The 61,000-nt window shown below is 39.2% G+C and overlaps 1 pseudogene; it reads right to left on the bottom strand.

Annotated features, from left to right (window-relative positions):
* Window positions 1-6,043: 6,043 nt before the first annotated feature.
* On the bottom strand, window positions 6,044-38,310 carry LOC149816997 (pre-mRNA-splicing factor SLU7-like; annotated as a pseudogene).
* Window positions 38,311-61,000: the final 22,690 nt, after the last annotated feature.

Raw genomic sequence — 61,000 nt, 5'->3', positions numbered from 1 at the left:
ACGACCCTTTTTGGATTCACCTGTAGCAGTCACCCATGCTGTAGGATCAAAAGACGGATGCTGAGTGGAGTCATCGCCATATCGTTGTATCATTTGTTGATCGTATGACTCCTACAAAGTAATAATGAGAATATGAATTAATAATTAAGAATTACAATGTTTATGATAACATAATTCAAAATAACTTGTATATTACAATGTTTATTAATACAATAAATACATACCGTTGTCGCTCTCGCCTTCTCTGATACAAAATCTCTCGTGCTCTTACGTTTATATGTTTCAACAAGCACATCCTTGTAAGGCACAATGCTTCCTTTTTCTGCTTCTTGCAATGTGACATGATATAAAAATTGATTAATAAGTATGCAAAAATACTCACAAATTTGACTATATATATATATTGATGACTACCATTTTCTTCTGATGGCTCCCAAAAGTCCTAGATCCACCTGTGTGTAGATGTGCATCGGGTATCACTGCTCGATTTTGTGCAGCCTTTGCTGAGCAGTTTCGAAAATCATTGCTTGCCCACTTGTCGCACATGCCCTCCCAATAATCTCTCCTGACAGTAGCCGACCCATGGGCCTTCCACTGCAGTGGATCATCTATCCCACCAGCTGTTTTTTTTGCTGCAGTCTTCATATTGTGTAGCATATCAGCAAATCGATTGACAACCACCTTCTGCCACACTACCCTCGCATTCTTCTCCTCGTTTGCACTCGCGAAGCGATTAGAGGCCTACAAATACTTTCAAAACGTTAACACACATTTCAATAAAACACTGTTTGTTATGATAAATGATTGCATACCATGAATAAGGAAATTAAGCTGTCCAACACCTCTCTCGGGTACTCTTTTCATTGCGCTACCGGTCCTGAAAGATAATGCAATAATGACTTTATAATTTCTCATATTACTTCTTGCTGCTCAAACCTTGCACTGCACATGAAAAGATACACATTAACAATCGACCGTCAATATACATTTTTTATAAGTTAAATATTGAAGTGACAATGAAATACTTACGGTCGACCATCGATATACACTATTTGAATTACTTGTCATGGGTCACACGGAGAAGACCTTGCATCTGGCGTATATGGGTCATGTGTAGGCGAAACAACACCTACAAAACAATGAATTAGAAATTCATATAATATAAATTTCAACTAATCAAATATATAATTATTTAAATGATATACCTATCGAAGGAGCCCGTGAAGATGAAGGCTCAGACTGGCTACCACTGGGTGCTCGACAACTATGTCTTCCACGAACCATATTCTAACAAATTAAAATGTACTAGAAATACATTCAAACATTGCATTACATTTCAATATATTCAAATCATTCTAATCATTCAGATCAAATTGAAAAAACCTTCATGCAAGGCATTCAAACATTGCAACACATTTCAATATATTCAAATCAATACAATACATTTCAATACATTCAGATCAAATTGAAAAAAACTTCATGCAAGACATTCAAACATTGCAACACATTTCAATATATTTAAATCAATACAATACATTTCAATACATTCAAATCATTCAGATCATTCATATCAAATTAAAAAAAACTCCATGCAAGACATTCAAACATTGCAACACATTTCAATATATTCAAATTAATACAATATATTTCAATACATTCAAATTATTCTAATCATTCAGATCAAATTGAAAAAACCTTCATGCAAGACATTCAAATATTGCAATACATTTCAATATATTCAAATCATTCTAATCATTCAGATCATTCATATCAAATTGAAAAAAACTTCATGCAAGACATTCAAACATTGCAACACATTTCAATATATTCAAATCAATACAATACATTTCAATACATTCTAATCATTTAGATCATTCAGATCAAATTATATTACAAGTTGTGTTTCACTAGCTCGTGAATGACTCATCATCACTTGTCTGACTTTCATAGTCTTCTTCCTCCTCCTCCTCTTCATCATCATCTTCTTCTTCTTCTTTATTTAGCATCCATCCACTTTGTATATCATTTGAATCACATTCTTTCATGAATGTGCCATCAGCCAATGGAGATATGACATGCATACCATGTGCGACATCATCTGATTGATAGTATTCACCTCCTTCATCAATTTTGTCTTTCTGTAACTGATCATACTCGGAGTATAGTTTAGACTTCACCTTACAAACTGCCCACCATTCATTTCTATCTGACTTCCTTGTAGTCGGATATGATGTATAGTACACTTGTTGAGCTTGCGAGGCTAATATGAATGATTCATATGTTTCAAACCTTGACTTACCATTCACCTCCACAATGCCTGAGACTTTGTCGACTCTAGTTGCTGTGTGATCAATCCATTGACACTTGAATAAAGTTAAGCTATTATTTGTGCCTAAGTAAGTCAACTTCATTATTTCTTCTATAACACCATAGTAGTCATGTTCATTTTCACCATAACTATTACCCTTGACGCACACGCCACTGTTCATCGTTGACTTGTTGACAGCGTAGTCTTTTGTATAGAAACGATAATCATTTACGATGTACCCATTGTAACACTGTACAACTTTAGACGGACTATTTTGTAAATCACATATTTCTTGATCTTTAACATCACCATGGTGGACCTACAAGCACAAACAAGGACTATGATCACGACAAATTAAGTATCTTATTGTTGTATAAAGGAAAAAAATGTATACAATCGTCCTTACCAACTCTTTCAACCATGCCACAAATTTATTTTCACGTTCTTTCTGTACTTCTGCATCAGTGAGTTGTGGAAGTTTTTTTTTCTACTCTAGATCAAATCGTCTACACTTAACATAAACTTATTTTACCGAACCATGTACACACGTATAGAACTTGATCTTACGTATTTACTATACTTAATGTATGGGTTGATTGCTGAGTAATTGAAAATGATATATATTTGTGTTGCGTCTTGCTCTCGATCTTCCAAGAGTCTTGACCGGCAACTGCCAAATGCATATCCAAGTAGTTAAAATATAGACAATTTGTCAGTTACAATTAATTGTTCTTCATCATCATTACGAGGTGAGCATATGTAACGTGTTAGAATGTGAGGTTCAAAGTACATAGATGAGAAATTTGAAATCTCTTCCAAGGTGTATGCCTCATAAATAGATCTCTCTACTCTTGCTTTATTCTGAACCTTTTTTTTTAGGTCAAACATGCATCTGTCATTAATATACATGTCGGATTATAATAAATTTCTCAATAGTATTAAAAAAAAAATAAATAAACATATATCTTTCAAATGGGTACATCCACCGATATTGCACAGGTCTACCAACCCTAAGTTCATATGGCAAATGTATGACCACATGTTCCATAACATCAAAAAATGTTGGCAAAAATATCTTCTCTAGCTGACAAATAGTAGTTACGACAGATTCCTCGAGATTCTTTACCTTAGATACTACAACTTCAGTTGCGCACAATGTTCTAAAAAATCTACTCAACTTGGACCATACCCTCAATATAGGTTTGTCTAACATATCATGGAATGCTAGGGGTATCAACTGTTGCATAATGACATGACAATCATGGCTCTTCAACCCATATAATTGTCTCTCTTCTATCTTCACAGCTCGAACAATGTTAGAAACGTAGCCATCTGGAAATCTCAACTGTCTCAACCATTGACATACCAACTTTACTTGATTTGCACCAAGCACATACCTTGCCTTTGGTTTCAGTACTTTGCCATTATACTCTTTGAGTTCCAATTCTAATCTTTTACATACCACTTTTAAATCTATACGTGCCTTCAGATTATCCTTCATTTTCCCTTTCACGTTCATTATTGTATTAAATACATTATCGAATACATTTTTCTCTACATGCATGACATCCAAATTATGTCATATCAATAAGGTTGGCCAATATGGTAGTTCCCAAAATATAGATTTTTTTGTCCAATTATGATCCTTCCCAAATCCAATAAAGGGCGTTGCCCTACGAGCATCTGTCAATCCACATGGAAAGTATCACAATCTTCTTAAAATCTCTATGCTAGACAACCTTGTTGGTGGACCTTACATTTCAGTTGTACCTGCTCGAAACACATTCTTTTGTCGTCGGAACGGATGATGGCTGGGTAGAAATCGATGGTGACAATCAAACCAGCATGGCTTCCTTCCATGCGCCAATCTAAACGATTTTGTATCATCCATGCAGTACGGACATGCTAACCTCCCATGTATGCTCCAACCAAATAACATATCATATGCAGAAAAGTCACTGATTGTCCATAGAACAACAACCTTCATATTGAAGTTTTGTTTTTTGTGGGCATCGTACGTCAGAAAACCGTCATCTCACAGTATTTTCAGTTCATCAATCAATGGCCTCAAATATACATCAAGATTTTGGTCGGGAGACGTCAGACCAGGGATCAATAGAAACAAGAAAAGATTTTGACGCTTCATACACAAGCTTGGAGGAAGGTTGTATGGGGTGACAAATACCAGCCAACACCAGTATGGGGTTGATCTAACCCCAAATGGATTAAATTCATTTGTACATAAACCTAACCTAACATTTCTCACTTCCAAAGCGAAGTTCTGATGAGTACGATCAAAGTGCCTCCAAGCTTCTGCGTCAACAGGATGTGTGATCTTGTCTTCATCATGTCAAACTTTATTTGCATGCCATATCATTTGTTTAGCTATCCTCGAAGACATATAAAGACGTTGCAATCTAGGGGTGAGAGGAAAGTAGCGGAGTGACTTATACAACACTTCTTTTGACCTTGTGCTACCATTTCCCTTTGTCTTTGGCTTGAGCCAAGGATGTTCACATGATCTGCTTTTTTCTTGATCTTTAAAATATAACATGCAGTGATTGGGACAAGCATCTATCTTTTGATACCCCATACTTAGAGCATTGACCATAACCTTCGCACGGTAGAGATTTTATGGCAATTTCTCATCTTTGGGCAACATACTCTTCACAATAGAGCACAAACGGTCAAAACATGATTGATTCAAATTAAACTCGCACTTCAAATTCAGTAGTTGAAGAACTGCAGACAGGATAGTGTGACTCTCGCAACCTTTTCACAGTGGTTCATCAGCATCTCTAAGTAAGTCATAGAATGTACTAGCTGCATTGTTTGTTGCTTCTTCCTTTATCCCAGTTGGTGCATCACTATGTCCTAAAACAGAACCCATTTTCTGTCCTGCGACATCAAATATCAGGTCCACATATGGATTATCGTGCACCACATTCACCCTTGCGTCATAATTGTTTTAAAATTCTTCACCATAAAGCATCCAATTTTGATAACTACTAACAAAACCCTTCCTATATAGGTGATGTCTAACACCATGAGGTTCTACAAATCGATTGTTCTTACACATCGTGTAGAGGCATCTGATCCGACCAGTAGGATCCACTGTACTGATACTTGCCGTTGCGAATTCAATAAAACTGTCAACACCATTCATATATTCATGTGACACCTCATTATCAACTATCCTACGATACATCCATTCACAGTTTGCAGTCATTTTGTCCTAAAATATTGCAGATATTTTCATCACCAGTTAAAAAAAAATCTTAATAATGTTATGATGACACAAATATATTCATTTGAACAAAAAAATCATGATACAATTCCACATGGAAGGCATAATCAATTGGAAAATAACTTTGTGCAAGCATGGATACATAAACATCAAACATTGCAATACATTCAAATCATTCATATCAAAACATATATCAGACATATACCTGCAGCAAACACACTCTAATATCCCACTAACTACTACAATGCTGAGCATGGAATCCGTACTCCAAAAATAAGAACACTTCTAGTCATACATTAAAATCATGCTCAACATGATCTTCAAACTCCATCAAAATAGTCCTAGATATCCACAACTATGTGAGTGTGTGAACAGAAAAGTGTTGCATTCAATAAATTAAATAACATGTGATGTGCTTGCATCACTTACTCACCACGGCTATTTACCCGATTTTGCATTGTATTTTGAGCCACATGCAATGCTTAGCACTAAGCATCGCGTGCCTTTGGCTCAGCAAAGTACCTGTGAAGCACAAATATACAGTACAATACAGGGAGGCGGGCTAGAGGGTTACCTGCGAGGTCGCCGGAGATGGGATAAAAAGATGTCTGGAACAAGAACGAAAAAGAGGGAGAAAGGGGATGTCCGAACGGGGGTGTCGGCCTAAGTTAGTGCACGGCGAAAGGGGCTCGGCAAGGCTGCCGAAGAGGGGGGGGCGACAGGAGGCGGGCCGGAGGGGGCGGGGGGCATGAGGAGGCAGGAAGGGGGGCGAGAGGAGGCTGGAAGGGGGTCGAGAGGAGGCAGGAAGGGGGTTGGCAAGCTGAGGCTCGACAGGTCGAGCGGTATGGGGGGGCAAAAGAAGGCGGGCTGGGGGGGCAGAGGAAGCAGGAAGGGGGGCGAGAGGAGGCGAGAAGGCGGGCGACGGGCGACGGGCTGGGGGGCAAGAGGAGGGGGAATAAGGAGGAGAGAGGAGGCGGGCTGAGGGGTAAGAGGAGTCGGGAAGGGGGCCAAGGAAAGGCTTAAAGAGGGTTGATTTTGATTCCCCCTAAAAGGAATCGATTCACCCCCTAATAAACAAATTTTTGAAATCTAAAACGAAAAAAAACAAATATCGCATGATATAGACTTTGTCAGAAATAAAAAGTGTAATTTTTGAAAAATACATGTAATGTTTATTTGTTTCTAGCAAAATTTTAGTTAGAAATTGTAGTTAATATTCTTGTTCATGTATTGTGGTTCTTAACATGCTTTTTATTATTTTTGTCATGAAAAAATATGTGTTTTTATGATCGATAGTGTAAAAATACCAAAACTATTTTTGAGAAACTAGGGTTTAGAGAGACAGGTCAATTTTCTAGCCTAACAGTTGCAAAAATAAGATTTGTCTATGGTAGATTAATTAAAATTAATGTAGTATTATTTTTGTGGGTTAAATTAACATGTTCATGTGAAAATGTTTTGAAAATATGAATTCGGGTGGCCTGTTTTGACCCACCTGAATGTATATTCTTGTTATTACGTATTTTCAACCTAACACCCGACTGATAAATTATTTGTATCTCTCTTATCCGGAAGAGTTTTTATGAACAATTTATTGCGTTGGAAAGCTAACAAAATTTTACAACTTTTATAAAATTTTGAGCTTTGTTCATGGACTGGGCGCTAATCTGTGACATTATATCTATCAAAAATTAATGTGAAAGCATTATCATATCTTGTGTCTTTTAGATCTATCAACGCAATGCATGCGGTACTTATTATTGCTCTTCAATTTAAAATTCCATGGGCTTATCTTTTGCCTCGCCAAGCTTGAGCTTAAAATCCTTCTTATTCTCCTTCTTTCCTTTCTTTGGTTTCGTTGCCCTGCTCTCTCCTCTCTCTCGATTCCCCCTCTCGTCTTTCCCCCTCTATTTTTCTCTCTCTTGTTTTCCCTCTCCTTTTTCCAAACCAGAGAAAGGGGGAAGAGGGGAACCGAGAGAGAGGGAAACTGAGAGAGGAGAAGACAAGATTGGGAGAGAGGGAAGATGAGAGAGAGTACAAGAGAGAGAGGGGGGAAGACAAAGCTTTGGGGAGCGAGACCAGAGAGAGTCAAGGGTTTTGGTGGGAGGGAATTTTATATTTTGATCAGTTTTGGGTCTGAATTAGACCCAACTTGGTGCAGTTCGGGATTCAACCCACGACACCGTGCAAATGGCATGTTGCATTTACATAGACCCAAACATAAGTGGAACCTGACTATGTTTTATGGTCAGGTTTGGGTGCACTATAATGGGTCAGATATCAGAGCCATTGACTACCATGGTGTTAAAATCTACTTTAAAAGTAAAGAGCGAATTGAAAAAACAACCTTTGTATATTCACTTCTAACAGAATTACTTGAGATAGAGATGAGAAAGAAATGATTTTATTTACTAATGGTGGCCAACTGTTGAGCAACCTTCCTGATTGGAAAGACGGGCTGAGGCTAAAACATGAAGCCTCTATAACTTTCTTTTCCTTGAGAAAAAACATGCTAGGGATGAAAAAGATAGTACCTCATCGTTCCCTTTAACATTGTACTTCTGGTTTCTTTCATCTTTCTCCTCCCTCTTTCTTACATCCTCCTACAAAGAAAGAGAAACAACAGGGAGCAACAATATATTAAAAAAAAACGGCTTTCAAACACATTATTTTGAATAGAAGGAAAAAATTTCAAGCACTAATTTTGATATTGCATATTCCATGACTTTACCTTTTTAAGTGCCTCAGCAAGGCATTTCTGGTCCAAAACAAGGTCATCAAGAACATCAGTTCCGCAAGTAGCCAGCCTTTTCTCATCAACCTCAGCGGGCTTTTCTGTATGGTGCAAATTAACTAGTTAGTAACTCAGAGATACCAAGATAGTTACAACCACAACTAGAAATTGTGTGCAAGCATGAATAACTCATACACACTCGCACATAGTGCATGTAGAAGCTATAATTTTTATTGCTACTTTTCTTCACAAAGAAAAGAATTAATTTGTATAGTCATTCCAAAACCTTCCAAGTATTATTGACAACTGACCTTCCCTAGCTTCTTTACGGACAATATTGGCTTTCATTAGATCGGTTGCTGCTTTAGCAGCCTCGATTCCTGCTGAACCAGTACAGATGGTCTGCCTGCAACACTTGTATCCCCACTAGTGATCTTTCCACCATGAACCCCAAACACTTGTGTGATTATTGATATACACATCCTCCTCTTACTTGCTCCTTGGAAGGGACTTATCCTGCAAAAGGAAAGATGAAAAAAGTTAACCAACCAAGGGAAATGTAAATAAATTAGCATGTTCATGATAAACATTCTTAACAATAATAGCACGATATGAAAAAGCATCCAAACACGTGAATTGACCAAAATGATATGAAGGACTGAAAGTTCCATGTCTCCAACACATGATCGAGAGTCTCTAGGAGATAATGTGAACCCAAGTATACAGCTAATTTGACAACCACTACAAAGTCATTAACCAGATACAATAAGATGCACAATGAGAGGTTATGACAAAAAGACGCATATATAGTACTTCAAGAATCATGCAGCCATTCACCAATATACTATAACATACACAGAAATTTATGATATACACTTGGCCTACCTCTATGCATGTTGTCCAGTATTAGCACAAAAAACCAATTACAGACACCACCTGATGCAAGCATGACCTATAGTAGTCGGCTAATACAATTCTGTTTCGACAGAAAAAGTTCAATTTTTAAATTATTTCAAAATATAAAATTAAGTAACCAAGAGAAAATACACAGCCAACTTTGTGCACCACCTCAAGGTCATCCAATCTTCTGGATTAACACAAAGCTGAAAATATTAGGGAACATTTAGTAGATAATATGTGCTCCCATATGTCCTTCATTACAACCAAGAACCATATAAACAGCCCGATAATAGAATTTTGAATAGGAAGTGGACCACAAAAAGGAACCAACAAGGATCAAAGTTTGATCATTGGCTTTTATGAAAACAAAAGATATTTGAGTTCTTTACATTTAAACTGACAAGCAATTTATATGCACTTTGTTATGGACATCTAATTTAACATAATTAAATTTACAAAATGTTACTACTTTCACTTTTCTAACTAATGCATGTTTCACTACAAGAAGAATGCTAATTAGCGATGGAAATTTGCGACGGATTTTTTTTCATCACAAATTTACAATGGATTAGCGAGAGAAAATTATCTATCACTAAAATTTGAAATATTTATAAAATTAGCGACGAAAAAATTATGTCTCAAACTCCGTCGCAACTTAGCGACGGATGATCGACCAAATTTTTTTCAGTCCCTAATTAGGGATGAATTCACAAAAAAAAATTTAGTCGCTAATTCTGTCGCTATTTTTCTATAAAAATAGCCCATCTAGGGTGCAGAATTCTCCCTCCCTTTCTCTCTCTGATTACCCCCAAATCGGCTTCCCAATTGCCGCCGTGACGCCTCCTCCCCTTTCCCATCCGCAGCCGGCCGACGCCCCCTCCTCTTCCCATCTTCCTCACCTTTGTTTTCTCCTTCCCCTTCTTTCTTCTTCTCTCTTCTCTGGTCGGAGGACTTTGTCGGTCGCCTAAAAACCGCTTTCACATAGCCCGAGACCTCACCGGAGAACCAAATTTGCTTCATTATGGCAATCATGTATCCGAAATCTCTGACAGAAGGGAAGGTGTGGAACATCTGCCAGATGTCGTTCTGGCAATCAGGATCGATGTCTTCCTCCTCTTCGTCTTCTTCGGAGAACACCCTACATCACCAGAGTGGCGGCCAGGGCCAGGGCGAGGGTTCGAACCCGCCGACAAACTCCGTCTCGTCCGTGTCTCACTCGATCCTCCTGACTCGTCGCCGAACTGGTGAAGGAAGGAATGGAGTATGTGCCCGAACTGGTTAGGTTTTGGCATTTCTTTCGTGAATGATTTTTTTTCCCGCTTTCATTCTATCTTGATCTTTTCTAGTTTGCGATCATAAGGGATTCATTTTTTCTTTCTATGCATAATTTGCATGTAAACGATTACTCATTCAATTTTCTTTTTTAATATTATTTTGTCTATTCTTGATTTTTTGGTGTTGTAAGCATTTCTTCACTTAAACATATGGATAGGCAAATCCAGTTTATTGGTTCTCTTGGTTGTTTGCTTGTTGCAACGAAGTTTGTTTTATTTTAAATCATAGTCTTACGGGTAGACTATTCTAGTTTGTTGGTCACTTGGTTGTTATTAGCTTGTTTTGCAACAAAGTTTTTGTTCTCAAAGCAAGGATCAATCCTGCATCACATGTTCCGGTGTCCTTAGTATTTCAAATCGTGTTCACTTTTTTAAGGATGCTTAGTTATTTGTGATCACAATTTTGATGTGCATATTCTTGTTCTGGAAGGGTATATAACTCAGACAATGAAGTTGTGTGCTCTTGCTGTAACGCTCCCCCCATCGTGGGGGGGTTACAGAAGGAGATGGGGACGACGCCCCTTCCTCTCCCACGAAGCAGATCATGGGAGAGGAAGCGGGCTGCCCCCAGTTAATGCATAAAGAGGGAGGGGGTAACCGACCAACCCCCATGGCTATAAAATCCATGGGGGGGCCTCCTCTTATTTCCCCATTCGATCACCAGAGGAGCAAAGAGGGAGCGTGTAGGGAGAATCGGGAGGAGGTGTTGCAGCCATCGCCGGTCGTCGTCAGGTAAGCCTCTCTCTCTCGTTGGTTGTTTGAATGCAGGGGGTTGTCGGCAACCTCACGGTTGTCGGCGAGTTGCAGCAAAACAGGGATAGGGAGAACCCTGTCCCTGCATTTCAATAGAAGAATGAGAGTGATAGAGCAATTTTCCCTCTGCTGTTGTCACCCACTAATGACGAAAACGGAGAAGGGAGGACCGCCTGCCGCTAGGAGGCAGGAGGTCTTGTAAAACCCATGAATTTTAAGGAATTTTCAATGAAATAAAAATGTGTGTTTATGTGAAATAATATGGTTTATGAAATTTTCAATGTAATTTTGAGGCTTGCGGGCCAGTAGAACGAACTCGGTAACGAATACTAGAAAGGGTACTTGGATCCGGACTTTAGCGAGATCCGATGATCCAACCTGGTTCACGAGGCCAAGTAGAGAAATCCGATGGTTCTGAGATAATAGCGTGAGATCTGAAGCACATTCATGGTGAGAGAGTGCAAGTTTAGAACCAACGGGTGAAAAATCCACTTGAAAATGGAAGAAATCCATCAACAAGGAAAAACGTCCAAATATGACATAAAAGGAATTTTCTTCCAAAAGTAAACACCAAGTGATGGTGTGGTGTAGTGGTACGGTACACGGTTGTTTGGAGCTACATCTCAAGTTCAAAACTCATGGTGCGCCCACGTAGAAGTAAAAAGCATTATTTTTTTTTATGAAATCCGGAACGAAACTAAAAGTGTTATATACAATTTAATTCACACTTTTGCAACGAAAAGCAACATAGCACAAGTGGTGGGGCTCGTTACCCCTTAGGTTGAAGACCTTGGTTCAAAACCCCTTGTTCATGGATTTCTCCTTTTTGCACAAGAAGAGGATGATGGGGATTTTAAAAAATAATAATAATAAATAAATAATATATATAGGAATGGTAAAAACGTGGGAGTGGGTTAAGCCAACATTTTTGGCTACTTTTTCCCCTTTTCCAAAAAGCAAGGGGAATCCCATGTGACAGGGAAAAGGGTACCACTAAAGAAAAAAAAATTGAAAGTTGAAGATACATTTGCTAATGTGAGGGAGGGGCAATGTTGGGACTTCCAAGCACCCACTAAAAAAGTGGGCTGGAAGTTGAGTTTTTGAAAAAAACCAAAACTCCCCTACGTGGGGAGAGAAAGAATTAAAGGTTGAGGAGGAGAAAACGTTTCAGATCTCTCTCTCTCTCTCTCTCTCTCTCTCTCTCTCTCTCTCTCTCTCTCTCTCTCTCTCTCTCGGTGGTGGTCGACCATAGTGCTGGACGGGTGGACCTCCGTTGCCGACGTGGGTGCCGTTTCAACGAAGGAAACGAGGTGCGGTTGTGCCGTCTCGGAACTTCAAAAAGGTAAGAAGTATTTTCATTTTTATGTGAGTGATCGACACCCTGTGGCATAAATAAGCGGCAGCACCATCGATTTGATATGAGGAGAAAACAAAAAAAAAATAACAAATATAAAAGTTTATAAGTTTTATGGTTTTGCTAAGAATAATAGAGATTATGAAGGTATCGATCAGAGTATGGCAGATATGCATATTTATACCATTCACCCATGAACCGACGTGCTCATGCATTTCCCAAATCTGGTGGTAATGTGTAAAAAAAAAATGATGAATATGCCAATACTTTCTTTCTTTTCTCTGTATTGTGCGAAAGCCAATGAATAAGGGGGTACAAGTGATTGACCTACCCAACGAAAAAAAAAAACTAACTATGAATCTGAGGGTAATGTTGTACGTATGAGTGTTGGATGTGGTTTTTACTCATGCTGGTCTTTATAAGAGTTATTTACTAGTTGTAGTCACATAAGCAACTTGACTACATCTTATAAATGTGCAGATTTGTACATACGACCTGCACACGCACCATTTCTAAATGCCCAACAGAATACCCAAACTATGTGCATCTCATTGAAAAAAAAAAACAGTGATTATTGACTGTATGACACTTCTATTGAATCATGAGGAGTGGTTTGTAAATGCTGTTTACTTTTTGAACTTGCATACACCAAGAACGTTGGTTATTGATTATTACTAAACCTTATTAACTAGGTGGAAGCATATGTATTGACTCAGCATCTTAATGAACCAAGAAGATATTTTGGTAGTATGCAGTTAAACATGTGAAGGGCTATATCTGAGTCGTTAGGTTGTACATACCACTTCAAATGATAAAAAAAAATCAATACAGCCTATGAAAAATATATATATATACTTTATTGCTGATATTACGTTTCTAGGCACAAGTCTGACTATAGGGTTGAGTACATCTCATATAGATGATGAAAAACGTAAGGTCCAGCATATAGATGCATAAATATATTTATGCATCCAGCCTCTTATGTGGGGAGTCTGCTGGGAGAATATCTTGGTCTTTACACAGGTGAAGGTCATGTCGCAACATATGCATACTTATTAATAATGTGGATCTGTCATGTGAATTCATGACAATGACGCAGCAATATATGCATATTTGCTATTAACGTAAATCTGTCATTGAATTTCATGTCGATACCATTGCAGCATATGCAAGTTTGCTATTGTTACGAACCAACCGTTGAGGTCATGTAAGGTATAGAACAACATATGTAGGTTTGCGATATATATGATCATGTCATTGTATTGGAGAATTAATACAAAATTGGGTTATGTGTGAGAATCAGCCATAGTAAGTCGAGCTGTGAATAATATATATATATATATATATATATATATATATATCAATTAAACCATGCCATGTGGATGGCATAGTTCATGGGTACGAATGTGTACGCCATAGCTCAAAAAAAAAAATTGAATATTCAAATGTGGGCTCTAGGTCGAGCCGAGTTCTGAGGAATATACACAATTGGGCAATGCTTATGAGACGCCTCGAATGGTAAGATGCATAGTATCTGTTTGAACACAGTTGCGGGTTCGGGATTTTGGAAATCCCCATGGTGCGATGGCTCGCACAAGAAAGCAAACAAAAAAGGAAATGAATAAAAAATCCAAAAAAAAAATTGTGTTGTTTTGGGTATACCCAAAAGACGGTATATGTTACCGGACCCCTTGTGGTGCGATAGCTCACACCTGATTATAAAGAAAAGGTTAAATAAAAACATAAATATAAAACCTTCAAGATTTTGGGTACACCTAAAAGACGGTGTATGTTACCAGATTCTCCGAGCTCTGGGTACACCTGAAAAATGGTGTATGTTACTGAACCCATGATCTACCTTAGAGAGGGTAGGTGGTACACGCTTCGTGGACATTCTTGTTTTCGTGAGAGCTAGGCGTCTCATTAGGTCCTCAGTCCACGAAGTTAGGGGACCAGGACTACCAGTGTGTCCTAGGTGGTAGATCCAAGTCTTCTGCAGAAGTATCAAGGGTGCATCCTAATTCTTGTTCTAGCCCTTGGAGAGTTCTATCTTGGTCACGAATCGTCTCCTTTGGATATCCGTACGGCTAGTTATACGGGTTATTAATTAATAGACTCCCGTAGGGTCTCGGTCCGCTACGAGGTCTATGCCTGTGCGTACCCACAGAGTAAAGAGTAAGATAAGCATTAAATAATTTAAGTTGACTGGAAACTTAGCTCTGAAGAATTTTATACTATTGATTTGACTTTAGTAAAAGTTGTGAAATCTACAGCTTGTACTAATGTAGATAAATATACCTTTAGTTCAGTCATCTTTTGCACTGTATCAGGAATTAGAAATCATAATCATGTTCTTACAATAATATAAACTTCCATGCTCGTTATATCTGCAATTGTTGCACATATTTGTATACAGGACACTGAGCACCACATATAAATATAATGCTTCTTACGCAGACAAGGGAGTCTGACCCTTTTGCTTTAAATGTTTTTCAGGTAGCAACTAAATTGGAGCATCGTGAGCGTCGCGTATGGAAGTAGTCAAGAGATCTCAGTTTTTCAGTGTTTTCTGTTTGAACTCTGATTAGTAGATTTACATTCTTGTTATGAGATGTAATTAATGACATTAATGCTTCAATTAATGAATAGTATGTTTTTAGTACTTCTCTGTTTATCCTGTAATGCACCCAACTCTTGTTTCCACACTTTTGCTATTTAAAAAAAAAATAAAATTTACTCCAAAATTTTTACTATAAAAAGTTGGGGCGTTACAGCTTTGGTATCAGAGCAGGATTGAAAAATTTGAGATCTTGGCTCTTCCAGCGACCGCGATGACTCTGTAAGTATGTAGAAATGTTATTTTCTTAATGTAGACATAAAAACATATAATTGCATATTATATTTTCATGAATTTATAACTAAGGTTGTAACGACCTTTTTATTGCCCAAACAAATGGCTTAGGTAAACCGTTGCAATGATATTATGGAGATGCGACATAACCTAGCCAAAGTGGTAGGCCGGCAGGCTGCTGCAATGCAACTGGTGGACGACAATTTACATCATGTGACTCATTAGAGGATACATAGAAGATGAGTGCCACTTAAAGTATGGTATAGATATTTTTTTTTCTGGATGGGAATTATGGATGCGCTTGAGGGCGTAGCTTCCCAAGCTAGTTTCGTGTCAACTTCTGCGAGAGTTGAAGTTCTGGACCGAAACTCAGAGACTGCTTGTGTATTTTGCCTTCTCGAAAATGATTGGTGAATCGTAACGAGTCTCAAAATTATTATCCCAATCGTATTGGAAACGATGATTGTTTTGATAAGAGTCATCGGATGAGGCTCTAAGTTAATGTTTTTCCTTTTCCAACTTCATTGGAGATGTTAGTGACCCTATCATTGATGAAGGAAACCTTCCTGAATAATCTTTCGGACAGAAGGCGAAAGCCTTGTCTATGCCCGTTGAACCTTTGAGTTCCTTGTTGGAGGATGTTGTAGATCCCCAGTTGTTCTTGGTGATGAGAATATAAATGATGTTATATGCTTAGCAAATGGCTTCTGGGTTGCCGTTGATGGCAATCAACTCCTGAGAGGGTCATAGTTGAGGACTACATAACACCAGACTTCTGGGTGTTATGGTTTTTGAGAGAGCGTTGTGGGAATTCTTGTTTTCCAACCACAGTCGAAAGGGATTGTGGTGAGTCGAGTTGGCACAGGTGGTGATTCCTGGTAATGCTAACATTGTCATTAAGGTGATGATGCTCTAATGGTGTCATTAGAGTGGTGATTCTCTAATGAAGGTTGTTGGAGTGGTGATTCTCTAATGATGCCGCTAGGGTGGTGATTCCCTAACGATGCCATTAGAGTGGTAATTCTCTAATGAAGGTTGTTGGAGTGGTGATTCTCCAGCAATGTCGTTAGAGTGGTGATTCTCTAACGATGCCGTTAGGATGGTGATTCTCTAACGATGTTGTTAGAGTGATGATTCTCTAATGAAGGCTATTATAGTGGTGATTCTCTAACAATGTCATTAGAGTGGTGATTCTCTAATGAAATAGTTGAATTGGTGACTCTTCAACGATACCGTTAGGGTGGTGATTCTCTAACGATGCCATTAGGGTGGTGATGCTCTAATGATGCTGCTGGAGTAATGATTCTTTAGCAATGCCGTTAGGGTGGTGATTCTCTAATGATGCCATTAGGGTGGTGATTCCCTAATGATGTTGTTGAAGTGGTGATTCTTCAACAATGTCGTTAGAGTGGTGATTCTCTAACGATGTCATTAGAATGATGATTATCTAATGAAGTGATTCTTCAACAATGCCGTTAGAATGATGATCTTTTAACGATGTCATTCGAGTAATGGCTCTTTATTTTGATGTCGGAGTGGTGATTCTCTGTATAGTGTGTTAGAGTGGTGATTCTCTAACGATGGTCATCTAGAATAGTGATTGTCTGACGATAGCGGCCTTATGTGGTGTCGCTTGGGTTTATTAAAAAAAAACATGTATATAGATTATGTTACTGCACCATTAGGTTATGATGTGACATTTGCCTGAATTGAGCGTAGTGCGCTTAATGACTTTTGAAAGATTGCTACGATTATTACTTAGCGAGTATGGTTGTGAAACTTACTAATTAATGATTATTATGTTTTTCCTGTCCTGATAGATGTCATAGGAGGCCACGTGCAACGATATCATGGACACTGTGAACAACCTTGCCGAGGTTGTGCAACAGCAGGTGGTTGCAATGCAACAAGTGGGTGCGAACCTCCAACAGGTGGCCCAAGATAGGCAGAACATAGGGACAGTCACTTACAAGCGCTTTATGGAAATGGATCCTTCTGCTTTTAAGGGCGAGATGGACCCTGAAGCTGCAGAGACATGGATATGCGAGATAGAACGTATTTTTCGTGTTCTGAATGTTCCAGAGGAACATAAGGTGAACTTCGGTACTTATCGTTTGAAGGACCACGCTGAGAAGTGGTGGGACACAATCTCTGTGGTCAAGTTTCAGAATAAAAATATTACTTGGGACAAGTTTGTTGAGGTTTTTAACTCTGCATACTTCCCTAAGCATGAACGAAGTAAGAAGATGCAAGAATTTTTAGACCTACAACAAGGAGAAACAACACTGGCGGATTATATCACTAAGTTTCGTTGTCTGGAACGATATTGCCCAAATGTATATACCATGGAAGAGGATCGAGCAATGAAGTTCGCTCGTGGATTGAAGCCAGCTCTGAGAACCAAGGTGTTTACTCGAGGTCCAAAATCACTCAATGAAGCCATCGAGGTAGCAACACTATTGGAAGAAGACTGGGTCAAAGAGCAAAAGAAGCAATGGAATAAACCCGAGCAACAGATCAAGGTGAGTACTAATGAGAAAAATCCTAGTGAAAGGGAGTTCACACCACCTACAAAAAATAAAATGTGTCAGGAAGGCTACCCGAACCGCCAACAACAAAGAAAATCGCAACAACCAAAGGTTCAACAAATTTGTCGACGGTGCAATGAGGATCATCCCTTTGGAGTTTGCCCTTTCTATAATGGCAAGTGTTTTAAATGTGAGCAACCAGGACATATTGCTAAGTTTTGCCCGAAGAAGTCTATTGAAAATTTGGTTTAAGCTGATTCGACTCCAATGAAAGAAAAGACGTGCCATTAACTAAGAAATACCATAACTTTTGTGTCGATTGATGTTTGTGATTTCGTGGACGAAATCCTTTTTAAGGAGGGTAGGATGTAAAACCCATGAATTTTAAGGAATTTTCAATGAAATAAAAATGTGTGTTTATGTGAAATAATATGTTTTATGAAATTTTCAATGTGATTTTGAGGCTTGCGAGCCAGTAGAACGAACTCGGTAACGAATACTAGAAAGGGTACTTGGATCCGGACTTTAGCGAGATCCGATGATCCAACCTGGTTCACGAGGCCAAGTAGAGAAATCCGATGGTTCTGAGATAATAGCGTGAGATCTGAAGCACATTCATGGTGAGAGAGTGCAAGTTTAGAACCAACGGGTGAAAAATCCACTTGAAAATGGAAGAAATCCATCAACAAGGAAAAACGTCCAAAAATGACATAAAAAGAATTTTCTTCCAAAAGTAAACACCAAGTGATGGTGTGGTGTAGTGGTAGGGTACACGGTTGTTTGGAGCTACATCTCAAGTTCAAAACTCATGGTGCACCCACGTAGAAGTAAAAAGCATTATTTTTTTTTATGAAATCCGGAACGAAACTGAAAGTGTTATATACAATTTAATTCACACTTTTGCAACGAAAAGCAACATAGCACAAGTGGTGGGGCTCGTTACCCCTTAGGTTGAAGACCTCAATTCAAAACCCCCTGTGCATGGATTTTTCCTTTTTGCACAAGAGGATGATGGGGATTTAAAAAAATAATAATAATAAATAAATAATATATATAGGAATGGTAAAAACGTGGGAGTGGGTTAAGCCTACATTTTTGGCTACTTTTTCACCTTTTTCCAAAAAGCAAGGGGAATCCCATGTGACAGGGAAAAGGATACCACTAAAGAAAAAAAAATTGAAAGTTGAAGATACATTTGCTAATGTGAGGGAGGGGCAATGTTGGGACTTCTAAGCACCCACTAAAAAAGTGGGCTGGAAGTTGAGTTTTTGAAAAAAACCAAAACTCCCCTACGTGGGGAGAGAAAGAATTAAAGGTTGAGGAGGAGCAAACGTTTCAGATTTCTCTCTCTCTCTCTCTCAAACGTTTCTCTCTCTCAAACTTCTCTCTCTCTCTCTCTCTCTCTCTCTCTCTCTCTCTCTCTCTCTCTCTCTCTCTCTCTTGGTGGTGGTCGACCATAGTGCTGAACGGGTGGACCTCCGTTGCCGACGTGGGTGCCGTTTCAATCAAGGAAACGTGGTGCGGTTGTGCCGTCTCGAAATTCCAAAAAGGTAAGAAGTATTTTCATTTTTATGTGAGTGATCGACGCCCTGTGGCATAAATAAGCTGCAGCACCATCGATTTGATATGAGGAGAAAACAAAAAAAAAATAACAAATATAAAAGTTTATAAGTTTTATGGTTTTGCTAAGAATAATAGAGATTATGAAAGTATCGATCAGAGTATGGCAGATATGCATATTTATACCATTCACCCATGAACCGACGTGCTCATGCATTTCCCAAATCCGGTGGTAATGTGTAAAAAAAAAATGATGAATATGCCAATATCTTTCTTTCTTTTCTCTGTATTGTGCGAAAGCCAATGAATAAGGGGGTACAAGTGATTGACCTACCCAACGAAAAAAAAAAACTAACTATGAATCTGAGGGTAATGTTGTACGTATGAGTGTTGGATGTGGTTTTTACTCATGCTGGTCTTTATAAGAGTTATTTACTAGTTGTAGTCACATAAGCAACGTGACTACATCTTATAAATGTGCAGATTTGTACATACGACCTGCACACGCACCATTTCTAAATGCCCAACAGAATACCCAAACTATGTGCATCTCATTGGAAAAAAAAAACAGTGATTATTGACTGTATGACACTTCTATTGAATCATGAGGAGTGGTTTGTAAATGCTGTTTACTTTTTGAACTTGCATACACCAAAAACGTTGGTTATTGAGTATTACTAAACCTTATTAACTAGGTGGAAGCATATGTATTGACTCAGTGTCTTAATGAACCAAGAAGATATTTTGGTAGTATGCAGTTAAACATGTGAAGGGCTATATCTGAGTCGTTAGGTTGTACATACCACTTCAAATGATAAAAAAAAAATCAATACAGCCTATGAAAAAAAATATATATATACTTTATTGTTGATATTACGTTTCTAAGCACAAGTCTGACTATAGGGTTGAGTACATCTCATATAGATGATGAAAAACGTAAGGTCCAACATATAGATGCATAAATATATTTATGCATCCAGCCTCTTATGTGGGGAGTCTGCTGGGAGAATATCTTGGTCTTTACACAGGTGAAGGTCATGCCGCAACATATGCGTACTTATTATTAATGTGGATCTGTCATGTGAATTCATGACAAGGACGCAGCAATATATGCATATTTGCTATTAACGTAAATCTGTCATTGAATTTCATGTCGGTACCATTGCAGCATATGCAAGTTTGCTATTGTTACGAACCAACCGTTGAGGTCATGTAAGGTATAGAACAACATATGTAGGTTTGCGATATATATATGATCATGTCATTGTATTGGAGAATTAATACAAAATTGGGTTATGTGTGAGAATCAGCCATAGTAAGTCGAGCTGTGAATAATATATATATATATATATATATATATATATATATATATATCAATTAAACCATGCCATGTGGATGGCATAGTTCATGGGTACGAATGTGTACGCCATAGCTCAAAAAAAAAATGAATATTCAAATGTTGGCTCTAGGTCGAACCGAGATCTAAGGAATATACACAATTGGGCAATGCTTATGAGACGCCCCGAATGATAAGATGCATAGTATGTATTTGAACACAGTTGCGGGTTCGGGATTTTGGAAATCCCCGTGGTGCGATGGCTCTTACAAGAAAGCAAACAAAAAAGGAAATGAATACAAAATCGAAAAAAAAAATGTGTGGTTTTGGGCATACCCGAAAGACAGTATATGTTACCGAACCCCTTGTGGAGCGATAACTCACACCTGATTATAAAGAAAAGGTTAAATAAAAACATAAATATAAAACCTTCGAGATTTTTGGTACACCTAAAAGACGGTGTATGTTACCAGATTCTCCGAGCTCTGGGTACACCTGAAAAATGGTGTATGTTACTGGACCCATGGTCTACCTTAGAGAGGGTAGGTGGTACAAGCTTCGTGGACATTCTTGTTTTCGTGAGAACTAGGTGTCTCATCAGGTCCTCAGTTCACGAAGTTAGGAGACCAGGACTACCAGTGTGTCCTAGGTGGTAGATCCAAGTCTTCTGCAGAAGTGTCAAGGGTGCATCCTAATTCTTGTTCTAGCCCTTGAGGAGTTCTCTCTCGGTCACAAATCGTCCCCTTTGGATATCCGTACGGCTAGTTATACGGGTTATTAATTAATAGACCCCCGTAGGGTCTCGGTCCGCTACGAGGTCTATGCCTGTGCGTACCCACAGAGTAAAGAGTAAGATAAGCATTAAATAATTTAAGTTGACTGGAAACTTATCTCTGAAGAATTCTATACTATTGATTTGACTTTAGTAAAAGTTGTGAAATCTACAGCTTGTACTAATGTAGATAAATATATCTTTAGTTCAGTCATCTTTTGCACTGTATCAGGAATGAGAAAGCATAATCATCTTCTTAGAATAATATAAACTTTCATGCTCGTTATATCTGCAGTTGTTGCACATATTTGTACACAGGACACTGAGCACCACATATAAATATAATGCTTCTTACGCAGACAGGGGAGTCTGACCCTTTTGCTTTAAATGTTTTTCAGATAGCAACTAAATTTGATCATCGTGAGCGTCGCGTATGGAAGTAGTCAAGAGATCTCAGTTTTTCAGTGTTTTCTGTTTGAACTCTAATTAGTAGATTTACATTCTTGTTATGAGATGTAATTAATGACATTAATGCTTCAATTAATCAATAGTATGTTTTTAGTACTTCTCTGTTTATCCTGTAATGCACCCAACTCTTGTTTTCACACTTTCGCTATTTAAAAAAAATTTACTCCAAAATTTTTACTATAAAAAGTTGGGGCTCTACAGATCTGGTCGCTGCTCTCATCACCGCAGACATCGACCCATCTGCAGAGGTTGCAACAGTTCGACAACAATGATGTTGCCGGAACTATTACAGAGAGAAAAAAAAATATATGCAGGGCCGGCAGACCGAGTCACCCACACTGCTCGGTTTGGGCATGACTCGGGCTGAGCCAGGTCAGCGCAAACTGAGCCAGGTCAGCGTAAACTGAGCCATGAGTGCTTTGGCAGACCTAGTCGGGGTCTGTTTTCTTGATAACTCAGTCTGGGCGTGTCCAGACCAAGCCAAACGAAAAAAAAAAAAAAACTGAGTCAAGAGGTGCGTGTTGTGACAGATTGTCTCGGTCTATTCGGACCGAGTCAAGTCCGAATTATTAGCAGATCGAGTCAAGTTTGTAATATTAGACCGTTTCGGCCTAGACTATAGGTGGACCCAATATGGGTCAGACCAACAAAGTCTAGACCGAGACAAATCGAATGCTTGTGCGATTGATTCATCGAGTACGGTGGAAAAATCGAAGTAGCGAAGACTCGATTTTTCCATTACCAATTGGATTCGGGTTTGGATCTCAATTTGGACCCAAAACTCAAGTTGGATTCGATTAGACGACCTGATTTAGATCCAGACAAACCCTTTTCAAGCAGGTTTGGATCAAGAATACCGAATCCATGATCCAAATCATAGTTGAGTTGAGGACCTAAGTGGTCAAATTCTATTATGGATATGGATCTTAAAGTAACCTGAAGTAAAGATGACTTAGAAGTCATTGAAAGAGCAAAAAGACCATTTTGCTCTTGATACGCCTACAAAGCATACAAGGCATAACTAAGTGTCCCGAAGTCAAATCCATGTGATTCTCGAATCCATGGATTCTACTGCTTGGGTAGAGTCTATTAGTAGGGGATGTATGAACAAACTCTGAAAGAATGGAGTCAGAGTTTGACAATTAAGTTTAAGGGTGTTTTGGTAATTTTGAAGATACGAGGTATTCGTTGTTTTCAGATCAAGGGTTGCAATTGGAATTTAAGCGTTCCAGGTAAGTGAACATTTGCAAATTCCTCCTTAGTTGATTAAAACACATGTTAATTAGTTTAGGCATCTTTATACATGATTCCATGTACTTCAAGTATGCTAGTTTTGTTTATTGTAAAGAGACACTGTTTTGCATGCCTAGGAATCTATAAAGTTCAAGTGTGATGCTTAAACCTGATCATGCATAGTTTCTAAGTTATGAAATAAAAGTGGCATGACATGATTGCATGTATGAGATTGATGTGTTATGTGAAAATTGAGAGTAGAGTTCCAGAGTCTCAGGGTAGGTATTACCTTGGGAAATGTCATGCTTATGCCTTTGGAGGGGCATTGTAAGTGTCGTGAATTAATCTGTGGTGGGTTGCCATCCTTACCAGTTCAGACATGTAAACATGTGTTAAAAGTAATTAGTGGATATACATTGAGGATTGTATAACGCACTAAATTCAAGATGTGAATGTTGAGTAAAAGTTGTCTATAGGATGACCACCCGGTGTGTGATGGGAACTCTACTAGGAGGCATGGTCTAGGGTAATGTTGAGGTGTGTAACTCATGAGTAACCAGGGAATATCTCAGACTTTTCTAGGTGACCCTTAGGGGTTAAAACATTGCCCACTAGACACATGTAGGACGTAGCATGAACCACAAAACCTTGGGGGCAGGTATAGCTCTTTGAGACACCTTGGGGGCAGGTATAGCTCATTGAGACACCTTGAAGGCAGGTATAGCCACTCTGGCTCTTCGGCTAGCTACCGTTTGAGTCCCTTCACTCTCGGCTTGCAACCGGCGAGCTGCTGCAGCACCTGTGTCCGTAGTCTGGGCCAGTTTGGATTACGTTGTTTGTGAGTGGTTCATAAGTCTGGCCAACATTGAAGACTCTGAGTTGTCTACATGGGATGCTACGCCCGAGGTGGCTATGTCCGGAATAGCCGATTAGAGTAGAAGCGGTATTTGAAAATGATAATAGAGATACGGTAAAGGGGGTAAAACTCATAACTAACATGTGTGCACAAGTAACAAACTAAACTAAGACTAGGAGCTTAGAGCTCACTACAGTTGCAACGGTCGTGTCTATTTGTAAATGGAATCTTACTGGGTTGTAGACTCACCCCCTTCTTTTGGTTGCAACTGTAGGTTCAGAGACTGCTGCCATCACTCACAGAACTTAGTACGACTCTGCCACATCCGACATATCAGAAGTATGGTTTTCCTTTACTTTTTATTCTGCTTTTGTCTTGGATGGTTATGCTATTGTAAATGGATGTATGAACCTTCAAGTATTAAATAAGAGAAAAAAAAATTCTAGCATGATTTTAAGCTATTTTTGAGATTATTGAGTAATTTCCCTCTGGGAACTAACGTCCACGAACCCGGGCTCGAGAGGCCCCAGATTGGGTCGTTACAAGTGGTATCAGCGCCAGGTTTCAATAAGAAAAATTGGATTGTAGAGGAAGAATTTTGTTTGAATTTGAAATAAGTTGAAGGTCCTAAAAGAACGATAATTATAACTATCCAAAGGAATATGTGGCAAAAGAGTCATAGGAAGGTCCTGAACTTATGAGTGCCTCTTATTAGCAGTTATGGATACTAACAATGATAGTGTCAACGAGAGCGACCGTAGAGGCGGTAGGAGCTTTGGGAGGCAGAGGCATCCTGAAGTGATCCAGACAGATCAGATGGTTGTCGTCCTTTCGCTCTTCGTGACGGCCATGATTGACGTCACTTGGGTAATGGGGAGTATGACACCTCCCATTCTTTCTCCAGCCCCAGTTTCAGTCATAATCAACAACTGGGGGTACAATGATCGAGAGGAAGAGGTAGCATCACCCCAACAATCCGTTGGAGAATCGCCAGGGTCACGAGGACGTCCTCCATATAGGCACGTCCGGAGAGGTTCACTGGCAAATCGAGGTGGTAGGGGAGTTGCAGCATGTTGCTCGGGCTACGGCAGGTCTCGTTTCGGACAATATAGGGCAGGACCGAGCAATGCTACCAGTAGCGGGAGAAATCAGGAGCGACCCGGTGCATCCGGTCATGAGGGTGTTCAAGGGTCGATGGTGCAACAAGGTAGGGGCACTAATGTCATAGAGAATCAGTGCAACCTCTTCGGGGAATGGCCTTACTGAGGAGAGGCAGGGGACATATGAATAGGCACGCATACTTACGTGCTCTTAACAACATGACAGTGCCAGCACCAGTTAGGGTTCCTTCAGACTCCGAGGAAGAAGAAGAACCTACTTACACCCCTCATACCCCGACACCTTAGTGTTTGTTTTTGTTTAACTCATGTAATAAAGGCCTATGGTTGCCTAGTGATAGCAGTAAGTAACGGGTTATATTATGGAAGAAGCCGTGAAAAGTTGTAAAAATGTTGTTTTTATTAATAAATAGTAAGTTCTTACGACAAATGTGCAAACCTGTGTGGAAGCAAACGTAAATTTTAGTAATCACTTTACTCATATTGTAGTATGAGGACTCGTCAGGGAACATCGTATCAGTCAAGAGGTTCTCAAGTAAGCAAGAGACAAGCAAGCCCTTCTCAAGCAAGGCATGTGAGTGAGGGCTCTGCAAGGAGAAGTGTTGCAAGCCTCATTAGTCCTGTGTCTCCACACGCATTAGATAGTCTACCTCCAAGGAGCATGGGAGCAGAAGGTGGAGGTGCTTCACCAGTTTCACCTTGACATGAACGGGCTACAGTTGGTAGTGGTGTGCCTCCCGGCTATACCACAGAAATAATTTTGTATGAGCTATTACAAAATTCACTGCATCAAAGTCAAAACCAAGTAGCGTCTGAAAGCAATTCTTGGGCTGAGAAGTTCAAGAATATGAGAGTGCCCATATTCGACGGAACTCCTGGAGGAGTAGCAGCAGAGAAATAGATAATGCAAGCAGAGAAAGCACTGGATGTGATACAATGCCCAGAGGACCAGAAAGCATGGGTCGCGACATCAAACTTAATTGGGGATGCTGAGTACTGGTGGCGATCCATCAAAGATGTCCTGGAAAGTGGAGAGTTTGTTTCCTGGATTACCTTTAGGAACAAGTTCTACAGACAATTCTTTCCCAGGATCGAGAGGATGGAGAAAGAAGAAGAATTTAGAATGCTCAAATAGGGAAGTATGAGTGTAGCAGCCTACACCGCAAAGTTCAATTCATTATCCAGATTTGCGAAGGCTTTAGTATCTAATGAGAAGCAAAAATGCAAGCTATATGAGCGCGTATTAAAACCTGAAATTCTGAGGATGGTGGAACCTCTGCAAATTCGGAGGTTCGACAGGTTGGTGGAGATGGCATCTCGGTACGAGTTTTGGGATGCTCGAACAACAAAATCGGAGATCCAAGAGAAACCTAAGCAAGTACAACAAGGACAAACTAGTTCGTCGTCCCGAAGGTTTTTCAAGAAGAGGCAAGGCAACGACAGATCTTCGAAGCCACAAGAAGGAAGCAGTGCAGAAAACAACAATAAGCAGCAGGGAAAGAAGCCTGAACAACCAGAAACTAAGAAACCTCGATACCGAGGAGCACCTTCCAAGGGCAACAACTGTAGGACTTGCGGCTTCAAGCATGAAGGTCGTTGCGATGAAAAGAATATTAAATGCTACAATTACGGTCAAATGGGACACATTGCAAGGAAATGTCCCCAACAAGTACAGGGAGAAGGAGCAAAACCCAAGAAGAAACCAGTTGCTCCAGGATGAGTTTATGCAGCGACTCTGCAGGAAGCTTTGACTAGCCCTCACGTGGTGGAAGGTACACTTCAAATTTCTGGTGTTAGTGCACATGTTCTATTTGATTCAGGTGCTACACATAGTTTCATCACCCCTATTTTTGTTGCACTATTACCTATTTCACCAGTACCTCTAAAAATAAAGTATCAAGTAGAGACACCAGTAGGAAAGTCGATGTATATAGATAAAGTCATCCAAGGATGTATGGTACAAGTCGAAGAACGTCTATTGTCGGTAGACCTTCTAATACTGGACTTTAAGGGAGTGGATGTTATCTTGGGCATGGATTGATTATCTAACCATCATGCAATGATTAATTGTCGAGGAAAAAGTGTCACTTTTCAACACCCTGAAACCTCAACTATCATCTTTCAAGGCGTTAGAAAACTTAAAAAACCGATAATCATTTCATGTCTTCAAGCCAACCGATACCTACAGAAGGGCTGGATTGGATACTTGGCTTATATGAAGACTGAGGATGACGATAAACTTTCAGTCACAGAGGTAGAGATTGTACGGGAATTCGTGGATGTTTTACCGGAAGAACTTCCAGGACTTCCACCAGATAGGGAAGTCGAATTCCAGATAGATCTAGCTTCAGGTACAACGCCCATTTCTATTCCTCTATATAGGATGGGACCTACTGAACTTAAAGAACTCAAGGATCAACTGCAGGAATTGTTGGATATCGGATTTATCCGACCATCGGTATCACCTTGGGGCGCACCGATCTTGTTCGTGAAAAAGAAAGATGGGTCATTGCGTATGTGTATCGACTACAGAAAATTAAATGCGGTGACAATAAAGAACAAGTATCCTCTGCCAAGGATAGATGATCTATTTGATCAACTTCAAACTGCAGCCTATTTTTCTAAGTTGGATCTACGTTCTGGATATCATCAGCTAAAGATTCGGGAAGAAGATGTTGCCAAGACAATGTTTCGTTCAAGTTATGGTCATTATGAATTCCTAGTCATGCCTTTTGGGTTGACGAATGCACCAGCTACATTCATTGATTTAATGAACTGAGTATTCAAACCATTCTTGGATAAGTTCGTAGTGGTGTTCGTGGATGACATCCTCATATATTCGGCCACTAAGGAACAACATGCAGAACATTTGAGAATCGTTTTGCAAATACTTAGAGATCAGAAGCTATATGTTAAGTTCTCTAAGTATGCATTCTGGCTTGATCAAGTGTCATTTTTGGGACATATTATCAATAAAGAGAGAGTAATGGTGGACCCAACAAAAGTTGAAGCGGTAACCAACTGGCCTACACCCAAGAATGCCACAGAAATTCGAAGTTTTCTTGGGTTAGCTGGTTACTACAGACGCTTTGTAGAAGGATTTTCTATATTGGCAACTCCTATGACTAAGCTGACAAAGAAAAAAATGAAGTTCGAGTGGAATGAGAAGTGCGAGAAAAGCTTTCAAGAAATTAAGAAGTGATTGACCACTGCACCAGTGTTAGTTTTACCTTCTGGCACTGGAGGTTTTACCGTTTATAGCGATGTATCACATAAAGGATTGAGTTGCGTTCTGATGCAACATGGCAGGGTTATCGCATATGCCTCAAGACAACTAAAGGTGCATGAGATAAATTATCCAACTCATGACCTAGAATTGGCTGCAGTAGTATTCACACTCAAAATATGGCGACATTATTTATATGGAGAACAATTTGAGGTATTCACTGATCATCAAAGTTTAAAATATTTGTGCTCTCAAAAGGAACTGAATATGAGACAACGATGATGGCTAGAATTATTAAAAGATTATGATTTCGAGCTAAAGTATCACCCAGGGAAAGCTAATGTAGTAGCTGACGCACTCAGTCGAAAAGCATAATCATTCACGAGACTAGCTATATCAAGTCTGCTGGTAAGCATTGTAGAACAAAAAGCAGAAGTGCAATGTCTGTCGGGTCGATTGATGTTTGTTCAGACAACCTTAGGGTCAAAAATTTGGAACAAAATCAGAGAAAAGCAACTCTTAGATCAAGAGTTAGAAGGAATCATGTCAATAACAATTAATGGTGAAGATCCAAAATTCAAAGTAGACGATTAAGGCATGCTAAGATTTCGAGAGCGGGTATGTATTCCTAAGGATGAGAAACTTAGAAAACAATTGCTTGCAGAGGCACATCATTCAAAGTATTTCATTCACCTTGGAAGTACAAAGATGTACAAGGATTTGAAGAATAATTTTTGGTGGAATGGAATGAAGAGAGATATTGCTGAGTATGTTAGTAAGTGTCTAATATGTCAGCAAGTAAAGATTGAACATCAGAGGTCGGGTGGCCTGTTGCAACCACTACCTATTCCTGTATGGAAGTGGGCAGATATAACGATGGATTTTGTTATAGGCTTTCCTAAGACCAGAGAGGAAATGAATGTGATTTGGGTAATTGTTGATAGACTGACCAAGTCTGCACATTTTCTCGCATGCAAGACAATGTGTTCCTTTGAACAATTAGCTCATTTTTTCATAAAAGAGATAGTGAGATTGCACAGAGTGCCAGACTCCATTGTTTCTGACAGAGATTCAAAATTTACCTCCAAGTTTTGGCAAAGCTTTCAAGAAGCAATGGGAACTCAGTTGAAAATGAGCATAGTTTTCCACCCGTCGACGAATGGGCAGTCAGAAAGGACCATCCAGATATTGGAAGATATGTTGAGAGCCTGTACATTAGAGTATCGCAACTCATAGCACGATATTCTGCCGCTAATTGAATTTGCCTATAATAACAGCTTCCAAGCTAGTATTGGGATGGCTCCCTATGAAGACTTATATGGGAGACGTTGTAGGACGCTGCTATGCTGGGACCAAGTTGGTGAAAGAAAAACCTTAGGACCTGAATTAGTTCAGCAAATGGATGAGCAAATCAGATTCATTCATGAAAGACTCCAAGCAGCCCAAAGTCGTCAGAAAAGTTATGCAGATAAGAGGCGACGTGAGTTGGAGTTTAAGTTAGGTGATCACGTCTTCTTAAAGATATCACTGTTTAAAGGGGTAATGAGGTTTGGAAAGAAGGGCAAACTAAGTCCAAGATATATCGGCCCATTCGAGATTTTGAAAAGAATAGGTTCTACAGCCTATCAGTTGGCATTACCCCCATCGCTTTCCAGAATACATAACGTATTTCATATATCCATGTTAAGAAAGTACATGCCAGATCCTTCACATATACTAGATACAGTGGAGTCTGTGTTAGACATCCAAGAAGATTTAAGCATTCGGGAAGAACCAATTGAGGTAATTGAATTTAAGAAGCACAAGCTCAGAAACAAGGTTGTCTCAATGGTCCTAGTGCGATGGAAGCATCACAGTAAAGATGAAGCTACATGGGAGAATGAGGCAGATATGCACGCACAATTTCCCCAATTATTTTCAAGAAAGATTCAAAACGAATCTTTTTGTAAGGAGGGTGGAATTGTAGCGCTCCCCCCATCGTGGGGGGGTTACGGAAGGAGATGGGGACGACGCCCCTTCCTCTCCCACGAAGCAGAGCGTGGGAGAGGAAGCGAGCTGCCCCCAGTTAATGCAGAAGGAGGGAGGGGGTGACCGACCAACCCCCATGGCTATAAAAGCCATGGGGGGGGCTCCTCTCATTTCCCCATTCGATCACCAGAGGAGCAGAGAAGGAGCATGTAGGGAGAATCGGGAGGAGGTGTTGCAGCCATCGCCGGTCGCCGTCAGGTAAGCCTCTCGCTCTCATTGGTTGTTTGAATGCAGGGGGTCGCCGGCAACCTCACGGTTGCCGGCGAGTTGCAACAAAACAGGGAACTGCATTTCAATAGAAGAAGGAGAGTGATAGAGGGATTTCCCTTCTGTTGTTGTCACCCACTGATTACGAAAATGGGGAAGGGAGGACCGCCTGCCGCAAGGAGGCAGGAGGTCTGGCCGCTGCCCTCATCACCGCAGGCATCGGCCCATCTGCAGAGGTTGCAACAGTTCGACAACAATGATGTTGCTGGAATTCTTGCAGAGAGAAAAAAAAATATATACAGGGCCTGCAGACCGAGTCACTCACATTGCTCGGTTTGGGCATGACTCGGGCTGAGCCAGGTCAGTGCAAACGGAGCCATAAGTGCTTTGGCAGACCAACTAGGTCTGGACAGACCTAATCGGGGTCTGTTTTCTTGGTAACTCAGTCTGGACGTGTCCAGACCAAGCCAAACAAAAAAAAAAAACAAAGCCAGGAGGTGCGTGTTGTGACAGACCGTCTCGGTCTATTCGGACCGAGTCGAGTCTGAATTATTAGCAGATCGAGTCGGGTTTGTAATAGTAGACTGTTTCAGCTCAGACTATAAGTGGACCCAATATGGGTCAGACCGACTAAGTCTAGACCGAGACAAATCGGATGCGTGTGCGATTGATTCATCGAGTACGGTGGAAAAATTGAAGTAGCGAAGACTCAATTTTTCCATTACAAATTGGATTCGGGTTTGGATCTCAGTTTGGACCCAAAACTCAAGTTGGATTCGATTAGACGACCTGATTTAGATTCAGACAAACCCTTTTCAAGCAGGTTTGGATCAAGAATACCGAATCCATGATCCAAATCATAATTGAGTTGAGGACCTAAGTGGTCAAATTCTATTATGGATGTGGATCTTAAAGTAACCTGAAGTAAAGATGACTTAGAAGTCATTGAAAGAGCAAAAAGACCATTTTGCTCTTGATACGCCTACAAAGCATACAAGGCATAACTAAGTGTCCCGAAGTCAAATCCATGTGATTCTCGAATCCATGGATTCTACTGCTTGGGTAGAGTCTATTAATAGGGGATGTGTGAACAAACTCTGAAAGAATGGAGTCAGAGTTTGACAAATAAGTTTAAGGGTGTTTTGGTAATTTTGAAGATACGAGGTATTCGTTGTTTTCAGATCAAGGGTTGCAATTGGAATTTAAGCGTTCCAGGTAAGTGAACATTTGCAAATTCTTCCTTAGTTGATTAAAACACATGTTAATTAGTTTAGGCATCTTTATACATGATTCCATGTACTTCAAGTATGCTAGTTTTGTTTATTGTAAAGAGACACTGTTTTGCATGCCTAGGAATCTATAAAGTTCAAGTGTGATGCTTAAACCTTATCATGCATAGTTTCTGAGTTATGAAATAAAAGTAGCATGACATGATTGCATGTATGAGATTGATGTGTTATGTGAAAATTGAGAGTAGAGTTTCAGAGTCTCAAGGTAGGTATTACCTTGGGAAATGTCACGCTTATGCCTTAGGAGGGGCATTGTAAGTGTCGTGAATTAATCTGTGGTGGGTTGTCATCCTTAACAGTTCAGACATGTAAACATGTGTTAAAAGTAATTAGTGGATATACATTGAGGATTGTATAACGCACTAAATTCAAGATGTGAATGTTGAGTAAAAGTTGTCTATAGGATGACCACCCGGTGTGTGATGGGAACTCTACTAGGAGGCATGGTCTAGGGTAATGTTGAGGTGTGTACCTCATGAGTAACCTGAGAATATCTCAGATGTTTCTAGGTGACCCTTAGGGGTTAAAACATTGCACACTAGACACATGTAGGACGTAGCATGAACCACAAAACCTTGAGGGTAGGTATAGCTCCTTAAGACACCTTGGGGGCAGCTATAGACACCCTGGCTCTTCGGCTAGCTACCGTTTGAGTCCCTTTGCTCCCGGCTTGCAACCGGCGAGCTGCTGCAGCACCTGTGTCCGTAGTCTGGGCCAGTTTGGACTAGGTTGTTTGTTAGTGGTTCATAAGTCTGGCCAACATTTTAGACTCTGATTTGTCTACATGGGTTGCTACGCCCGAGGAGGCTATGTCCGGAATAGCCGATTAGAGTAGAAGAGATGTTTGAAAATGATAATAGAGATGCGGTAAAAGGGGTAAAACTCATAACTAACATGTGTGCATAAGTAGCAAATTAAACTAAGACTAGGAGCTTAGAGCTCACTACAGTTGCAACGGTCGTGTCTATTTGTAAATGGAATCTTACTGGGTTGTAGACTCACCCCCTTCTTTTGGTTGCAACTGTAGGTTCAAGGACTGCTGCCATCACTCACAGTACTTAGTATGACTCTGCCACATCCGATACATCAAAAGTATGGTTTTCATTTACTTTTTATTCTGCTTTTGTCTTGGATGGTTATGGTATTGTAAATGGATGTATGGACATTCAAGTATTGAATAAGAGAAAAAAAATTTGTAGCATGATTTTGAGCTATTTTTGAGATTATTGAGTAATTTTCCTCTAGGAACTAACGTCCACGAACCCGGGCTCGAGACGCCCCGGATTAGGTCGTTACACTTGCACTTCCACCGTATCGAACTTCGCACTAGAGGAACTTGAAGAAGCCACTAACAACTTTGAACCATCGTGTTCTATGGGTGAAGGATCCCTTGGGCCGGTATGTCCTGACTTGCACACCATCTAGACTTTTTGCCATCCCATGAAAGTGCAATTCATTTATGTGCAATGGACATTTTTTACCAAAGAACAAAGAAAAGAAAGACTGTTTACTGTAAACTGAAAGTTATCACCTTAACTAAGAATCTCCTAGTTTTCATGTTGTCTCAGATATACCTAGGTAGATTAAGGAATGGTTGTCTGGTTGCCATCAGATGCGTGAAAGTGAAGAAGAGGCAGAGTGCCCCCAATTTCACTAACCTTATTGAACTGATTTCGAAACTCAGGCACCGTCATTTAGTCAGTGCTCTTGGACATTACTTTGAGTATTACCTTGACGATTCTAGCATCAGAGGTATCTTTCTGGTGATTGAATATGTGCCTAATGGGACACTCAGGGAAAATATTTCTGGTACTGGCGTTCACCATGTTGTTGGTTTTTTTCATGGTGTTTTTTGGTAGAAAATATTAACAAAAAAAGAGGGAAAAAGAAAGCAGAAACAGTCTTTTAAATTGGGAATATATTGGGGTCTGATATCAATGGTTGTTTATCTTTTTTGTGTTTAATTTGTCATGGGAAGCAGGTGGAGAAAACCTCAACTGGACCCAGAGAATATCAGTTGCTATTAGCATAATGAAGGGTTTACAATTTTTGCACAATGGGATTGTACCAGGATTTTTTGGAAATGATCTAAAAGCTACAAACGTACTTTTAGATCAAAATCTAGTTGATGAAATTAGCAGCTACAATCTGCCTGTTTTGACTGAGAACACGAGAAAAGAGGTAATTGACAGAGAATCTGAGTTACTTTTTACATCATCTGAGTCCTGCTTTTATGCTCCTCCTGGAAATTGTGTTTTTAGCCTGAGTTGCTCTTGGTGCTCATGTTGTGCCACAGGTGGGAATAGGATTTCTTATAAATGGATCGAAAGAAGCTAATGCTCTTGTTAGGTATGAAATGTTTCATAGCTGTAAGTTCAATCCTGATAAGTGCAATTGTTATGTATATTGTACACGAATGCTTATTGATTACTTGTTAGCTTTTCCTCACTAGGCATGTCCATACTTACTGCAAGTTTTATACGTTGGAGGTTTTTCCTATTTTTGAACTTTTTGCTGCACAAAATATCGATCATTTTGTTTACACGATTGTGTGCTGAATTAGTGATTCTGCATTGGTGTTACTTTCCAGGAATAAACAAAGGGATAAGATCGATATTTATGACTTTGGTGTTATCCTGCTAGAAATCATCGCAGGAAGACTGATTTCGTCAATGGATGAATTAAAAGTGCCAGAATAAGGCAAACTAAGCATTTTAAAGTACCCATGTTTCATGGACGTAGCACCATATTGGCTACAGGGTCTTGTGTAAATGGACTCTGAATAATTGTTGGAACAACAAGTTGCATTTAGACATCATCAGTGCATCAGTGCTGATATTGGCATATTCAGGGCCATGAAGAATCAGCAAAGTCATACAAAAAGGCTGATGTAAGCCATCATTGAATGATGTGGGGTATTCTTGCAAGCAATTAGCCTTGTCTTTTGCATCCCTAGGTACATTTTTCATGATCTCTCAGCCAATATTGAGGAAGATGCACACACCACATGAACGTTTGTTTGTGTGTGTGTAATTTTTGAGTTTTACTAGGGAGAAATTTGCTTGTCTTGACTAAGACCTGTATATTGTGAAAGTCATTTTGTTTGGAGTGGAAGAGTATCATTCATATGTGTCTTTTGGGCACAACAAAGAGAGTTCCACATAATATTGAGTTTCTGAAGTGGTAGGGATTCTGCACACCACTGTTTGGAGTCTGGTTACTGTGCAGTTGTATGTTTTGGGCTTATCATTGATATTTTGTTGTGCTTGTGGTGAAAAGACAAATATTCTGCAGATAGAGCACTCATTTGGTAATCCTGTCAGTTGCTAGGAGCAATATCAACAAGGTTGAATTCATTTACTCCATTCAATTAATCCCAGTTAACTTAGATGGCATTAATTATGCTTTTTTCCAGCAACTTCTGTTTGAATAACATTGTTAATTTCGAACTGCTAATTTTGGTGATTATCTTTAATCATGATTGAGTTAAAAGTGATGGTGCGATCTTGTTAATTTTCAGGCATAATGCTTTCCTTGGAACAGGTATGCATAGTTCTATTTTCTAACGTTGCTTTTATGCATTTTTTTTGTCTCTTCTATGGCTTTATAATGTTACTGTCTTCTTGTAGTGGAACATCCTGCGTGACAATGTGGAAAAAATTGACAAAGCAGTAACAAAAAATGCTTAGTGTAGATGGATGTCTATGGTACTTGTAGAGTTGGTGTTTCTTGATCTCAATGACTTTGGCATGCTTTTGCAAGGCAATGAAACCTTTTTGCCGTTTGTTTCTGACATTATGCTTTTGATGTCTAAAGGTAGTGCTTAAAACTTTTTCAGTAATAGTGTGTTTGTTTTCTGTATACCATGCTTTTGTAGATAGTTGTCTCTGTCTTCAGATCAAACCTAAGGAAATGTGTGCAAGTATCTGGGAAAGCATCACTTTCTCAGGTTTAGAAGAAAAGGAAGCTGTAAACGCTTTCAAATCTCCCACGACCACGACCTCGGCCACGATGTCCTCCTCTACTTCTTCCTCTCCCTGCATATTTCTTCCCCCAAATAATGAACAGATCTTGGTAGTCATATGCTTGTGTTGTGGCCAATATGATAATGTTCAATCTGTGAGATGTCTTCATTGGGGTCAAACAATTCAAACATGGTTTATGACATTAAATGATTCATATGTTGGAAATAGTAGGAGTATTCAACTAGTTGTAAAAACATTCATTAACCTTAGCATCTTCTTACAATAATGGTATTAGAGTTTGAAGGATGTAACATGTGCACGATTCTTCATCTAATTTATGTTTTTCAACATTTTGTTTGGCAGGTGATATGTCATGACTGTTGCAGGATGGAAACGAAAAGTTCTTCCCTGACATTCAATTTTGGAAAAGAGCTGCTGACCCCATTCTCGTACATGATCCTTTTTCTTCCTTGATGTGGGTTTTATTTTGTCTACCAATTCCTCTTCCTGCATGGGAGGAATCATTTGTGCCTCTTGTTCATTTGTTCTATTATGTTTGTGTACTGTAAGTAAATGTTTCATTAAAACACTAGAAAATACACTTTGACTCTCTTTTTATTGTCTAAAAATAGGTTATACATGATTATTTCAAAAAAAAATTATCGATATTTATATTTCAATTTATTTTATTTTATTTTTTTTAATTTTGCGATGGATTAGTGACGGATATTGTCCATCACAAAACCAAATCCATCACTTATTTAGCGATGGATCTTATCCGTCGCTAAAATAGTGACGGATTAGCGACGGATATTATCCGTCGCAAAACCAAATCCCAGTTAATTTAGTGATGGGTTCGTGACGGATCATGTTTGTCGCTAATCTGTCACAAATTAGCAATGAATTAGTGACGGATAATATCCGTTGCTAATTAGCGACCAAGAATATGTGACCGACGCATTCTGTCGTTAAACATGATTAGTGATGAATTAGCATCGGTCGCTAATTAGCATTTTTCTTGTAGTGTTATCGTGTTGTCACATATTTGACATGAAGGTCAAGCACAACAAGCAACCATGCCAAATTAATAAAAAAAGAATCAAGGAAACTATAAGTCTTACCTGACCCTTAATGATTCGGCCGTCACGATCATACTCAACCTCTCGTTCACTCTGGCCCAGTAGAAGTTTCCTTAGAAGTTCTTCTTCAGAAGCTGCATTTCCATACTTTTCCATGATAGATTCCTTCGTTTGAGACTTCAGCTTCTCTTTTTTCACTTTAAACTCTTTGTAATGTAGTTCATCTTGAGATGGGGCTGCCTGCATATGAATATCTTGTCCCTTCTCAAATGCTTCCCAAGCATGAATATTGAGCTGCTTAAACTCTAATGCTTGCCCACTTGCAAGATATTGGTTATCTTCCTGAAGCATTGCCACAAAATAAATTAGTATACTGTTAGATATAGGATAAAAAATACCGGACTAGTCTTGGGGAACAACTACCCTCACTCTCTATATCCATAGTAAGAATGCTTACCTCATAGAACTTTTCATTGGTATCAGCATCTGGAAGGGGGTCCTCCCTCATGGATCGAGTTTTGGGATCATAATACGCAGAGTTGACATCAAGATTTAAAAGATATTTGGTTGTATCTTCTCGGATACGCAAATTCCTGGAGATAAAAATAAGCATTTGGAGAACATTGAGAAACACATAAAAGACAACTGACAAATGGAACCCAAAAAACTAGAGAGGAACTTTCTCAATAAGAGCTGAAATTCAGAAAACAATAAAACCTGAAAGTGCCTCATATTACCTGACAGTTCCTGTGCTGCCACCACCGGTTGTTCTTACACGTTTCTCAACCCTTGCAAAATCCATCTGCTTACTCTCGTCAACCTTTGCTTCATCAACCTTCATCTCATCTTTATCAACATCCTCATCACTACTGTCATCACTATCTATCTTCTTATTGTTTTTCTCTTCCAATTTTTTCATCTGTTGCTCTTTCAGATATTTCCTTCGAGCTTTTCATCCCTTGCTTCATATCTCTGAATAACCCTAGCATATGTAGAAGCATCGTAATCATTCCAGCAATCACGTTTCCCCTCATAATCAAGCTCAAATGTCTCTATTTTCTCATCTGGTGCTATATGCTTCTTGGTCCATTTTGCACCTACCTTCCGAGGGATTTCAATGCATGACTTGGTGTCGTGTGTCATAGCTCCACAGCTTATATGCATAACGCAAAAAACATGATGAGTTTTCTATATATACGAAGTCCAAAAGCGCGACAAAAAGAATATTTATTGCAGTTTCGAATTCAGGTAACCATAGAAAAGCTAACAAATTCCAGTTGTTTTCGGTGGTCCTCTCGAGATTTAAAGGCCACTGCAAATGTAAAATTTGACAAAATTCCGACTTTTAATACCAAAAACAAAAGCTAACAAATTAGAAAAGCATAATCACATGCATTTACTCTTATGTCAATCAAAATCGACATGAAAAACAAACACCAAAATATATGACTAACATTCTATAATCTATTTATACAACAAAGAACAACAGACAATAGTCATCTTCATATGAATATGTTCTCGGAGAAATAAAGATCAAATTAGCAAAATTCACATTAAATTTTTAGGTATCCAAAAGGTGTCCATGCTCCGTAGAAGCCTCGTAGGAACTAAGATATGATATGCAATTCATAATTCTTATCTAACCACACAAACAGAAAGAGCATCAAAGCATGACCTATTGGCAAAGGATAATAATCAGATTAAAAGCAAGACTAGTTGAAATTCATTAGAGAGTTTTTGTTACAGGAATACCGTGGAAAGCAGTATCAACCAAGATTTTCACGCTTGAATGAAAAAACTTCGTTCAAATCCAAAGCTGAAACAAAATTTGGTGTTCCACGGGAGGGTGTTTTGATACACTTACATATCCAAGAAAGTGCCTGGCCGTCCAAATTTATATATTGGAAAATCCTTCACAAAGAAACAATTGGCCATATGGAAAAAACCATAAAAAAGAGGTTTCGCTTTCTTCCAATTAGAGCAGAGAGAGAGAGAGAGAGAGAGAGGCAAGCACGATGATTAGGAATCAAGAAACTCAAATCGGTCTGAATATTTTGGTCGAACCAATTACAACAAATATTCAACAAAAGACAAAAGCTTGCCTGATGAAGTCAACATCTCTACGGCGAATCAAAGCCCGATCGAAAGGGGAAGCACGACGGCGGTGATATAGTGTGCTAAAAGATATTTTATTATACTGTAAAGGAATGATGCAGTAATTTTAATTTAATAGAATAAGTGATGTTCGTACGGTAAGGGTCAAACCTCAACCCAATTTGAACTGACCAGACCAAGCCTACCTTGGTACAAGAGACGTGTGTGTGTTAAATCTTGACTGAGTCGAGCTTAGTTTACTAACTGAGCTGGCTCAGTTCTAGCCGAGCTTAGCTTGGCTGGCTACGCGACCAACGAGAGGGGGGGTGGGCTTGGTAGTAAGGCCGAGCCTGGCCTACTCCCAGTCTTGCAATAGGGGCTGGCCCTATCAGGGCTCAACTTGGCTGAGAGGTGCGACAGGGGCTGGCACTATCGGGCTCAGCTCGACAAAAACAGGGAAGAAAAAAAAAGGGAACCGAGTGTTGCCCATGCCCAGTTCAAAAATTATAACCTGATTCTCTATCAAGGTTCGCGTGATCCATGCTATCCAACGGGCTTACCCTACCTCTTAGGATCGACTAACCCATGTGCAGACCATTCACGTGGAACCCTTCCCCTCATCCAATGGCCAAAGGGCTGGGCATGGGGTCCCTGTCCAGAACCTAAAGGTGGGTGGTGGCCTCAGTCGCCCCACTTGGTCGACAGGAAAAAGAACAAAAGCATAGGGGGTCCTTAGCACCCTCCCTCTTGGCAAGCCAGAGCCACTAGCAGTGGTGGCTCTGGTTTTGCCGATAAAAAAAGGGAAGAGAGGGAGAAGGAAAGGGGGAGGAGATCTAGGGGACAGGCTGACCATAGGGATAATACGACTAAAAAGCAGAAGCAAGCAATGTCAGGCCAATTATATACTGCTATATTTCAAGAAACCCATGACAACGCTGATGTGGTACAAGGTACCCTCTTTATTTCAGAAATTTTAGCACATGTGTTGTTTGATTCAGGAGCCACATACAGTTTCACCACCCTATCTTTTAGAAAATTATTTTGGTTGTACCATCACAGTTTGACATTTCTTATTGGATAAAACCACTTATAGGAAATTCCATAATAGTAAATACAAAGTATAATAATTGTGTGGTGTGTATAGAGAACCATGAGCTGCTGGTAAACCTTCTGCAATTAGAATTCAAGGAGTTAGACATGGTCCTAGGCATAAACTAATTATCCAACAACCATGCCACTATCGATTACAGAAGAAAGTGCATTAGTTTTCAAAACCCCTAGGCTCCAACTTTCATATTTTAGGGCATTAGAAAACTAACCAAGCTAGTTGCCATATCCTGTCTTAAGGCCGAAAAATACATTCAAGAAGGATGTGTTAGATTTTTGGCCTATGTGAAGACAAAGAAAAAGGAAAACCTCACAATAGAGGATATGAAGATAGTGCGAGAGTATGCAGATGTTTTTTCAGAGAAACTATAAGGTCTTCCCCATGACCAAGAGATTGAGTTTCGGATTGACCTTGTTTCGAGAACAATACCCATCTCTAAAACCCCTTATAGAATGGGACTCATGAAACTCTAGAAACTCAAAGAGCAACTTCAAGAACTATTTGAGAGAGGCTTCATACAACCATATGTATTGTCGTAGGATGCTTCAATACTTTTTGTCAAGAACAAAGATGGATCACTGTGAATGTGTATTGATTATCAATAGTTAAATACAGTGATTATCAAGAATAAATACTCATTACCATGAATAGATGATCTATTTGATTAAGTGCAAGGCGCAGTGTATTTCTCGAAATTGGATTTGCGTTTGAGATATCACAAACTAAAGATAAAAAAGAGGATGTAGCTAAGACAACCTTTCGTTCAAGATATGACCATTACGAGTTTTTGGTCATGCCTTTTGGGCTGACTAATGCACCAACTATATTCATGGATCTAATGAATGGAATCTTTAGGCCATACTTGGATGAGTATGTAGTGGTGTTTGTTGATGACATCCTTATCTATTTGGCTACAAAGAAGCAACATAAAGAGCATCTGAGGATAGTTCTGTAGACACTTAGGAAACATCAGTTATATGTTAAGTTTTCAAAGTGTACATTTGGGTTAAAATATGTGTCTTTTCTAGGGCACATCATCTCCTTTATCAGGCACACCATCTCTAAGGATAGCATCACGATGGACCCAACAAAGATTGAAGCAATCATGAATTGGGCAAGACCTAAAAATGCTACCGAGGTACGTAGTTTCTTGGAACTGGCTAGGTACTATCAGTGATTCGTCGAAGGTTTCTCCATGCTCGCAGCCCCAAGCACTAAGCTTATCAAGAAAATTTGTAAGTTTGAGTGGAACAATAAGTGCGTGTAGAGTTTTGAGAAAATTAAGAAACGGTTGACTACCACTCATGTCTTGGTTTCGTCTTCTAGGCTAGGTAGTTTCACCATTTATAATGATGCTTCACATAAGGGGGTTAGGGTGCATTATGATGCAGCATGACAAGATGATAACTTATGCATCTCGCCAACTGAAAACACATGAAGTAAATTATATAACACATAACTTGAAATTAGCTATTGTGGTGTTCACTCTAAAAATATGGGAGCATTGTCTGTATGGAGAACAATTCTAGGTGTTTATCAACCACCAAAGCTTAAAGTATTTATTTTCACAAAAGGAACTAAATCTGAGACATCAGAAATGGCTTGAATTCCTGAAAGATTATAATTTTGAGATAAAGTATCACACTGGTAAAGCAAACGTGGTGGCTAATGCCCTTAGTAGAAAGTCAGAAGCTTTAGCCACATTAGCGGGATGGGATTTATTTTTCTCAATGGTTCACCAAAAAGTAGAGGTGCAGTTCCTTCTAGGCTAGATATTGTTCGTGCAGACCACCTTAAGATCTAAATTATGGGATCAAATTAAGGAGAAGCAACTCTTAGATCTAGAATTGAAAAAGATAAACACAAGAATTTTAGATAAGGAAATTTTAGATTATAAGGTGGACGGTCAAGGAATTTTAAGATTTTCAAATTGTATATGCATTACTAAAAATGGACTTATGAAATTATTGCTTGAAGAAGTATATCATTCCAGGTATTTCATCCATCCTGGCAGTATAAAAATGTACAGGGATTTGAGAGAAAATTTCTAGTTGAATGGAATGAAGAAGGATATTGATGAGTTTATTAGCACATGCTTGATATGTCAACAAGTAAAAATTGAGCATCAGAGACCTGTAGGATTGTTGCAACTGCTGCCTATTCCAATATGGAAGTGGGTGGATATCATGATGGATTTTGTCACTGGATTCTCAAAGACAAAAGAGGGATTGAATGCAATTTGAGTTATCATGGACAGATTGACAAAATCTATGCATTTTCTTTCATACAAGACAATTTGTTCTTTTTAATAGTTGACATGTCTCTTTATTCAAGAGATAGTAAAGTTGCATGAAGTGCTAGATTCTATCAATTTTGATAGAGATTCATAGTTACGTCTAACTTTTGGCAAAATTTTCAAGAAGCAATAGGGATACAGTTAAAGATGAGTATCACATTTTATCCTCCTATGGATGGGCACTTAGACAGAAGCATCCAAATGCTAGAGGACATCTTGCGAGCTTGTGCATTGGAGTATCACGACTCATGGCATTAGATATTGCCACTAATGGAGTTTGCATACAACAACAACTTCCAAGCTAACATTAGTATGGCCCCATACAAGGCTTTTTATGGAAGGCATTGCAGAACATCTCTATGTTGGAATCAAGTAGGTGAGAGGAAGCTTATGAGACTTGAATTAGTTCAGCAAATGAAAAAACAAGTTAAGTTTATTTGTGAGAAACTGCTAACAACTTAGAATCAACAGAAAAGCTATGTAGATCAGAGGCGACGGGAATTAGAATTTGCACAAGGTGATCATGTCTTCTTGAAAATATCACCTTTAAAAGGGGTAATGAGGTTTGAAAAAAAAATTAAGTTTAAGGTACTTTGGTCTCTTTGAGATTTTACAGAGAGTGGGCCCCACTGCCTATAGACTTGCATTAACCATATCATTGTCAAGAATGCATAACGTGTTTCATGTATTGATGTTAAGAAAATATATGTCGGATCCCTCACACATTTTAAATATGGTCAAATTGATATTGGGCATTCATGAAGACTTGAGTATTAGTAAGGAACCAGTCGAGATTTTGGAATTTAAAGAACATAGACTAAGGAAAAAGGTCTACCCAATGGTTTTAGTTAGATGGAGACAACACAATAAAAACGAGGCTAACTGGGAGTGTGAAGCAGACATCTATGCATAGTTTCTACATCTGTTTTCAGGTAATATTTATGATGAAAATTTTGTTAAGGAAGGTAAAATTGTAATGCCCCTCACGGTGGGCTTGTGCCCACCCAATTTATGAGGGTAAATGAGGTTTTAGTGGAGGAAGCAGGAGAAAAACTCCCCCATTAATGGTTAAGGGAAGAATCTCTCCCTCTTTTTCTGCATGATTCAGTAGTGGAGGAATAAAGAGGTCTCCATTATTAAGGACGTAATACCAGATCAAGTCGGGTCAGGTATGTTGGGGAGATACAAAGGATTTTCTTCTTCTCTATCTTGGCTCTCATATTATGTAGATCGACTTGGTGTGGGTAACACCAGATCGAGCTAGGTCTGGCTCTCTGGGATGGAGAGGATTTCCTCTTTATCACGGTTTGTTGAAACCCAGACCGAGACGGGTCTGGTAAAAGGCATGATCAGCCAGTGTTAGTAGACCGAGTCAATCTGAGTAACTAGGCCGAGTCTAGTAAAAAAGGCAAACAAGACAGAGCACAGTTCTATCTAGGTTTCATGTATAATGCGCAGACTGACTCGATCTGCTAGTGCTAGACCGAGTTGGGTCTGGCATATGGAAACATAGATGAGTGTCCTCTGTGTCTCCATTGGAGAAAAGCATTCTGATCGACTCGGTATAGGTTCAACCAAACCGAGCCGAGTTTTGGTAGGCATGTATGGAGGAAGTCTGAGACCGACTCGGTTTGACTAGACTGAGTCAATCCTAGAGAAGAAAATAAAGATAGAGAGCTAAGACTCTTTGTCTCATTCATGGTAAGACCAACTTGGTCCAGAAGCATTAAGACAGAGTCTATTTTAATTTCTTGTGAAAACTGAGACAATAAACAAGAAGTTCATTCTCTCAGTTTGGCCTAGGAGACTAATTCGATCTAGGGTACCAAGATCGAGTCTAGCCAAACAATTGAATGAGACAAAGGACGACTCTATCTCAGAGTTGGAATATATATATAACTCGGTCTGGGCTTGAACAGACTGAGTCAGTAGAGAACAGACCTTGAATGCAGCCCAGGTCGGGTCAGTAAGGTCCTCACCCAGACAAACTCGATATGGGTGAGTTTTCAGACCCATTGCATGTTTAAGAAAGAAAATGAGATTTTACTTTATATATGTATATGTGTATGTATTTATATTCACACACACACACACACACACACACACACACACACACACACACACACACATATATATATATATATATATATATATATATATATATATATATATATATATATATATATATATATATATATATATATATATATATATATATATATATATATTAACCCACACAATTATGAAAAAAGCCAAGATAAGGGGTATCTTGAATTTCTACCATAATGCAGATCCAATAGGACCCAAGTCAGACCAGACTAGGTTGGGATTGGATCCAGTTAGCATATTTGGATCCAGTAAGACCAAACCCACACAATTATGAAAAAAGCCAAGATAAGGGGGTATCTTGAATTTCTACCATAATGCAGATCCAATAGGACCCAAGTCAGACCAGACTAGGTTGGGATTGGATCCAGTTAGCATATTTGGATCCAGTAAGACCAAACCAGAATAGAGAAAGTTTGATCCAATTTGGACCCAAACCTAGATTATATCAGTCTAGTTCTAATTTTTGCACCAAAGTGGAGAACCAAGGTTCAGATCTGTTATATCGAATTTGGACCTAGCAAAGATTGAATCTCTATCCAGTTTAGATCTATAGTAAATGGATTTGGATATAGATCCAAGTCGAGGAATCCAAAACTAAATCAGGAAGATTCACTTTCAAATTAAACTTAGACCAAACTAGTTCTCGGTTAGGTTAGTCAAAAGTTTGGATTCGTAAGATCCAAATACATTCGATAAGTGAAAATGGTCATTTTGCCCTTGTTGATAAATTGGGCATAACCCTTCACTCTAAGCTCAAAACTGAATGAATCTTGGTGTGTTGGATTCAGAACACAAAGAAGAATCTGACTGTTTTATTTCCATAGTTATACACAAAATATAAAAAAATGAGTTTTGATAGACGTTTCTGAGAAATGGTAGTTTGGTAATTTTATAAAGTACGAGAAATATCGGTTTGGCAATTAAGTAAGTAAGTTTTATGTATTGAACAAATCCTAATACCTCAAACAAAAATTCAATTGTTGGTTAGAAGTTCAGTATATGCATATCGAGGTAAGGGATATTATAAACATATTTTTTTATTATACAGTCTGTTTGTCTCGTGTGAGTTAGCTTACATAAAATCTTATATGTTTGAGAACATAACTTTATCTTGTATTTGATATAGTTGCATTCTATAATGTGTTTTATATCACATGAGAGAAAATGAATGCATATGAGCTTGTTGTAATGCTAAGAATGATTTCATGTATTTATAAGTTCTCAATACAAGTTGCATGTTAATAAGCAATGATATTTTAGACAAAAATACATATAAAAAATATAGAATTACATGCATGAGAACATAATTTAGTACTTGAGAAAAGTTCTAAGAGTCCCTGCTTTCAGTTAGTTTATTGAAAGCTTAAGTCAACTTAGCATGCTAGACTTACCCACATAAATTCTCGAAAGAGGTAATAAATAAAAAGGGCTACCTGATGACCGTTAGAGTAAGAGCCACCATAAGCATGGGTCATCGATGATTTATTGATGTAGTATTATTAAATCGTTTGCATGCTTAAATCTTGGTGATACCAGAACCCTAAGAAGAGATTGAGCAACCTAGTTAAGTTACAAAAAAAAATAGTGAACTCGAGGTAGTTCATGTGGAAAAATAATGAGTTGCTTAATACATTCTAGGGATTATGTTTCACACAATATTTGGGACTCTAGGCAAACCAGGATGTAGCATGCAAACCTTAGAGACGAGATATATCACTCTAGTTTTACTTCGCGACTAACTACCAGTGTATCCTCTTTCACTACAATGCCTCGTGACTCCTATGAAAACACAAAGAGTAGTTCATAGTTTGACCAACACCGTAGAATTTGGGTATTCTACACGGGTTGCTACTTCCAAAGTAGGCTATTACCGGTATAGCCAATTTAGTACAGTAGTTAGTATCGAAAATATACTAACCTATAAGTTTTGAAAGGATTAATAAAGAGATTTAAAAGAAACAAACATGTGTGTTATATGGTGTAAAAAACTAAACTAAGACTAGAGACTTAGTTCTCACTATAGTTGTAAGTTAAAGTCTTTAGTTGTTTATGAATATTGCTTACTGAGTTGTAGACTCACCTTCATTTTTTATAATTATAACTGTGGATCTAGGTAATTGACCAGAGACAGACAAGAGTCACTGCAGTTTCAACAAGTGTCCTTGGGCAACTAGATGGAGATGATACTTTAATTTATGTTTTTATTTTATTAAACTTATGATATGAATGAATAATGTAGCTTACGAGGATTTTGAATTTATGAAATTTGATGCTATTTTAAGAAAAAAAATTATGTCATGTTTTCATTGTGCTCACTTTGTGCTCCTTCTGGAAAGTAGTACTTACGAACCCTGAATCGAGAGGTCCCGGATCAGGGTGTTACATAATCCCTCAACGTCCTTAAAAACAAATTGGGGTTAGGGAAAACCCCCCACTAGAGTACATTAAACATTAAAATCAAATCAAATGGACTCAGCTGAAGGATACCAATCAGGCAGTTTGTCCTTCCATACACAATCACAACTGAGGATTTCCTAGATTTGCTAAATTTTTTTATACCGAGTTACACTCCTTGCTCCTTAGGAATCCAAGCACATTTCAACTCTCAGAGATTTGAGATGAAGCTGCAGGTCGCTCTCTCCAGTATACTATCTCGCCACCAAACATTAGTGGCCTTTCAACAACAAGCACCATCCCCTGCATCAAAGGGGAGCCAGTTTGGATGGAGCGTGATTGTGGCTCTCGTTTAGGTGTTTTAGTTCCTTCCTATCACCACCACCATCAACACCATCAAGCATGAAACAAATCTGGTGAACATGCCCATTCTTGTTGTTACCTGGTCACATACTAGAGGCCTTAGAAATAGTCATGTTTGTTATTACGTGTTGGTACCATATGCATAGCTGCTCTCACAGCTCTGTATTAGGCCTAACATGGTAAAATTTTGTGTTCAGAATGTCTCTATGACACATTTCAACATTATGAAGAGGCCTATTTTGCATTTTTCGATATGTAAATATATGTGACATTGTTAAAGTGCAATTGTCAAATGTAAATGCTTCTTATAAAATTTCTTAATCGCTTAGGTGAACGATCCATTACGATAAATAAAAAATAAGGTGAAAGTCTTTGGTGCGGATGGGCGTATGGTGTGAGTTTTATGAAAACCTTTTTTAAAACAATATTTTTAATGAAAATCCAGTGAAAGCCAGACACCAAAAATATAAAATCGGCTCGCACAAGTGGTGGAGTCCGGGTAGATCTCAGGGAACGGGAAATACTTCGTATTCAAACACACAATCTAAACTACTCTTTATTGCCAAAATAAAAAGAATTAATTAAATAATTAACTAACTAAGGCAGTACGGCCCTACGCAGAGGGCTTAAACAAAATAAATAAATGGTTTTATTACAGACCCAATTAATAAAATAAAATAAAACCCTAATCTAAAAAGAAAAGAAAAGGCTTCAGTGCTTTGAGTCTTCTTGTCCCTTCTTGAGGTAATGTATGTTTTCTTGAACTTTTGCTTTTTTGAGGGCTCCCTGAGGACCATTCTGAGGGTCTGAGGGTCCCTTAAGGGGACCTTTTAGGGCACAAAAAGGGCTCTACCGCACGTCTCCAAACACTTTCCTGCAAAACACAAAACACAAACACTGCAGAAACAATACAAAACTAAACGAAATCTAAAGTTAATTCACAAAAAAAAAATCAGCAAAAGAATTGAAATTAGACTACACACTAACTACTATAGAAGACAAAATCTACTAACTAACACTCAAGAACTAAATTGTAACAAACTAAATAACAGCTAATTAAACACTTGTAACAAATATAACCCTATAAAACGAATGATTGATTTTTATTTTTATTTTTGAAACAAGGGAAACCTGGACAATATTAAGTAAATTAACAATCTAAGAACATAAAATATTCAAATGATGAACTAAGTGTGAACACGTGAAATGAAATTAACTAAACAGCTAGAGTCCACTTATGAATAGCAATACTCACCTATATTAATACTAAAAAAAACTAAATACCGACTAAAAGAAAACATCACTTAACCTACCAAAGTTTAAGTGGTAACCTAACACTATCTAATTCAATAAGTAATCTGGACTTTATGCAACTGTTTTAAACCTAAACCAGAATATAATCAGAATACAAAACTTAATCAATGCTAAAAAAAATGGCACAAACCTAGACTAATTAGTGTGCACGGTAATGGCTAACTACAAAAGAAATACTTAAAACAACTACTTCAATGCTAAGAAGTGACCCAACGATATTCTAAATAAATCTAACCTATTAAGTCAACACAACATATAACATGCATTTAACTTACTTAAATTGAAAACAATCCTCCCAACTCACTTGAGTCATGCAATATTAAACTAACCATGGATGCAAGACGCATTAATACATGTTACTAGCAAGATTACGTAATCACAACTAAAGAAATATAATTCAAATCTAAGATGACTAATGAAATAGCTTATAACTAATGCAATACATGTCTAGCATTGACTAAATAACCAATAACATTGATTCAATCAATAACTAAACCCTACACGGCTAATGAAAACAGGTAGCTAACAAATAACTGTTGACTGGAGCAATTAACTAGTAAAAAAAATTTATCAATGCGGTTAACGCCTTATGCAAAAACCTACTGAATCAAAATAGAATGCTGAGATTTAAACCGACTAAAAAAATAACACACTAATCACCAATCACAAGTTCGACTACTTATCAAAGAAAATGGCACAATTTTTTTTTTCTTTTTATTATTAAGAGCAACTCAAGACTGTGTACACTAAGCTACCGAACATGCATACTACGTACTCAGTAAGATTAACTACCTAACACTACACAATGAAAACTGCAACACATGCAGATTAGTGGATGACCACTATTTGCTGGACATGACCGACGAAAATGTGAATACGCCAGCCAACACGATAGACCTATCTATCACACACACGTTAACCCTAAAGAACACAATGCAAGAATACAATCTAACACAGAATTCAGGATATGCTTTTTTTTTATTCTTTTCAGCAAAAATAATAAACTAATCTGAAACACGTAAAAAGAAAAGGGGAGAAGAAGGATAAAACGTTGCCGAATATTCGGCTGGACTGGTTGCGAGAAGAGTGGTTGATCCTGAGCTGCAACTGCACTTCTCCGATGAAGATGAAGATATAACCGGCGATGAAGAGAGTACAGCAAGAAGGCGAAACCGCCAGCGAGGTGAAAGGAAAAAAGAGAAGAAGAAGTAGAAGAGAGGAGGAGAAGGAAGGAAGAAGAACCAGCTGGTAGTGAGAAGAGAGAGAGAGAGAGAAGCATGAGCTTCAAAGTGGGGAGAGAGCTTTTCTTTCTCAAACTTTCCTTTTTATAATAGTTTAATTAGGTTTTAGAATTTTTTTCAAATTTCTCAAAAAGGCTCAGAAAGGGTTCACATTGCTCAATTTAATATTTGATAAAAACTTTGAAAACCTTCGCAAACAAGCATTTTTTAAGCAATTATTGACATGATCATGCATGAAAAATATATGAATTTTTGTATAAAAATTATGCATGATCAGAGTACGGTGTCAATGAGTTTAAATAAACAGTCTCATTGTTTTTTTAGTGAATTAGTACTAAAGATATGATCTAGATGGTCCATTTAGTGGGGATTGACTTTTGAATCACAGGACTCTGTGTGTAAGATTTTCAGGCAACTAAAAAAAATCAAAGGCTGTAGATGTACGTACTAAATTCTCATGACTTAAAAATTAGTTTTTCATAAAAAAAATACGATTCAAGGATTGGTCCCTAACAAATCGACTACGCTGTACACGTCTATGAGGTCAGGTTGAGTCGAAACAACTTAAACTTCTAATTTTATTTTTTTCTGAAAGTCCAGCTGGGGGTTTGGCAGACCCCCACCAGTTATTATTCAACGTATCATTGGGTTTTGAACCTGCAACGTCCCACCACCTTCTGTACACGACTATGCTCTACACGTCTGCTTTGGCAGGTGTACTATGGCGAATCTTTGGTTCTAGCCAATTTTAGTGAAAATCTGTAAGAATAGTTAAAACCAGTCACTACCATCAATTAAGCATTTTGTGTTTCCCTCGTAGATTTTTCAAGAGATTTTTTTCTAAAATGGATTTGGAATCATTTTTAATTCGTCTGTCTTTGACCAACTTGTCTGATGTAAACCCAACACTAGATTTACGAGGAAAGCTTCCAAACTATGGCTACCAAACTATGATTATCTAAGAAAAAACTGAAAATTTCTATAATTTTCTAGATAAGCAAGTAAAAGTGAGAAATAAAAGGAAATAGAATTAACTGAAACTTTTCTCTAACATAGAATCTTACTCCTCTCATCCTGAGATTAAAATCTTAGATGATTCGTAACTATGTGGATAAGCACCTAACTAAGAAAGCAAATTTTAATCCTACTAAACTCTTAAAATAAGATATAGATCAGTTACTTGGATACAATATCCATTACAAATGACTCAACACAAGAAAATGTCAAACCTAAAAATATGAATCTCAAGTGATCCTTTGAAACCGGTTCGCTCGAGTCTCCTACGTCATCCTACTTTTATATGCATAATTTTTCTAAAGTCATAATATCAAGCCCTTAGTCTCATTCTTTCACCCTTATGGTTCACAATTTATTATGGCAACAGGCTTATCATGCTTAGGTCATCTGGGCACACGGGTGTGTCCATAGCTTTTAGAGGTGGGTCACACGTAAGGCAGGGTGGTCGTGGGGCCCCACCCGGAGGTTTTCCTCGTCGTAAAAAAACATGCTTGGGTCATCCGGGAAAGAGTTGATTTTGCACGATGGAGATTTGCAAACCATTGTGCCACAAGCATGCTGTGGGTTAGCTTGGATCTTGCCCACTGCTCAAAGTCTTGGTCCAAATTGAATCCATAATATGCTCAGAGACAACTAACTTAGATGCAGATCCAAATAACATATGGCAAAACTATGGCTTTATGTTGAGGCCAATCAAAATTTTCAAGATAAAAGAATCGAGCTTCTATGTCAAAAAGATTCGATCAAAAAGTATGATCTTTAAATGAACCATGATAAATGCATTCGTGAGGTCAGACTCAGTCTAGATAGTACGTTGTTATCAATATTAACAAATATTTACCCCATAAAAGCTAGTCTTTCACATTTAGTTGGTCTTCATTTTGTCTCACAAAATAAGGAGACTCTCTCTCTCTCTCTCTCTCTCTCTCTCTCTCTCTCTCTCTCTCTCTCTCTCTCTCTCTTGTCTCACTTGCAAGAATCTCGGATCCGAGATAGCCTCGGATCTGAGATCTAGTGTTTGACTGACATCAGATTTTTGCATGGGGCCCACAATCTTAGGCCAAGCGTCGCACCGGTCTCTTGACATGGGGCATGTGATGTGCCACATCAGCACCCTCCATGCCACCTCAAAGCCAAGGATTCTATGAGGTTTGAGGGTGTCAAAAAAGGGACCCTTAGGGTATGTTTGATGTGTCGTTCCCAGCATGATTTGGACAAAAATCTCGCTGAAAACGGCAATTTATAACAAACATTGGATGCGGCGGACCGTGTTCCGTGTGTCCGCCGTGTCCTTAGACATGTGGTTTTTTCGTTCCACCCTCCCCCCTATTACAAAAGTAACAAGGATGAGGGGAATGAAAGTTTCTCGACGGGCGCACCCGCGAGCTCTTCGGTCTTCGACACTGCCCGCTCCTCCAGCGACGTCCACTGAGATTTCGACGCCCTCAACCTTGAGCTTGGCTCCTCCCAGTCCATCATCTTTGTCGCCTCCTCCTCCTCCATCGTCGACAAGTGGATCATCGTCGACAAGCAGGCTCGATGACCCACTGTAAACAAGGTGTCGCCGCCTTGGCTGTGTCGCCGAACCACGGCATCGCCTTTGACGATACCTGGAAGATCGTCGATGATTTGGAGATCATTATCAAGAGGTTGAAGGTGAAGCAGATGAAGGATGGCAAAATCAAGGGGGGATGTGTTCTTAGACCCTGGTTGGTCGAGGGAATTGGGGTTGGTACCATCTTTTTGAAGGATTTGAGGGCTCTCAGGAGCAGAGCCGACGGGTGTCGATTGAGAGAGAAGGCTTTCGACGAGCATATGGCCATCGATCGGGCGCTCTACGACCACCAATTATTCAAGGAAGCATTGTTGAGCTTCAAGAGGGCTCTGAGGAACACACCTATTTTTTTGTTTGAAAAAACTACAATTTTGTGTGAATGTCATTGTTATGATCCAATCATGCATGTGGCTGATCCTGGTGTATCAATGGGGTTTTTGTCTTCAGGATCCTTTTGTCATGACAATTGCTTGACAATCATATGAATTGTTTTCGTTGTTATTATGAACTATGAAGTTTTCTATCTAGTTTTCTTGTTATTATGAACTATGAATTATAAACAATGAACTATGAGCTGAGCTTGAACATTTAGTTTTTGATGAGTGATTGATTTGATTTACTAGAATGGTGAAAAAATTCTCAAGCATTTAGACATATCATATTATGGGGGTTATTAGAATCTTACCATTGTGGCAGTGTCTAGGCACAAAATTTTTTAGAAATGGTTTATGATTTAGGTTTATATAGCCATTTTGCAAATGAAAGTACAAATTTTGAGCTTCTTGCAATATAAATGGCAACTCCATTGGGCTCGTCCAGCAAGGACTTCAAAATGTCTATGTTGGTGAATTGCAGATATTTACAATGTGCTTTACATGAAAACTTGACTGTTTAGTTATACATTGCCGGTCCCAAGCCCGGATAAAGGAGGAGGGTTGCGGTAGGCCTGTGACAGCCAGCATAAAAACTTAGTCATACCCTATGAAAATGAACCAATATGAGAATTTCGTTGGGGCGTTCCCTACTGAGCGACGCGCTGTACTCTCTAGGCCTGAAGGCAGTGATAAATGGGCAAGGGTTGCTAGGTCGTCGCCCAGAAGTGACGCGTCACACCGGCGCCCGGGTGTGGTGTCAAATAAACAAGGGTTCCCTCACTTTGTTGGACTGGGTGGGGTTAAAGAAGTTAGTCCAAGACCATAAATTTAGGTTAGCCACTTGGAACATAGGGTCTTTAACTGGTAAGTTGGTAGAGTTAGTAGATGTTATGTGTAGGAGAAAGATTGATATTTTATGTCTATAAGAGACCAAATGGGTAGGTGAGAAAGCAAAAGTGATAGGACCTTGGGGATATAAGATTTGGTATACAGGAATAAATAGGAGTAGAGATTGTTATGAGTCGTCAGTTTATAGATAATGTAGTTGAGGTCTGTAGGAAGGGTGATAGAATTTTACTTATTAAATTAGTATTAGGTACGGATATTATTAATATTATTAGTGTTTATGCACCTCAAGTAGGTTTAGATGATTCCATTAAGCATCAATTTTGGAAAGATTTAGATGGAGTAGTACAAGGGATATCTTATAGAGAAAAGCTTTTCATCGGCGGTGACCTTAATGGACATGTAGGCATTAGTAGGGATGGTTTTGAGAGTATCCATGGAGGCTATGGTATAGGAGAAAGGATTTTAGATTTTTGTTTGTCCTATGATATGATCTTAGCAAACACTTGGTTCAGGAAGAGGGAGTCTCACCTAGTAACATTTAAAAGTGGGGTTAATACGAGTCAGATAGATTTTTTCCTACTTAGAAAGAGAGATAAGGGTTGTTGCATCGATTGTAAGGTTATACCGGGAGAAAGTGTAGCTACACAACATAGAGTCTTAATTTTAGATCTTAGAATTAGACAATGCCGCAAAAGGGATAGACATAGGATAGATCCTAGAATTAAGTGGTGGGCACTGAAAGGAGCTAAACAAGGAATGTTTGTAGAGCAGGTAGTTAAGGAAGTTGATTGGTGTCTCGAGGAGGATTCAGAATCAATGTGGAATAAGATAGTGGGTGGCATGAGAAAAGTGGCTAAGGAGGTATTGGGTGAGTCTAAAGGCGGTGCACCACTAGGTAAGGATACATCATGGTGGAACGAGGATGTCAAATTAGCTATTAAGGTTAAAAGAGAGTGTTATAGAAATCTAAGAGTCGTGATAATGAGAATTTGGAGAAGTATATGATAGCAAAGAAGGAAGCTAAAAAAGTAGTTCGAAACGCGAAGGCTAAGGTATATAAGGAGGTTTATGACAAGTTGGATACCAAAGAAGGCGAGAAGGATATTTATAGGCTTGCAAAGATGAGAGATAGGAAATCGAGGGATTTGGGTATGGTTAGATGTATCAAAGATGAAACACAAAGGGTTTTAGTCAAAGATGAGGGGATTAAGGAGAGATGGAAAGATTATTTTGATAAGCTATTTAATGATAGTCATGCTCAAGATCTTGGAGACTTCTCCATTCCTTTTCATGAGATAAATCATGACTTCATGCGCAAGATTCAAAAGAAAGAAATTGTAGAGACTTTGAAGAAAATGAAATCAAGAAAGGCAGTTGGCCCAGATGGTGTACCTATCGAGGCTTGGAAATGCTCGGGAGAGAAAGATTTAGAATGGTTGACAAATCTTTTAACTTGATTTGGCAAACAAATAAGATGCCTAATGAGTGGAGGAAGAGTACTTTGGTGCCTTGTGAACACCCCAAATTTTTCAAAATTTTGTAAAAATGACCCTTTTTGCCCCTGACTCTATTTTCTGAGAAGATCAAAGTGATTTCAAAGCTAAATTTCAGTCTTTCTTCAGATTTCTGGATTAAATTCAAATTCAACTCCGGGTCTGAACCCAGTATTTTAAATCCAAATCTGAGCCCCGTTATCCGATTTCCAAAATAAAATCACAAAAATACCAAAAAAAAAATGATCTTGAAAGGCTCGGGCGGCTCATCCGGCACTCTGTTGGATCCTCGACCTTATATTTCTCAGTTCGAGGTTGTAAACCTCGAATATTTCTCAAAAATTCGGACACAAATCCATTTTCTGAAGAAATTTTCTCAAAATAGCTCAGAAAAATTCCCTTTTGTAAATATTTTACAAAAATACAAAAAAATTAGTTTTAAATCTTTGGTTTCTCGTAAAACTTTAGGATTTTATTCTAAAAAAAATTGAAAAAACAACACAAAAACCTAAAAAAATTTGAGAAAAGCTACAAGAAAAACGAGTGATTTTCGAGCTTTTGAAATCTTTTTAAGACAATTTTTCTGAAAACCTCATTCCTTAACCATTTTTCAAAAATTTCTTAAAAAAGGGAACCACCCTTTGAAATATCGAAAAGCTGCAACGGACTCCTCCCGCGCATGCTCTCTCTTGATTCACGATCGTTGATCTTCCAACAGCCTCCCCTCCTCTCAACCTTCAATCCTGAACGACTTCCTCTCTGGAGCCTTCCAAGCCCTCCTTAAGAAGAGACCCCAATCTTCTGTGGGGGGGTCGATCTTTTTTTCTGGCTAATCATCCATGAGACCCATCTTCACACAGCAACTTCTCTTGCTGGGCTGTCTCACTGAACCATAGTTCGGGAGAGAGCCTCACAACTGGATCACTTATTTGGGTTTGCGCCCCCCTACCACGTACCTAAGGGCCATAGTCCGAGGTATATCGGTAGGTGCTCAAGGATGTTGGGAAGCCATTACCTTAGAACCGGAGAAATATTTTTATGCCACGTACTTCGAGCTTCGGCTTGAGTATATCGGCGTATCTTGATTGGAATCAGATGATCTGAACCCTAGAGTTAGGATTAAGGTCCTACAAGCCATTTTCAAATATTGCATTTAGAGTCAGCCTTTAGGGAGTGTTGTATGTGCATCCTTGTTTGTGCAGCTTTAGTTGTATGAAAATTCTCTTATTCTTTCATATATATGTATCAAAACCCCTTTCAAAAACCCTGGGTGTATTATTCAAAACTTATCCCTATTTTTTTCAAAAACCCCAGGTGTGTATTTCTCTCCACCTACATTTCTTTTCTCTTTTAAATCAAATTTTCTTCAAAAACCCTAGAAAATTCCTTTAAAATTTCCTCGATCTATCAAAATTTCCAGGTTTGTACCTTCAAAGAAGTCTATCTGTAAGTCCTGCATTCTATATATTCTCTTCATTTCTTCTTTGCCCCAGTATCATTTCTCAATGGCGTCTGATTCTCTCAATGCGGTCTTTCCCCGAGATCATGTCTTTCATCAGATTCAAGATGGATCCCCGGATCAACGGGTCATCCAGTCTCGTCCTTTCTTCCCTCGGTGGTATTATTCTTGGTTCGCCACCTTCTCACGTATGTTCCCAGACCACTTGGATGATTGTGGGTTGGAAATGGCATCAGCAGTAGGCAAGCGAACCATCAATGGAGCTCTGATTCAGGCTATGGCTGAACGATGGAATCCACGTACCTGCACATTCTGGTTTCCTTGGGGAGAGATGACTCTACTAATGGATGAGTTCAACGATATCATGGGATTGCCCGAACCAGCTGGTCAGCCAGATGATCCTGTCGAGCAGCAGTTCTTGATCAACATTAAAGGGGTAGATGTTCGAGAAGCCTTGGCTAGAGCAACAGAAAGCAGATCCTGTCCTCTTACTGAGATTGGTGGGAATCAATTCATCGACCTATTTGAACTACCGCAAGTATGGGGCTTACGAGGAGGTTGACACTTTGTCTCGAGCGGCAAAAGACAGAATTCAGCATGCCATGATCCTATGCACAGTAGGATTGGCTTTCTTCCAAGATGGTCAAAATTTCATAGATATCAGAGTTGCCCAGCTCTTTCGAAGATGGGGAAGTAAGCAGACCCGTCAGCTTTTAGTCTCCATGGCCGCATTAGCCTTTCTTTACAGAGGATTGGCTCGATTTGCTCTTGGGGAGACCATTTTGGTAGAAGGATGCACTTACGCCCTGCAGTCGTGGTTCCTGCGACACGTTCCCTCGAAGGCCAGTTCTTTCAGATTCAACAGTAAGCAACCAAAGACAGCCATCCAGTGCCGAGCTCTGATCGAGAAACTGCATCAGGAGGAGATTACTTGGGATTTCTTCAACAGGAGAGAGACCGTTCCTCAGTACACTTATGCTCGCGACAAGCGCTATAGATTGCTTGGCCCTTTCTTTTGTGTTGATTATCAGCCGGAACGATGTCTGAGGCAGTTTTCGCAGCGGCAGGTTCGTGCTAACACCCGCTTCCTGACAGGCAACATGCCAGAATTCAACCTGCAGTCGGATCAGTGGTCTCGGGCATACCATGTCACTAAATATACCTGGGACTTTTTTATTTCTCTGTCTGTATTTCCTGGACCAAATGTATCATCTGAATATCGAGAGTGGTGGCAAACTGTCTGCCCACCCTCTCTTTGTCTTTGAATGTTAAAGTATCAATAAAAATTACTTTTGGCCAAAATTTTACTTCTTGTATTTTGTTTTATAGTGCAAATGGTCACAGTTCTGGTGACGACCTCATCCCGGGTAAAAGGGACATTTCTCCCACATTTCCTTCAATATATTCTATCATGGTTGACGACCTCGCCTAGGTAACAAGGCACATTTCTTTGTTATCATCAAATGGTAACACAATTATCACAAATCGTGTGATGACCCAATCCCGGGTAATGGGATAATCTCTTGAAATTGTCTGCCGAAATTCTTCATTCTTTAAAAAGTTATAATTTTCAAAAAAGCTTCTCCATATTTTAACCATTCCATTATTCTACAGGAAAACTTTGGCATCTGAAAATGGTCCAGACAAGGGCTGGTAAGCAGGCTGCTCAACGGCACAGTGACAGTGAACCAGAGGAGATGAACTCTCCCCGATTATCCAAAAAGCATGACTCAGGGGATGAGAGCGACGTTGATCCGGCCATGTACCGGATCTTTCAAAAGATGATGACCAAAATGATGGCCGAGCGGGCTAAAGCTGGTCCCAAGAAGGCAGCTTCTAAAAATAAAGCTAAAAAGAAGCCCATAAAGAAGCCAGTCAAGATCAGCAAGCAGAAAGTACAGTGTGACAGTACTTCTGAAGATTCCGAGTTTGTAGAAGAGAATTTTGAAGAAGAGCAGCTAATCTACATCCCGAAACATCTGCGGCAGTCCAAGAGGCCAGTGGAAGAGCCAGTGTCAGTAAACAAGCCCAAGTATGGGGCTCCCGCAGAGGATTCGATTCAAGCTTTGACCAAGATAGTAAAGTACCTGCAAATCCGTGACAAAGGAAAAAAGTCATACACCAGGCAGGACTTCTATCTCGGCTTAGAAGGGGACAAGGATCTGGAGAACCTCCCCCGAAAATTCATTAAGTTTGACGGAACCGGCGATCCAAAAGCTCATTTGGCAATGTTCTTCGCAGAATGTGCCCGGTTCAGTGAAGATAATCGCGCCCTTTTCCTTTGTTTTCCCCGCAGCCTAGACGGGATAGCAGCAAAGTGGTATGCTGAACATATTAATCCCATCGAATTGAGGGATTTTGACAAAGTTGTTAATATGTTTGTTGAACGCTTTCTGTTTAACACGGAAGCCCTGCCTACCCTAAACCACTTGTGCAATCTCAAACAGGAGCCCAATGAGAAGGCCAGGGATTTCATCCATAAGTGGAGGAGCATTTGCAATAAGATGAGGAATCCCATTTCTGAGGAGCATGCCCTCCAGGTCATCCTCAACAATTTTTGTCAGCCTCTAAAAAGCCTCCTTTTCCCATATCCCTCCAAATCCTTCATCGAACTAACAGAGCGAGCAGAATGGCTCGAAATGGGGGTAGAGAATGGGATGTATGAAGGTGTTTCTCTGGCCAAAAATATCCTGGACCCAAAGAAGAAAGCTCACTTTACCTACTCAGCTGATATTCTCGAAGATAATCAGGGCAGTAGCAGTAAAAATGACAGCAGCAGCGGCATGAGGCCTGAGCAGAATAGAGGTAGAAAGGGGAAGTTCTTCAAAAACAATGACAAGTCTCTCCCAACCGGTCCTCAACAAAAAGGGGACTTTCAAGAAAAACCCAAACACATTAATTGGAGCAAGGATAGGAAATTCACTCCTTTGGACCAGCCTCTGGAGAAAGTGCTGGAATACCTGCTATCTCATGGGATGGTGAAACTGCCCAAAATTGCAGATCCTCCAGTATTCATGGGGAAGTACAGAGAGAAATATTGCAAATTTCATAGAGCCATGGGACATGATATAGAACATTGCTTCGTCTTGAAGCATTTGGTCCAAGACTGTATTGACAAAAGCATCCTCGTAGAAGATGAAGAGGAGGGCAAAATGGAAATTTTATCTGCTCCATTCCCAAAGCATTCAGCATCAACCATCTCAGAATACTCTTTCCTCCCACAGAATCATATACATCCATGCTCTAGTGAAGAGCTAAAACTCCAGCATCAGGTAATGGTTATACATCAGGATCAACCTGTATCTCAGAAAATGGATATCTTCTCACTTCTTGACCAAGTAAGTATACTAGTCGAGAATGAAAGAACTCAAATTTTCCCAAGAAGATTCCTCAAGAAAGAAGCCTGCACAGAGAAGGCAGAAACCTCTAAGGCAGCAGAAGAGTGGGCCAATGATCTTCAAAAGCCAATTACAGCACTCTCCAACATTTCCATTTTCGAATTAACTCATGATTCTCCCAAACATCAGGAAAAGTTGGATGATCTATTAAGAAAGATCAAGGTAAAACCGAACACCACGCCCGAAGACATGGCGCAAATTGTAAATCAAGCGATGACCACCACGCCTATTACTTTCTCTGATAAGGACTTGCCAAAGCCTCATTCATTCCACAACAATGCACTATATATTGTGGTCAGGACCAAGGGCATGACTGTCCTACATGTACTCGTTGATGGAGGTAGCAGCCTCAATATTTGCCCAGAAATGACAGCGAAAGCCCTGGGATTGAAAGAGGAAGAATATGTGCCTGATCCCATTACCATCTACGGTTTTGACAATCACGGGCAGACTGCAAAAGGCAAAGTCTTTTTAGAAATCTTCATCAACTACTCAGTGCACACGGTATTATTCAATGTTGTCAATGTGCCGCCGACTTACAATCTTTTGTTGGGACGAACATGGATCCATAATGCCAATGCAGTTCCATCAACCCTCCACCAATGCATCAAGTGGTCCAAGGGTGGAATGATCACTACCATTTTGGGCGAAGACCCTGAAGAAAGGCTGCCACAGCCTATGATTCCCCGTCCAACATTTACAGCAGATATTCCCAGCATCCGGGAGGCAGATGAGATTAATCTTAGTGACAGATTAGAAATGTTAAAATTGAAAGATGTCATGGAAGAAG

The sequence above is a fragment of the Nuphar pumila genome, chromosome 14, assembly GCF_984573655.1.
Source record: "Nuphar pumila chromosome 14, dmNupPumi1.hap1.1, whole genome shotgun sequence".
In the NCBI taxonomy this organism is placed as follows: Eukaryota; Viridiplantae; Streptophyta; class Magnoliopsida; order Nymphaeales; family Nymphaeaceae; genus Nuphar; species Nuphar pumila.
Note: the sequence above shows the minus strand (reverse complement) of the source record. Positions and strands in the feature narration are given on the sequence as shown.